We start from the raw sequence: 72,089 nt of genomic DNA, 5'->3' as shown, positions 1-72,089 counted from the left end.
TCATAGCACAATGAAATTTGAGAAAGTTTCTCCCTCTTAGATTTTTCACTAAAAACTTCTTGAAATGGCAATTTTTTTTTAGAAATTTATGACAGTAAACTTCTCCCTCTTTGACAACACATGCCAAAGATAACACATACCAAATTAGTATCAGTGTACCTTGAGTACTGATTCATATGCAATATTGTCTTGATTATGATGCATTAACTAATTGATCTTCAACTATGTTCCTTTTGATGCATCACTAAAACTTTATTTAGTGAGCTTTAGATAGGGGAATGACCCCTAAATTACCTCTTAGATATAGGAATGCATCCTTAGGTAATGGCTTGGTAAATATGTCTACAATCTGTTCTTTTTTATGGACATATTCCAATTTGATTTCTTTGTCCTGCACCAATTCTCTGACAAAATGATATTTTATAGAAATGTGCTTAGTTTTGGAGTGCATCACTGGGTTCTTTGATATGTTAATTGCGTTGGTGTTATCATAGAACATGACAACTGGTTCTTTGATCTCAACCTTCATACCTTCTAATAATTGTTTAAACCAAAAAATGTTAGAACAATTTACTAATTGTAGCAACATATTCAACTTTTGCATTGGATTGTGATGTGCAATTTTGCTTCTTGCTTGTCCAAGATACCAACCTTTTACCAAGAAAGAATGCTTCTCCACTTGTGCTTTTTTTGTCATCAAGATTTCCTACCCAATCAGCATCAGTAAACACTTTTAAGTCTAGATTTCCTCCAAGTTTGTACCATAAATCATAGTCTTCAGTGCCTTTCAAATATCTCAAGATTCTTTTGATTGCCATCATGTGATTTTCTCTAGGTTTTTCCAAGAATCTTGCCACTATACCAACTGCTAAAGCAATATCAGGTCTTGTATTAGCTACATACTTTAATTTCACAATCATTGATCTGTATAAGGTCTGATCTACCTCTTTGGAGTCATCATCTTTGGTAAGCTTTAGTCTAGTACACATGGGGGTTCCAACTAGTTTTTACTAGTCCATTCCAAACATCTTGAGTATCTCCTTGATGTACTTAGATTGAGTAATGTAGATACCATTCTTACTCTATTGTATCTATAATCCAACAAAGAATTTAATCTCACCAAACACGGACATCTCAAATTATTTGTTCATTTGTTATAAAAATTATTTGCATAGATCATCATTCCCTATAAAGAGAGTGTCATCCACAAATATCTCCACTAATACAATCTTGTTATCCGGTCCTTCCTTGATATACAAACTATTGTCATCATTAGTTCTTTGAAAACTAATCTGTATAAGGTAGTTGTGTAACCTTTCATACCATGCTTTAGGAGCTTGTTTCAAACCATATAATGCTTTGTATAATTTGCAGACCATGTCCCTTTTGTCTGGGTCAACAAAATCTTGTGATTGTTTAATGTAAACTTCTTTATTAAGAATACCATTGAGAAATGAAGATTTAACATCCATCTGATATACCTTAAATCCTTTGTGTGCTGCATATGCAAGTAAGGTCCTGACGCCTTCCAATCTTCTAACATGAGAAAAAGTTTCACCATAATCAATGCCTTCTTCTTGAGAGTAGCCTTTGCATACCAGTCTTACTTTGTTTCTTGATACCTTACCATCTTCATTCAACTTATTCCTAAATACCCATTTTGTTCCAATCACATTTTTATCCTTAGGTCTAGGTACAAGGGTCCAAGTTTTGTTCTTCTCTATCTGTTCTATTTCTTTATTCATAGCCTCAATCCAACTTTTATTTTCCAATGCATCTTTAACACTTCTAGGTTCAAATTCAACAAGTAAACATGTACCTTTTAACTTACTTCTTGTCATAGTACCTTCTAATTTATCTCCAATAATTTGATTAGGTTTATGATGCCTTCTGACATACTTGGCCAATATAGGTTCCTTGCCTTTTTAATGAATTGCATTATATTCCTCTTGAATTTCAACTTGAGGCTCTAGTTTTTTAGTCTATGGCTCGGTTCCTTTAGGCTCAGTAGGCATTAACTTAGTAGCTTCTAATTGTAACTCGAGTCCTTATGAGTCAGTTTGAACTTCTTGCAACTCGGTAATTACATTGGGCTCGGCAGATGAAGTCTTGTTATTATCAAATATGCTTGGTAATATATCAGATTCAAAGTAGACAAATCTTCTATAGTATTCTGGTTCTTTCTTGCTTTCTTCTTTGGCCTTTTTTGCAAACTCATCAACTCTCACATATGCACTTTCTATAATTTTGTGAGTGGAAAAATTCAGACATTTATATGCATTGATTTTGTAGGAGTATCCTAGAAATATACCTTCATCACCTTTTACATCAAACTTTCCTTTTCTAGAATCTTTCATGATATAGTATTTACTTCCAAGTACTTTTAGGTAACTTGCATTGGGTTTGTAGCCATATAATAATTCATAGGGAGCCTTGTCTGAATCCTTCTTCAACTGAACTTGGTTCAAAGTATGGAATGCAATGCTAATATATTCCTTCCAGTATTTGATAGCAATATTCTTTTCAATCATTAGAGTCCTTGCACAATCCATGATGGATCTGTTTCTTCTTTTAGCTATTCCATTCTGCTTAGAAGTACCAGGGGTTGATACTTGTCTTTTGATTCCTCTTTCAATGCAAAAGTTATTGAATTCATTGGAGATGAATTCACCACCTTTGTTTGATCTTAAGCATTTTAATCTTTTCCTTATTTCCTTCTTTACTCTTGCCAAATACCATTTGAATTTCATAAATGTATCTGACTTCTCTCTTTGATACATAATAGTCATCATTCTAGAGTAGTTATCAACAAAAAGAATAAAGAATTTTTCTCCACTATAGCTTTCCACTCCACTAGGTCCACATAAGTCAGTATGCACTATTTCCAAGATATCTTTAGATTGATTTTTTGCTTTTAAAACTAGTCTTTCCCATTTTTCCAATTTGATAGTTCTTGCATAAACCAACATCTAGTTTCTTCAAACTAGGGATACCTCTTACTTTCCTGAATTTGCTTATTTTCACCATGTTATCAAAATTCACATGGCATAACCTTTTGTTTCATAACCAACTTTCTTCTACTTGAGCAATAAGACATGAGCAATCACCAAGATCAATATAAAATAGGTTACCTTTTGTTTGTTTGCATGATCCAATTAGTATCCCTTTGTCATCTAGCAATCTTGCCTTGCCATGCATGAATTCTACCTTGAATCCAATATTGATTAGCTGTGCCACACTTAGCAAATTATGTTTTAGTCCTTCAAGCCAATAATCATGATCACATACAAGTTCATTGGTTAATGAAATAAAACCATTTCCTTTGATGCAACAAGGTTCATTGTTTCCAAATCTTACACTACCTCCATCATAATGTTCAAATTTTTCAAAATTTGTTCTATCTCCAGTCATATGATATGAACATCCACTATCTATGTTCCAAGTATCATTTTTTCTAACATGAGAGATGAGTACCATCTTATCTCCTTCATCATCAGATTCATCTTTCACAACAATGTATACTATTTCATCCTTACTATTATTAGAATCCTTAGCCATAAAAAAAGTTTTCTTACCTTTGTCCTTGTATGATTTGTGACTTTTGAAATCCTTTTTGCCTTTGTACTTATGACTCTTCTTCTCATCCTTGCTCTCTTTTTTTAGGCACCTAGTAGCAATATGACCAACTTCTTCACATGAAAAGTAGATTAGGGGAATTTTACCTTTGTATTTTCCTCTACTTCTAGAGTATTTCTTTGCAAGCAAAGATTCAACAACTTCAAGATCACTCTCTAACCTTTCCTCGATTTCTTCTTCACTGTCTAACTGATTTTCCTTTATCTTCTTTCCTTTTTTCTTGTGTGATAGTTGGGCCTCAAAAGAAAACTCAATATTTTTGGAAGCTGGAACATAATTGTCAAAGTCGTCTAGCTCAAATGCTGTTAATCTTCCAACTAGGGAATTCAAACCTATCTTGTTATTTGTATCACATCTCACTTCTTGAATAGCAGATACTCTGACTGCATAGATGGGAAGCAAAGTTCTAAGAATTTTACTTACAATAGTTTCTTCTTTGATCTCTACTCTAGATGCTCTAATTGCACTGGCACTGGCTTTGATTCTTTCCATACATTTGGCAATATTTTCATCTTCTCTCATTTTCATTTGATCAAATTTTCCTCTAAGACTTTCTACTTTAGCTCTCTTTACATTTCATCACCACCATATATGTCCTTGAGTTTGTTCCACATTTCAAAAGTAGTTTTACAATCTTTGACCTCATCAAATTCTTCATAGCTAAGAGCAAATGCAATGTCAATCATCATGATGTTATGGTTCTTTTTCTCACCAAGCTCTTCAATAGATAATGTACCAGAGGGAGTTTTGTATTCTACATCAAGGTATTTTCAACTTGCATCACTGATGGTAGCCAAATGAAGCCTCATGAGTCCCTACCATGTTAAAAATTTATCTCTGTTAAGCCTTGGAATCTCTCTCTTATAAGACATCCTGATCTTTAGCTTAGGTCCTTAAAACCTTCCTGCAAGCATGAAAAGATCTGATACCAATTGTTGGAAATATAGATGGAGTAATTGAGGGGGGGGGGGGGAGGTGGTGAACTAGTTACCACAAAAATATATCCATAGATCCCTTAGATGTTAACAATATAAATTGATAAATTTGATTACTGTTGTAACTAGGTAAACATACAAAAAATGTTGTAACTCGGTAAATGCAGAGTATGTATTACTTTAGCAGATCTAATATTAACAGTAATAACTTACAAACTTGAGAGAAAGGAAATGAACACAAGAGACACCAAATTTAATGTGGAAACCCAATATGGGAAAAACCACCAATGTAACTAGTTACTATTTTTCACTCTTTTGAAGTGAGCCTTGTTAGGAGCCAACCTGGTTAAAGGTTACAAAATACACTGTTAGGTGTGACCTTGTTAGAGGATTTAATCACCTTGTTAGGAGTGGCCTTGTGAGAGGTCTTAGAAAAATTCAATGGAACTATCACCCTGTTAGAGGATTTATAACTAGCTGTTAAAACAACTCTATTAAGAGATTTTAGATCACTGCTATAATGGTTAGAAAGTGACAATGAAATGACCTGATTGTGATGCAATTGAATTTTTGAATCTAGATTTTTTTTTTTCTCAAAATTAGATCCTTCCTGATCAAATATTACTTTTTCACTCCATAAGGATATCTACTTATCCTTCAAGTTTTCTCACACTCTTTCCTTCTCAATTCAATCAACATAGTTGCACACACTTGAAAATCACAACTTGATCTTATATTTATATCATCCAGATTGTCAAGTCAGCTTGATACAAATTAGAATGACCAATAATCATTACCATAATCAGCTAGAATCAATACTTGAAATAGTTAAATTTCATGTGCCAAAATAACAAAATCCTTCATTAGCTAACCCTGCTTGGTAAACACTGGTTTTGAGATGATTTCTTGTATTAACTAATAAAAGCTTGGTTAACATTGCAAACTTGCAAAAATCTTTGGCAACCGAGTGAACTTGGTTGATACTAACTTTGTCCAACTTTCCTTCATTAACCATGGGAACTCAGTCAACACTATTTTCTGCCATAATTTCCTTCGACACCCGAGTGAGCTTAGTAGACACTATTTTTGCAGAGTAATCTTTAGGAATGTTTGATAGACACGAAAAACTATCTTGCTGACCAAGTGAGCTTGGTAAGCACTAACTGACAAATGATATGACATTTGTGTGACATCAAAGACAACACACAGTTAGAAAATTATATCCAACAACTTAGCAATTGCAACATCCAAAGGATGGAAAGTTTATGAAATGGATGTTAAAACAATATTCTTTAATGGTGAAATTGAAGAATTTTTTTTAATATTGAACAACCAGAAGGGTTCATCACTCATGAAAAATATTCCCATGTGTGTAAATTAAAGAAAACATTGTATGGCCTTAAACAAACATCTAGGGCATGGTATGAAAGAATAGATAGCTATCTAACAAAGTTAAGGTATTCTAAGAACAAAGCTGATCCAAACTTATACTTCAAAATAGATTTTGATGACATGATTATTCTTGTGTTATATGTTGATGATTTATTGATAACAGGGGAAGACAATCTTATAAAGAAGTGCAAAAAGAAACTAATGCAAAAGTTTGATATGAAAGATCTAGGTCTTCTCCACTATTTTCTAGGACTAGAATTCTGGCAAAAGTGGAACTACATTTTCATAAATCAGGGAAAATACACTATTGATATTTTTGAAGAAATTTGGAATGATGGATTTTAAACTACTTACTACTCCTATGGAAGTCAACTTACAAAGAAGAAGGATGATATGATCGAATTTGAATCTATCGATCCTACTTACTATAAGTAGATCATTAGATCTTTAATGTATTTGGTGAATATTCATTCTAATATGTGTTATGCTAGTAATACCTTAAACCAGTTCATGGGTGAACCAAAGAAGATACATCTAATGGCAACGAAGTATATCTTAAGATATCTAAGAGGTATAGTTGGTATGGGACTTGAACATGATCAAGCTAAAATCAATCTCCATGGATATTTAGATTCTAATTGGGCAAGAAGCTCTACCGAACATAAAAGTACTATATGTACTATAGGATGTTGCTTAGTCTTAGATCTAGGATGATTTCTTGTTTCAACAAAAAAAATATTTAGTTACATTAAGCTCCACTAAAGCAGAATATATAGCTTCCATGGGAGCCAAAGAAGTTGTACGGTTATGAAAAATTGTTAGTTGGATTGTTTAATAAGCCCTTGAAGCCAACTATCATTCACTGTGATAATTAGAGTTGTATCAAGCTTTCAGCTAATCTAGTTTTTCACAATCGATCTAAGAATATTGAAATACCTTATCACTACATTAGAGATAAGGTAGATCGAGATGTTATCAAACTAGAGTACATAAGTACTAATGAGCAGAGAATAGATGTTTTTACCAAACCTTTTGCCAAAGTAAAATTGGAAAACTTCCAAGTAAAACTTGGTATGATTAAATTGTAATGTTGAATATTGAATTTATTTTTCAATTTTATATGTGATTATGCTTCAAAATTTGTCTATTTGCATCAAATATGTAATAAAAATGATGATATTTCATGGACATATATATTTAGAAGGTAATCTTTTTAAGGTGACGATCTTACAAAAGATAGGCCTGTTATTATGACAATTTTGTTCCTGATATGCCATAAGTCATTGATAATGAAAGTATTATGATTACTCTAGATATTGTTTTGCACAATTAGAGAAAAAACTAATTGTATTTCCAATTATGAACAATTATGAACTACTTAGAGATACAAGTAGATCATAATTAGAGATACTTCAACTCTAATGGTTTTGTATTGAAGGTAGAAAAAGCTAGGAAAACTACATGCTACTCTATGTTAGCCTATGTTTTAGGTTATATGGATGTTTCCCAACTACTTCTAAGGGATATGGTGCTTATTCTTATGGAAAGGCTATGAAATCAAGTGCTAGATTGTAAGGTCCTTCCCTTCTATTGTCAATACTGACTTTCTACTAGGTATATGTCTATTTAGTGCACTCTTATATGTCCAAAAGTTGTTTCTATTTAGTGAAACACTTAAAGTAATGATCATTTGAAAATTTATACTTTTCATTCTCTCTTTAATTTCTTTGATGATTTAAAGTATTTTTATGAGAGTAAAACCCCTATAATTAATCTTGATGATGCCCCTACTGCAAATCAAGGTAAGGCTTATGAAAAATCTAACTCTTTCTCCTGCAACAAAACTTGTTGCTATCCCTAATTTTTTTTGGCATAACTCCATTTCTCCTTGATGACTTCTTTTATCCCTCTCCTTGTTCTTCATCTTTGGACCAAGTTTCTACTAATGTCACTCAACTTTTGCAACATTGTAGCTATTGTGTTGAAATATTCCATAGAAAAGTCTCCTGCATTGGGGAACCTAAGGATAATATTACTTTAATAGTTCTCTAATACATGGGAATTGTTGGAAATGAAGAGTGTAACTAAGAGGGGAGCGGTGAACTAGTTACTACAAACAATCCCCCTATCCCTCAATTTCAAATCAAACTTTTCATTGATCATGCAATACTATCCAGCTTGATTATAACTAATTCAATGCTATAACTTGGGTAACATAGAAATCTTTTGAATATTAAACTATATTAACCTTTCAGTAACTTAGTTGTAAAAACATAAATCATAAAGAAAATAACATGAACATAGATGACACCAAGATTTAATGTCGAAAAAAATCACCATGCAAATAGTTATAATATTTTTCTCTCTTCTTACGTGAGCCCTACTAGGAGCCAACCCTATTAAAGGTTACCAAACATACTATTATGTATGACCTTATTAGAGGATTTATATCACCTATTAGGAGTGACCTGGTTAGAGGTCTTCAAACACTTCAATCTTGAAATGTCACCTTGTTTGAGGATTTACAATATGACTCTAAAGTCAATTTCGTTAAGAGATTTCTTCACTACTACAATGGTTAGTAGGTAACAATAATTTGACCTAATTTATGAAGCAACTATCTTTTTCGATATAGATCTCTATTCTAGCTTGACCTCTAGATCCTTGTTGATAACGTGTACTTTACATCTTATCTATCACACTTTCCTACTCTACCTTTTCCTTCGCTCACATATTCATATTTTTCATTATTTATTTTATTCCATTTTATCCTCATAGATTGACCTTTCTTATATATCATAAGATTAGACAATTCAACTTGAACACCCTTCCACATAATCAATAAAGATCCAAATAATCAGTCTTAATCAATTAATTATTAGACAATTACATTTTGCTAACACTCGATCAATACTGAGATTGAACACTTGCTTAATACCGTGAGTCCTTAGATGCTCGACCACTCGGTTAATAGTGCAAGCAAGATATCCTTCATTAACTAACTTCTCGGTTAGTACTAAAATATATTCATAACATGACTACTTGATTAATACTGAAATATGCAAGGTTAATATTGCAAAATCTTTATTGCTCGGTTAATATTGACATTTGTGTAATATCAATGACAACATACAATTGAAAAATTATTTCCAATAACTTCTCTCTTTGGAATTGATGACAACATAACATGTCAACATACAATAATAAAAGTATTAGCAATTGGATAATATCCTTAGTTTCATTCTGATTCTCATCCATACCAACTCCCTCTGATATTCTTCTTGAATTTTTCTCAATCATTTTCACATGAATTCTCCCTCTTATATCTATCAACACTCTTCTATGAACTATCATTATCTTCTTCCTCTTTTCTATACATTTCATCATCTAAATATCTTTCTTCTAAGATACAAAACTCTCCCTCTTTTACTTTGACATCAACTCTCCCTTGTTGACACTAAACTCTCCCTCTTTGACATAAAATGAAAAAAGATATACACTTTAAAGTTACTATGTACCTTTTGTATTGATTCATATGCAATATGGTCTACATTTCACACCTAAAGTGTGACAACCTACATCATCTTGATAGATCTTCAATGGAACTGGGTTGATGCCTTAGTGAGTATCGCATAGGGGTTATTACCTCTTAGATACATAGATATATCCTTAGGTGAATCCTTAGTAAATATATCTTCTATCTACTCCTCAATGTTTAAATATTCCAATATTGCTTCTTTTTCTTGAACCAATCCCCTTAAGAAATGATACTTGATTACAATGTATTTTTTCTTTGTGTGTGATGCAAGGAAGGATAGGGAAAACTAGGGCCAAGGGCACACCCAACTCTTCGAACCACCCTGCAAGAGTTAACACAACAGAAACAAACACAAAGAATAACAACCAAAGGAGGAAGAAGAGTGAAATACTTTCATTGATTCTTCAAATATTCAACATACATGCCTAGCTATAAGACCTTATGGGTTATAGATAGATACAAATTACATTCATACACAAAGATCATTAACAAATTCACACTTTCTAGTTCTACTCTACAATTCCCTTCCAAACTGCCTTTTTTTCACTTCTAACTACTCTAGCTCCTAGCCTAAACATTCTATTTATAGTAGCCAAAAAAACTTATAGATCATTCTAGAACATGGAGAAGCCAAAATTCGGCTCTCAACAAATATTAAATGAAAACAAACCTAAATTAAATACACAAGTCAGCCTACATCAGCAATTAATTGTCTTGAAATTGATGTTCGAGAAAAATTGCGATATCTCCTAGCTCCAATTGAATTAGATCTTGCACTTTGAACTGTAGGAAGATATCTAGGTCTTGTACAAAAAATTTTGTGCACAAAGTTTGATTCATCAAGAAAAAGTGTGAATCCACTCTGAAATTTAGGTACATAAAACTATCGCACAAAACTGCCAGAAATTGATATTCTAGGAGAATTTCTATATTTGCCAAACTATATGGAGTTAGGAATTTTTCAATGGAACATAGATAGTATTATAGGCCTTGTTTTATCCCTAAATATTTCAAGTCTTCATTCATTAAGTATAATTAGTTACATATTTTACAACAGACACCCAAAAACCAAAAAATACAGTTTCAACAAAACCGAGTTTTAGTATCAAGATAAAAATTGAAAACATCAAGATAGTAGTGCAATGCAGGATGCTCCTGCATTAGACAACTAGGGTTGGAAGAAATAATTCTCCTAAATCATTGATATGTCATAATTTGAGATGACTCCATCTCAGATTGAGAAATCCATGAAGCATCTTTCATCGGTTTGTTCTTCCACTTCACTAGATATTCATAATAATTTTCCTCTTGTGCTCTTACAAATTCTTTGATCCAATATCTGTTGAACTTGTTCATTCTACTTCTTAGGATAATCCTCTGATACAAAAACTTCATAATCTAACTCATGATACTTGTATAAATCAGCAACATCGAATATAGGAGATATGTCCATGTCATCATGTAACTCAACTTCATAAGCATTTCCATTGTCAAATTTCTTCAAGATCTTACAAGGTCCAAACTTTTTCATCTTTGGCTTACTATATGTACCAACTAGAAATCTTCCTTTCTTTAGATGAACCATTACCTCATTACCAACTTGAAAATCATGATATCTCCTATACTGATCATAATTTTCCTTATACTTCTTATTACTTTGTTCTAATCTCAACTTCACCTCCTTATGCAAAAACTCCATAAAATCAACAAATTCTTCTCCTAAAGTACTTCTCTTTTCTTCACCAGCAATATCCCTCAAATCTAATACTCCTCTAAGATTGATTCCAGTAACAATCTCAAAAAGTGTCTTTCTTGTACTCCTATTCACAAAATTATTATATGCAAACTTAACTTGTGCCAATACCATTTCTCAATTACGTGGCTTATTCCCAACTAAACATCTCAAAAAGTTACCCAAGTTTCTATTCATAACTTTTGTCTGTCCATCTATCTGTAGATGGAATGTAGAACTAAACTTCAATTTAGTACCCATCTTCTTCCACAAAGTCATCCAAAAATAACCAACAAACTTATTGTCTCTATCAGAAATAATACTTCTTGGTAATCCATGCAATCTCACAATCTCTTTGAAGAAAAGTTTAACAACATGCTTAGCATCTGATGTTTTCTTACATGGTATGCAATGACCCATCTTAGAAAATTTTTCCACTACAAAAAATATGGAATCATAACCCTTCACTATCTTAAGTAATCCAGGAAGAAAATCCATATTGATGTCAATCCAAGGTTTCTTAAGAATACTAATAGGTGTATACAAACCACTATTTTGAGTCAACCCTTTTGGAACTTGATAAACTCCACAACTCTTTATAAATTTCTGAACATTCTTATACATTTGTGGCCAATAATACTTCTCTTTAAGAAAGCTTAATGTCTTATCAATTCGAAAATGTCCAACCAATCCACTACTATTCTTTTTCTTAATCAGATTCAACCTCATAGAACTTCTAGGAATACACAACTAAATACCTTTGAACAACATACCTTCTTGAATGAAATACTCATCATACTTTTGTGATTGGTCAGATTTGGTGCTCTGCACTCTCTCCTCACCTCAGAAAATTAGGATCAACATCATACAACTCTTTCCTTTTATCAAAACCAACAACTTCAACCTTCATTTCAGTCAATAGAGAATGTCTTCTACTCAATGCTTAAACAACTCTATTAATAACTCCACTCTTATGCTTGATCACAAATGTGAAACTCTGCAAGTACTCAACCCACTTCATATGTCTTTGATTCAATTTATGTTAACTTCTCAAGTATTGTAAAGCTTTATGATCAATATACAACAAAAACTCCTTAGGAATCAAATAATGTCTCCACTTCTTCAATGCTTGAACAATAACATAAATTTCTTGATCATACACATAATATTTCCTTTTAGCATCATTCAACTTTTTAGTAAATAAAGCAATAGGTTTACCTTCTTGACTTAATATAGCTCCTATTGGATTACCATTTGCATCACATTCAAGTTGAAATACTTTGTTGAAATCAGGTAAAGCCAATACAGGTAATTCAACAAAATTTTGTTTCAAGGTATCAAAACTCTTATCAGCTCCATGTTTCCACTTGAATTCCTTTTTATCTTCCCTCATTGTCTTAGTCATGGCATTACAAACAGAACTGAAATTCTTTATAAACTTTTTGTAAAAACTAGCCAAACCATGAAATGATCTTAGCTCACCCACATTCTCAGGTGTAAGCCATTCCAAAATTTATTTAACCTTCTCAGGATCCATCTTCAATCCATTAGCTAAAATCAAAAATCCCAAATACACAATCTCCTTTTGCATAAAAGAACACTTTTTAAGATTAATTAGCAACTTTTCCTCTTTCAACCTTTGCAATATTTGTCTAATATGCTCAAGATGTCTTTCCTTAGTCTTGCTAAATATCAAAATGTTATCCCAATAAACAATCACAAACTTACCCAAGAATCTTTTCAGAACTTCATTCATCAACCTGATCAAAGTACTAGGTGCATTAGTCAAACCAAAAGGCATAACCCACCATTTATACAAACCATCTTTTGTCTTGAAAGCAGTCTTCCATTTATCACCTTCTCTGATTCTAATATGATGATAGCCACTCTTCAAATCAATCTATGTAAAATACTTTGCTCCACTCAAAAAATCCATTATGTCATCCATCATCAGCATAGGAAACCTATATTTCACTGTGATCTTGTTAATAGCTTCGGAATCAATACACATTCTCCATTCTCCATTATTTTTAGGTGTGAATACAATAGGTACAACACATGGACTCAAACTTTCTCCGATTAATCCCTTTTGCAGCAACTCATGCACTTTCTTTTTAAGTTCTTCATTCTCTAGTTTAGGTGTCAATCTATATGGTGCTTTGTTTGGAAAACTAGCTCCAGGAATCAGATCCATACAATAACTTATATTTCTTACTAGAGGTAAACCATCAGGAATATCTTCAGCAACAAAATCTTTATATTCATTAAGCAATTTTGTAATTTCTTTTGGTATTTTGTCATTATCAACTTTTGATATCACTTGGTTATTACTACCAACACTTGGTCCTCTAGGAACTATAGCAAAATAGACTTGATTCTTCTTCACTTCCTTTTCAAATTGTTTTCCATTAACCATGCAAACTTTTATTGCAGTACAACTAACCTCATCTGGACTTTCAATCAAAGGCAACAATGTTCACTTCTTCCCATTTACCCAAAGAGTATATCGATTCAATCTTCCATCATGCACAATATATCTATCATATTGCCAAGGTCTACCCAACAAAATATGACAACAATCCATAGGCATAATATCACATAAAATGTCATCAAAGTAATGTCCAATTTTGAACTTCATAAGGCATTGCTCACTTACCAATATCTTATGCTCATCTCTGATCTATGAAACATGATAAGGTTTTCAATATTTCAGCCTTTGCAACTGCAACTTTGTAACCAATTCTTCTGATGCCAAATTTGTAGAACTTACACTATCAATGATCACCTTGCAACATTTTCCAATCATCTTACATTTGGTCTTGAAAAGACTTCTTAAAATAGGTTCCTCATCACTTCCTTTATTACATAAGGTTCTTCTTACCATCAGATTTTCTCCAGCCTCACGTCCACTTGGTGAACTCTCAATGTCTTCTTGAATCACAACGTTTCTATTATTCCACCAACTTTCAGAAGATCTACATTCAAAATATCTATGCCCTTCTTTACCACATCAGAAATAATTACCATGAAAACTACCTCTAGAATAAGAATTACCTCTTCCTTGATAAGATCCAGTACCTCCTCGATATGAACTATCACCTTTCCACTTGATCCTGTCTTTGTCATCATTCTTCTATTTAGATTTTCCTTTATCCTACACAAAATTATCAGATCTACTACCTTCTCCATAAGATCTACCTCTGCCTCTCTGGAATCTAGCACCTCTACCTTTTTGTCTTTGTTCATGCTTCTTTGTCAAGATCTCATTAGCTTTCAATGCATATTGATAGGCTTCTTCCACACTTTCTAGCTTCACAAAACTTATTTCATCTTGGATTCCAGATCTCAATCCATTTATGTACCTTACAATATTCTCAACATCATCATCCACATGTCTAGATCTAATGTCCAATCTATGGAATTCCTCAATATACTCTTTCACAGTCATGTCTTTTTCCTTTAAATTTTGTGTCTTTCTCAACAAGCTAACTTGGTAATTAGCTAGAAGGAATTTGTTCTTTACCTTGTTCACCATCTTCAACCAAGTTATGATATTCTCCTTTCCTCTCCTTTGTCTATCAGTTTGCAAATGCTCCCACCATAATGAAGCATGACCTTTCAACGTAGTAATTACATTTTTCACTTTCCTATTATCAGGAGTGTTTTCGTACTCAAAGAACTTCTCCATATCTAAGATCCAATCCAACACATCATTGGTATCCAACTTTCCATCATAAGGAACAAATTCTACAACAAGCTTTGAATTTTCCCTAGACAACACTCTCAACAATCTTTTCTCATCTTGATCTTCTTTAGGTTTCAGGTTATGGTTTGCTGCTACTACTTCATCATCACTCACATCATCAAGATGCGCTCCTCTCCTCTGGGCTATCTCCACAACATCTAATCTAGCTGAAATTTGTTTCAATTGATCCAATATAGCATTACCAACATTTCATCTACCATGAACCATCTTTACAAATCAGGTTCCTACAAGATCGTAATCCTCTGCAAGTTATAGGTCAAATCTACAGATCTGCCACCCTACAACAAAATCTAAATTAGTGTTCTACATGATCCAATCTTCATAACGGTGAACCAAAAGCTCTAATACCACTTGATGCAAGGAAGGATAGGGAAAAGTAGGGCCAAGGGCACACCCAACTCTTCGAACCACCCTGCAAGAGTTAACACAATGGAATCAAACAAAAAGAACAACAACCAAAGGAGGAAGAAGAGTAAAATACTTTCATTGATTCTTTAAATATTCAACATACATGCCCAGCTTTAAGGCCTTCTAGGTTATGGCTAGATACAAATTACACTCATACATAAAGATCAGTAGCAAATTCACACTTTCCAATTCTACTCTGTAATTCCCTTCCAAATTGCCTTTTTTTTCACTTCTAACTACTCTAGCTCCTAGCCTAAACATTCTATTTATACTGACCAAAATGGCTTATAGATCATTCTAGAACATGAAGAAGCCACAAGTCAGCTCTTAACAAATATTAAATGAAAAAAAACCTAAATCAAATACACAAGTTGGCTTGCATTAGCAATTAATTGTCCTAAAATTGATGTCTGAGAAAAATTGCAATATCTCCTAGGTCCAATTGAATTAGAGTTATGCTTTGAACTATAGCAAGATATCTAGGTCCTCTACAAACCCTTTTTTGCACAAAGTCTGATTCGTAAAGAAAAAGTGCACATCCACTCTGAAAGTTAGGTACATAAAACTATCATGCAGAACTGCCAAAAATTGATGTTCTGGGAGAATTTCTATATCTCCCAAACCATAAGGAGTTAGGACTTGCACACTGGAATGTAGATAGTAATCTAGGAACTCTTGAATCCTTAATGTGCGTAGGTCTTAATTAATTAATGATAAATAGCTAGATGGTCTGTTAGAAGCATCTAGAAACCAAAAAATCCAATTTCAGCAAAACCCAATTTTAGTATCAAGATAAAAACTAAAAACATGCAGGATAGTAGTGCAACCCAGAATGCTCCTACATCAATGTGCATCATAGGATCTTTGGGTTTATTTATTGAACTTGTGTTATCATAGTACATAACCACTAGTTCCTTGATTTCCTCCTTTATTCCTAACATTAGTTTCTTGATCTAGAATATGTTAGAACAATTGACTATTGCAACAACATACTCAACCTCTTCTATAGATTGAGAAATATAATTTTTCTTCTTTATTTCCCAAGATACTAATCTCGTTCCAAGAAAGAATGCTCCTCCACTAGTGCTTTTTCTGTCATCAATGCTTCCTACCCAATCTGCATCAATAAAGGTTCTTAACTCAATATTTCATCCTTTGTTATACCATAAACCATATCCTTCAAATCCTTTTAGGTACCTCTAATTTTTTTTTAACTACCATCATGTGATTTTATTTAGTATTAGTAGAAAACCTTGCAACTATGATAATTGCCAATGCAATATCAGGTTTGGTGTGTACCACATACTAAAGTTTCCTAATCATTGATCTATAAGTAGTCTAATTTACCACTTTTGAATCATCATTATTTGAAAGTTTATGTCTGATAGACATAGGTGTTCCAACAAGTTTGAAATTTTCATTTCAAATGCTTTCATTATTTCCTTGATGTACTTTGACTGAGTGATGAGTATGTCATCCTTCATTTGATGAACTTGAAGACCAATGAAGAATTTTATCTCTCCAAACATAGAAATTTTAGATTCTTTCATCATTTATTTAGAAAATTATTTTCATAAAATCTCATTTCCTCCAAATATAATATCTACAAATATTTTTGCAAGAAATATCTTGTCCTATGGTCCTTCCTTAATATGCAAATTACTATTATCATTTGTCTTTTTAAAACCAATTCTTACCTGATATCCATGAAGCCTTTCATACCATGCTCTAGGAGCTTGCTTTAGTCCATATAAAGCTTTGTGAAGTTCACATATCATGTATCTTTTTCTTGGATCAATGAAACCTTTAGGATGTTCAATGTAGAATTCTTTTTCTAGGACTCAATTCAAGAAAGCTGATTTAACACCAATCTGTTATACTTTGAATCCCTTTTGTGTTGCATAAGCTAGAAGTATTTTGATTCCTTCAAGTCTTACAATAGGGAAAAATGTTTCCCATAGTCAATACCTTCTTCTTGGGCATAAACTTTGCATACTAGCCTTTCCTTGTTCCTTGTTACTTCTCCCTTTTCATTCAACTTATTTATGAATGTTCATTTTGTACCAATCATCATTCTTTGATAGTTTATGTCTTGTTATCATAGGTGTACTTACTAGTTTTAAGTACTCCAGTCTAAATATTTTTAGTATCTCCTTGATGTACTTTGATTGGGTAACAAATATGCCATACTTCAATTGATAAACTTGCAAGCCCATAAAGAATTTGATCTCACCAAACAAGGATATTTCAAATTTATGTTTCATCTAATTAGGAAAATCCTTGCATAAAGCATCTTGTCCTCCAAATATTATATCATCAAAAAAGATTTCAGATAACAAAATGTCTTTACCTTTTTCTACCTTAATGTATAGATTGTTGTTATCATCAGTTCTTTCAAATCCAATCTTCACAAGATACTTATGAAGTCTTCCATACCATGCTCTTTGTGCTCTTTTCAAACCATAAAGAGCTTTGTGCAATTTACATACCATATCCTTGTTGTTGTCATCAACAAATTCTTCTGGCTGTTCTATTTAGACTTCTTCTTGTAGTATGCCATTTAGAAATGTAGACTTAACATCCATCTGATAAAATTTGAATCCTTTGTAGAAAACATATGCAAGTAGATTTCTTACTCCTTCCATTGTTACAACATGGAAAAATGTTTCTCCATAGTCTATTCCTTCTTCTTGTGCATATCGTTTGCAAACCAGTCTGGCTTTGTTCATTGTGATTTCACCATTTTCATCTAGCTTATTCCTAAACACCCACTTGGTACCAATCAAATTTTTGTCATCTAATCTTGAGACTAAACTCCAAGTTTTGTTTTATCTATCTACTCAATTTCTTCTTCCATGGCTTTGCACCAATCATCATCTTCTAGTGCATCTTTCACTTTCTTGAATTCTTTCTGGCTTAGCAAGCATGATTCATTCCTTAGTCTATTCCTTGCCATTGGTCTAGGATCTTTGTTTACAATGATTTGATCAATAGGATGATGTCTTCTAACATACTTGGACAATCTTGGCTCAACTCTTGTTTCTTCATTTTGTCTTTTAGCTTCAGAGTCACTATGCATATTTCTATGAGGTATTTCAACATCTCTCTCATGTACACTACCTTTAGAATTAGAATGTGCAGTTTCTCCATTTTGCAACTTATCATCTGAATGTACCTCAATTCTTGAATTCAATTCGACATTTATTGGCTATGATTCAGTAATCACTAAAACTTGTTGCTGATTCCCTACTTGATTGGCAACTTCTTCTTCAATAGAAATTCCTTCATAGAAATATACAAATGACTTGTATTCTTCTGGTCTATTGATGGGTTCAGCCTCATGAGCTTCTGTGTATTCATCAAAATTTACATTTACACTTTCCACAATTTTGTTAGTGTTAGTATTTAAACACTTATATTCTTTACTTCTTATGGAGTAGCTAAGGAATATACCTTCATCACTTTTTGCATAAAACTTACCATTTCTAACATCCTTAAGAATGTAACATTTGCTCCCAAATATCTTGAAATATTTTACATTGGGTGAGTAACCATACCATAATTTAAAAGGTGTTGAATTAGTACCTTTCTTGATTTGCACTTGGTTCAAGGTATAAACAATTGTAATTACAAATTCTCTCTAGTATTTTAGAGAAACATTCTTCTCCATCATAAGTGTCCTGGCACAGTCCACTATTGACTTATTTCTTCTTTCAGAAATTCCATTTTGTGGAGGGGTCTTTGGTGTAGAAGTCTATCTTTTGATTCCTTTATCATTACAAAACATCTTAAACTCTTTTGATGTGAACTCTCCTCTTTCTTCTCTCAAACATTTCAGACATTTACCTGTTTCTTTTTCAACTCTTGACAAAAACCACTTAAACATTTGAAAGGCATTAGACTTTTATTTTAGAAACATGACTATCATCATCCTAGAGTAACCATCTATAAACAATATTATATACTTGTCTCCCCTATAACTTTGTACTTCTATAGGTCCACATAAGTCAGTATGAACAATCTCTAGTATCTCTTTAGAAGTATAAGTCCTACTTTTGAAACTTGATTACTCATTTTCCCTAGCTGGCACTGTTTGCATATTATATTGTTAGGATTTTTTAGCTTGGGCAGGCCTCTAACTTTCTTCATGTTGCTGATACTAATCAAGTTATCAAAGTTAACATGACATAACCTTTTATGCCATAGCCATACATCATCAAATTTCACAATAAGACAAGTAGCATCATCTATCTCAAGGTAAAATAGGTTGCTTCTAGTTTGATCTCCTTTTTCCTATCAATTTTCCATTTGTATCATATATCTTGGTTGTCCTGTTTCCAAATTCAAATTTGCATCCCACATTGCTTAATTGTGACACACTCAACAGATTATAATTCAAACGTTCTACATAGTATGCATTATCACATGAGATCTTTTCTATGAGCTTAATGGAACCTTTTCCTTTTATCAGACATGGAGCATCATTACCAAATCTAACACTATTTCCATCATAATGGGTTAAGGTAACAAACTTACTTTTTTTTCCTGTCATGTGATGTGAGCATCCACTACCAATGATCCATTTGTCATTTTTGTTTACATAGGTCACAAGTGCAGTTGCCTCATCTTCATCAAACTTTTCTTTCATTGCAACATAAACTACTTCATCATCATGTTCATCAGAATCATCTTCTTTAGCTTTGTAGCACTTCTTGCCTTTGTCTTTGTAATCTTTTCTATCTTCATTTCTTCTACCTTTATATTTGTCATTTCCTCTATAGTTTTTCTTTTCTGGACACCTAGTAGCAATATGTCCAACCTCATTGAAATTAAAACAAAAAATGGGCAACTTACCTTTGAACTTGCCTTTTCCTCTATGGAATCTTCTTGCTAGTAGTGCTTCCAGTTGATCAACATCTTCTTCATCAATGTCACTATCACTAGACATATGTTTTATCTTTCTTTTCTTCTTCTACTTCTTCTCATCATAATCTGTCAATAGCAACTTATCCTTGAAAGAATATTCAAGACTCTCTAGCTTGTAATTGTCAAAGTTGGATAACTCAAAAGCAGTGAGTCTACCTACCAGATCTTCAAGAGTTAGATTGTTTCCTAGAATACATCACAATTCATGGATTGTAGATACTCTAATAGTATAAATAGGTAGCAATATTCTTAAGACTTTACTTAGAATAGTCTCATCATCTATATGACCAGTAGCACCTTTTATTGCACTAACAACTTCTTTTGTTCTAGCAACATATTGAGCAATGTTCTCACCTTCTTCGATTCTCATGTCATCAAATTTACCTCTGAGGCTCTTTGAACATTTTTATCTCCTCCAAAGATGGTATGTAGGGCATCCAACATCTTCTTTGTGGTGTTACATCCTTTGATGTCATCAAATTCTGCATAGCTGAGGGTAGAGGCAATCTCCAACCTTTCTTGATTGTGCTCTTTCTTCTTCTTCATATCTTCAATATTAGGGACTCTAACATGATCAACATGTTCCACTAAAATTGAGGATTGTGCACGATCTCCTATTCCTCCAAGATGCAACTTCATTAGACATTTCCATGCAGGGAAGTTGTCTCTATTAAGCTTGGGTACTTCTCTCTTAGACATCTTGATCTTTGTGCTTCTAGTACTTTCAAACTAGTTCAATAAATAGATGGCTTTGATACCAATTGTTATAATTCTTTAGAATGAGAGGTGAGGCAGGGGGGGGGGGGGGGGGGGGGCTGAATTAGTTATTCAAGGTCCAGATACGTCAATAAGACTTTTTACTTAGCTTAGTGAACCCATTAAACATTCATATCTATGCATGCATCCAAGCTAATCACTAAAACTTGCATATTACTATTTAAATCAACATGTAGCAATAAAAACATGAACCATAAAAATTTATCCACAAACTTGACATAGTTATTTAATGTGGAAACCCAATTTGGGAAAAACCACTAGTAACATGCTACTCCTATTTACTGTGAAAGGTCAACCTTGTTAAAGTTTACAACACACACTATTAAATGTGACTCGGTTAAGGGATTTCAATCACCTTGTTAGAAGTGGGCCTAGTTAAAGGACTTTAGGCCATTCACTTGGAATTCCACCCCGTTAAAGGATTTTCTAATGATTGTTACGTCAACCTTAGTCCAAAAGATTTTACCCTAACTGATACAATTGTTAGAGAGTAATAGTAGAGCTTTGATCTGATAAAACTTACAACTTTTCTTGCAAATTTTAGATCTCAATTCAGTTCTCAATTTTCTTGGCTTTCATTATTTTGTAGCTCTGATAGCTTGTTCACCCTTTAAGTCTCCTTAAGTCTTCTTTCTTGGTACGCCAATGCAGTCACTTCTGTGGTCACTTGATAAAGTAGAGTCTCTCTCTCTCTCTGTTCTTCATTGGTCTTCTCTGACCTTTTCAATATCTCCCTCTTGACACCACACTCTTAGATAATTTGCTTCATGACCAAACATTCCTTAAATAGGAAATTAGGATACTTTTCCTACTCTATTTTCCATCGTCCAATTTAGAGACTAGATGGATTAGGTAGGATACAATGTATCTACCCCATATCTTGTCTCCTCTAGAAACTTCTCCTAGAATCCATTCAAAATCACCTAAAAATGGTTTAGCTCAAATTTTGTACCACCAATTCATCATCCTTATCTTCCACCTGGTTAATAGACTTCAAGAAAACAAACTTGTCGGCTCAAATTTGGAAAATCTTTGACTTTTCTAATAATGCAGTAGCTCGACATTATTAATCTTCTGATGCTCAGCATATATTACATTGCTTGGCATCTACTATGAGTTCACTTGGCATCCACTATGATTTACTGATGCTTGACACCTATTGTATTTTTCTCAGCACCAACTATGTTACTTGGCACACACTAAAATTTTCCTTTACTCAACACTAACTAATTTTTTGCTCAGCTTGAACTTGTTAGAATTATTTAGAATAACTGAGAGGGGGGTGAATTAGTTATCCAAGGTTCAATTATGTCCAATTAAATTTTTTGTACAAATCCTTAATGGCACATAACTGAAATTATCATGTATGCAATTGAACATTAAACAACCATGAAAAGTAAACATGCATCACAACATAACACTAAGGATTTGATAACCCAGAAACCCTCCAAGAATAAGAAGGTAAAATTGGAGTGGGGATGATACCTACAAAATAACTGCATAATTGATTTCAACCACTTCTGATGGTCTGCCCTATTAAAGGCTACAACACATTGTTAAATGTGACCTTGTTAAAGGATTTAAGAACATTCAACTTGGAATGTCACCCTGTTAAAGGATTTACATAGAGCTGTTAGGCTCACTCAAGTTCATGGGATTTTCAGTCACCTTCTCAAAAGAATCTTTCATCCCTCTCTAAGGATCTCCTATCCTCCTCCTAAGGATCTCTTATCCTTCTCCTAAGGATCTCTTTATCCTTCTTCTGAGGATCTTTTTATCCTTCTCCTAGGGATCTGCTATTCTTTTTCTAAGGCTTATCCACCTAGCTGTTAAGCTAACCTAGCAATGTAGGGTTTCAATATCTAATACAATGGTAAGAAAGTATTAGAAGGGTTTTGACCTGATACAGATTGCAACCCTAACTGTGCAAATTTTAGATCACTCTTCAATTCCTTTCTTTCCTTGGCTTTCCTCCCTTGCAGTGCTGACAACTTGTTCACCCTTCAAGATCTATCTCCTTGAGTTCTTCCACTTGTTATGCCAATGCAATCTCTCTAGTCACTTGATCAACTCAGAGTCTTGATGCTCTGTTCTTACTCCTCTTGGCTTCTTCGCATGATCACACTTATGACCAATTCCTTCTCTTGCATGCGCACTTGATCTCTGACCTGTAACTCCTTATAAAGAAGTTCTATTCTTGATTTCTTGCTCAAATCTTAATTTTCTCTTGAGAAAATGGTATTGCTTTCCCTCCAAATTATTTCTTTCAAAAACTTCATGATGAATCCATTAGCATTCACCTTGGATTGGTTTGCATGGATTACATAGAATTCTGTGACATCTACTCATCATTCATAACTTCCAACTACTTCACAAAATTTGATGTAACAACCTTATCGCTATTGATCTGGCGAATCTTGTCTTAACAAATAATGTAGCAACTTGGCATTATTGGTTTACTGATGCTCGACACCTTTTGTGTTACTCAACTTCTTAATGTTATTTACTGGTGCTTGACACCTAAAGCATTTTGGCTTTTCTCGGCACTTGAAAACTTACTCGGCATCCATTATCTTTCTCTACTACTCGGCACCTAAAGGATTCTATGTTACTCGACATCTGAGTAATCACTTGGCTTATACTGAAGTTGAACTTGCTCGACTTCAACTGAGAATCTATTTGACTCTAACTAGCTTGCCCAGTTCTTTCTAATGAACTTAGTTAATCCTTACATCTTTGATGTATCATAGTGTGTTCATCCTCTTAGAGTATGTCATCAATACATTATTTCATCAATGGTTTAGCTGATCCTTATACTTCATTACATCATCATAACTTCAACCTTTCTTTAGGTACTCTAGTTACATCTTATTAATTGCCACCTCCTTGTCAATCAACCAATTAATAGTATTTGGATCACTAAAACAATTGTCATTCCTACAAGTAGCAAGTTTGACATCAATGAAAAAACAATGATTGAAAAAATTCTTTACCAGTTCCATTATCCTTCATTCATGATCTTTTCAATCATTTCCAATAGAACTAAGTTTGCTCGACACCTACTATCAACTCAGTCAAGCTTTGCAGATAGTCTTAGTATTACTTGTTCTTCTAGAGTTTCTAAGCGTATCCAACCTTTATATCTTCAAGTGGATTATCAATACATCATTTCATCATTATCTTAACTGATCCTTGTACTTCATCACATAACCATAAGTCAAACTTTTCTCTTATGTGCTTTTTGTTAAATCTTATTGATTGAATCCTCTTCATCAATCAAATAAGTGATAGTACTTGGATATTATAAGAAATTTTCTTACCAAAAAAAATAGGTTTGATATCAATGACAAAATAATGATTGAAACATATGTTTTGCTTCAATAATCTCCCTTTTTCAACAATGATATTTTCAATCAGATCTTGACATATTCTATAAGATATGTTTATCTTTAGCTTAGGTCCTTGAAACCTTTCCTACAAGAACCAGATTATTTGATACAAATTATTGTAAATGAAGAGTGTAACTGAGAGGGGAGTTGTGAATCAATTACTAAAAAATAATCCCCTTGTCCGTAAATGACAAATCAAACTTTTCACTCATAATGCAATATTATATAGCTCTCTAATAAATAATTTAATGTTGTAACTCTGCTAAAATAAAAATCTTATGGGATTCTCCCTTAAACTTTCTTTACAATAATGGCCAGATCATTGAGTGTTGCAAAGCTAAATTTGGTGAAAAAGTCACCGACTATTGGGTCAATGATACATGGGTTCTCTAGATATCAATCTTCGCCCTATTCAACTTTCCCTTTTTTCTTCTTGTATCAATCTCAACTCCCAAGACATGGTCATCTAGGCTCTGCATCCAAGTGGCAACTTCAAAGTTTCTTTGCTATTTGAGGAAAAGAGAATTGATCTCTAGTGGGTTAAAGCTTGGACCAAAGGTTTAACCCCTAAGATTGAGATTTTCTGTTGGATTGCTTTATAGAACAAAATTTTCACTTTAGATAATCTTTCAAAAAGATGGATGATCATAACCAACTAGTGTTATCTTTACAGAAAGGATATGGAATCTATTAATCATATGTTTTTGCATTGATGTTATGCTAGGGATGTTTGGAAGGAATTTTGAATTTTTGGGATATACATTGGACTTTTTAGGAGAATCTTGCTAACATTTTCTTAAGCTTAAGTAGCCCCTTGAATGGAGAACATGCTTGCATCCTTTGGTGGTATTCTTTTCCCTATGTTTGTTGGGGCTTCTAGAAAGAAAGGAATGCCAAAATCTTCAAAGTTACCAACACCTTTTCCTGGGTCATTGGTAAAAGAATAATTATAAACATAAAAGAGAATTTTATATCACATTATGGCTCCTCTAAAAATATCAACTTCGAGCATCCTGGTCAAAATTGCATAGTTAAAAAGGATAATTTGAGGGATAATTCCATATGTTCATCTCTTCCCAATGGTTGGATTAAAGCTAATTTTGATGGAGCTTCCAAAGGGAACCCTGGTAAGACTGGCTGTGGGGGAGTTGTAAGGGATTATAATTGCAATATCATTCAAGCTCATGATATTCCTCTTGGTATTACTTCTATCCATAAATCTCAGAAGGAAGGGGCACACTATATGATCAAGTTGGCTAAGGATACTAGTTGCAAGAACCTTTGGCTAGAAGGGGACTCTAGAAATATTGTCAATATCCTTAATAATAAACATGAACTTGCCTAGAATATTTCTAACCTTCTTTGCAAAAGTAAAGAAGACCTATTTTTTTTTCAAAATGTGTTCATTTCTCATAACTACTATGAAACAAACACATTGGTTGATTGGATGACCAACCTAGTAGTTCAAAGCAATTATATTGTCATGTGGACTGACCACCTAAGCATGGATGATGATCTAATAGCTAAATATAATTATGAAAGAAGCATATCTCAAGAAGGGAAAATCAATATTTGATATGCTTTCAGCCTCCACTTATTATTTCATCAATGCTTCAATTTATTGTTTTAAATGGAATGGTTTCCATGCATGCATGTTTGTCAGTACTTCACACAGCTTGTAAGCATTATTTGGGCTTTCAAGAGGTAATACATTGATCATTTCTTGGAGTTTTTCTCTATGATTTTTTAGTCACATTTTGTCGAGTGGTTTTATTTTTGTGAATATGGGTAGGGAAGCAAAAAATTTGGAACCCAAGAAGTTTGGCATCAGCTGGAGAAGAGAAGGTGATCATTCATATTGAAAAACTTCATAGTTGCAAACCTCATGTGATGGTCAGTTTCTACAATGCTTGGGATGGTGACAAGGTTACAATCTATGGTAAGAAATTTAACCTTAATGCTAGTTTTATTATTGAGGTTACTGAGTTTCCAAATGAAGGTACTAGATTTTTGAAGAAGAAAAAAGCTTTAGAAGAGGCGGTCAAGCACTTTCCCAAAAATTACTAGGAGGATGTGAGATTGGTGAAGGTTGGTAACTTCTATGATCTTTCTCAAATAAAGGATATCTGGCAAGAAGTTCTCACCTGTGTGTGGTTGTATTTCATTCTAGATGGTAGGGTTCCAGGGTTCATCAATACTACTTGGTTTTTTTGAATCATTTTTGTTATAAGAAAAGTATACCCTTCCCTTACTACTTGGTGAATTCTCTCCTAACTGTGCTTAAAGCCCATAAGCATAAGGCTTCTAGACCTATCATCCATGAGAGTCATACTTCTTATCAGTGATTCTTTTTGAGATAGTACCCCCACTCACTCTGTGTCTACCAAAAAAAAAAAAAGGTAAGTGGAAGGCATGTCCAACAACAAGGAAAATGATGGTGACTCTTCAATGAAAAATAAAAGTAGTAGCAAGCAGGCTTTGGTGATGGAAAGAGACTTTGATCAGAGCTCCAAATATTTGGAGGTTATCGATGCTCCCTTGGATGATGACATTGCCTAGACTACGAGTTATAGTTGTTCTTCTAAGAACAAGGATATCGCTCTCAACTTGGATGATATCTCGGCCCAAGATTCTTCACTTTCTTCCCCTAGTACTGTTAGCAAGTGAGGTAAGAACTCTTCCAATATGGGTAAAGTTATGGATAATGTTCCTTCCTTGAAGCATAAAAGAATAAAAAGAAACATTCCTAGTCTTTAGAACAAGGATGTTATCATCAAAGATGGTTGTGGAAAGATGGTAAATATGGAGGTATTGCATGAAAACAAAATTTGGAAGGAGACTAGTACTAATGACAAAGATGGGTTAATTAACCTGATTACCCAGATGTTGGAATTGGAGTGTGTTAATATCTCCCCTATTAATACTACCCTTTCCCTTGATCCAGAGGTTGGTACTTATTCTATGGCCAAATGTGGTCATGGTGATACTGATCCTAGTACAGGTAATGAGCCAAAGACCAAAAACTAGGACTTTAAGGAAAAGCCCCAATAGATTGATGATTCTGAGGATGCCCAAGATTTAAAGGGTGGTGAAAAAGTTTTGAAATATTTGAATAAATCCATAGATAGAGCTAATATTGGGCTGAAGATGGACAACTGGGTGTACTATGAAATTAAAAAACTTCACTTAAAAGTCCCTTTCTTTTATAGGTGAAGCTAAATGAGGAATGTACGAAGTGGAGGGAGCTAGAATCTCAGGTTGGGAACATCGCAACCAAACTCCATGAATATGAAGCTTCCCTTAAAAAAATGATTAAGAATAGTGAGATGGGTATACAAGATGTTACTTTGTTCATCTTGGCTACTGTTGCCTCTATTGGGAAATTTTCTCCAGATGAAGCCAATTTGATTGGTCAGGCTCCACTACAAGCTAGTGGTTTGAGCAGAAGAACTAGACAGAGCACTAGGAAAGATGACCTCCAACTTTCTATGACGAATATTCATGATTCTTTCAAAGAGGTTTCTATCTTAGGTACTTTTATTATGGGTTCTATTAAAGACCTAATCTAAGTATTTTTTATCTAATTTTTCTCTCAATTTTGGTCCCTATTATTTTGAACTTGTGTTGATTACTAGTCCCTATAAAACTAGCTTGACTTGGTTGTTGGTCCCTATAAAAATAGCCTTTGAATTCAATTTTGATATTTTGGGTTGCTCGTCCCTGTAAAACCAACTCTTGTCTTTGGTTCCTTTTTGTTTGGGGTTTTAAGTCCCCTTTAAACTTGTTGTTACCTAATCAAAACATAGGAATCTTATGAATATAAAACTATTTAAACTTTTTAGTAACTTAGTTATAGAAACATAAATAATAAAGAAAATAGCATGAACATAGATGATTGCAAAAATTTAACTTAGAAACCCAATTTGGGAAAATTACCATGCAACTAGTTACAATTTTACTCTTTTGAAGTTATCCCTACTAGGAGCCAACCCTATTAAAGGTTACAAAACATATTGTTAAGTATGACCTTGTTAGAGGATTTAGATCACCCTGTTAGGAGTGGCCTGGTTAGAGGTCTTCAAACACTACTTCAATCTTGAAATGTCACCTTGTTAGAGGATTTACAATATGATTGTTAAGTTAACCTAGTTAAGAGATTTCTTCATTGCTACAATGGTTAGAAAGTAACAATAATTTGACCTAATTTATGATGCAATTATCTATGCTGATTTAGATCTCCATTCTAGTTTGACCTTTGGTTCCTTACTGATAAGATGTTCTTTGTAGCTTATTTTTCACACATTCCTGCTTTGCCTTTGACTTCGCTCACATATCCATCTTTTTCATTATTTATTTTATTCCATTTTATCCTCATAGCTTGACCTTTATTATATATCATAAGATTGGACAAGTCGACTTGAATAACCTTCCAAATAATCAATAAACATTCAAATAGTTGGCCTTAATCAATCAATTATTAGACAATTGCATTCTGCTAATACTTGGTCAATACTAAGATTGAGCACTTTGTTAATACTATGAGTCCTTAGATGCCTGACCACTCAGTTAATATTTTAAGCATGATATCCTTCATTAACCAACTTCTCGGTTAACACTAAAATGTCTTCATTACCCGAATGCACTATCAATACTAAAATATGCGAGGTTAATATTGCAGACTCTTTATTGCTTGGTTAATATTGACATTTGTGTAATATCAATCACAACATACAATTGAAGAATTATTTTCAATAGGAATAACTTCTCTTTAAACTCTTTCTCTTGTTGTGTTTTTGTGTGAGTTATGCCCTTCCTTTTAGGGATAATGGTTTGTGCTTTGTATTCTGTTCTCTTAGTCTTCTTTGTCCTAGATATGTGCTAATTGATGATGTGGACTTTTTTCCTTTAGGTCTTGTTTTTACAAGGATTGCCCCCCTTGTTAGGGTGCTTAATTAATTATAATATTATTATAATATTAATGATTAATAATATCTATTATTTATCATAGTAGATATTCTCTTAAATGTATTATCAATTATTATATAATGATAATGATTAATTATTCAATTAATATATAAGTGATATAGTACAATTATTTCATTAACATGTAAATTATATTATATTATTATTGTTAGAATATTTAGAATAACTAAGAGGGGGACAATGGGGTGGTGGGTAATCATTTATCCAAGGACTAGATGCACTAATTAAACAAACAAACACTTAATTAATTTTAAGATCTTATCATTCCATGGCTCAGTCTCTACAGTCAACTTTTCATCACATCAATTAACTGTTCAATGTCCTAAATATAATAGACTTTGAGAATGTAAACATTAATTAGTAAAACACAATAAATAACACTCACACAAGTTTAACACTAGGATTTAATGTGGAAACCCAATTTAGGAAAAACCACCAACAACATGTCACCAATTTTAACTCTTTTGAAGTGAGCTTTGTTAGGAGCTAACCTTGCTAAAGTTTTACAAAATACACTGTTAAATGTGACATTGTTAAAGGATTTAATCACCTTATTAGGAGTGACCTTGTTAGTAGAATTTAGAACATTCTATTAGAATATCACCCTATTAAATGATTTATATATGTTTGTTAGATCAACCTTTATTAAAGGATTTCAAATACTATTTACAATGCTTAGCAAGTCACAACAGGTTTTGATCTATCATGTATAACTCACTTTGCATGCAAAAAATATCAGTTTGACTCTTAAAATAATTCATTGATAGGCCTCCATTGTTAGCTCTATCTTTGATTCACTTGGAAACCCTTCAAGTAATCACTCTTCACCTCTTCTCAACTCTTCTCATCCTTCTTCTTAGATTCGCTTGTCAATAACATTGGCAACTGCTCTAACTCTAAACTTTGTAGGTTAGGCCCTTATACCTCCTTAAATAGGTAATTTTGATCTTTTTCTACTTAAACATCACCATAAATCTTAGGGTTTATGATTAGATCTATCACGTAAAATGAATCTAATCACCATTTTTTTTATCCTCTTATTTTCTAGAAACTTCTCTTGGAAATCCACTCCTTAAGTTATTTATCTAATGTTGTCATGGCCTTGAATGATCCAAATCATTGATCCTTATCTTCAACATGCTTTCCACATTCCAAGAAATAAATTTAGTCCATTGGAAATTATGATTTATCACAAACTGTTAAAATGTTATTCCTTTGCCAACACTAAATTCTGAGACTTGATCATTAGTAGGTTACTCAATTGATACTAAATTTCTTTCTTGGCACATAAACTGTCACTCAGTCAATACCAATGTTTGGTTAACAATAATTCTATTTGGGTTGGTCTAGCACACAGTTGACACTAGAATCACTCAACATATACTTCAAGTTCCTTAATCTTATGCTCTGTTACTTGGTCAAACATATGCATTTGATCTTTCTTTTGATCACATCTTAAAGGATTTAGCATTACCATCTTCTCCACTTGCAAAATTATTTAAACAACCACTTCATCTTGTCAAAGTTTGACTAATCAAGTGTCCATTTGTAGTGTCTTCTAGATACTGTTGTAATGAACACCTTCTCAAATCCTTTTTTTCAATCAAATAGATATGACTCTTAGATCATATAGCAAGCTATTTTGCCAATAGGTTTGACATCAATGACAACATAACAATTGTTCCAATTGTAGTTTCCAATAATGATTTCTTATTTCATTATTATCTACTAATATTATTTATTATATTATATTATATAATTTTTTTCTATCTTATTATATACAAATAAATAAATTAAAGTTTTTTAACTAGCCTATTTGTATGTTTGGTTTTTATAATCATATTTACTTCTTAAACTATTATTACAAAAAAGTTGTTTTTATCACACATTGTATTGTCAAAGGAAAAATAATGAAACAAGTCCATATAATATAATTGAGGAATGATTCTTGATTACAAAAATTAAAAATCACATACCGATTATTTAAAAATAAAATAACATGCAAAGTATGAAATCCTAATCAAGCAACCATTTGAAAATAAAATCATAAACATTCAGTCATCATCCAAGAGAAGACCACTTCATGGAGCCACAATGAAAATGTTAGATAGATATAAAATAAAAATATTTTCTTCATGAAATATTTGATTATTTCATCCTCCTATTTACCAAGGTCTTTCTTATGAATGTGATTTGGGTTCTCTAAGATTTGAGCACAATGCACAAGGGGCTATGCATTGTTTAGTGTGGAGCTTGATCAGTCCCCAAGTGGGAGATTGTTAGATTGTGGTGACTGATTAGGAAAGTACTGTACATACTTCATAAATTATTTGGGGTTTGGGGCCCTATTTTATTAGGATTTTGGGTTGACATGTAATTATTAATTATAACCCTAAAGTGGTTAAAATACTTGTATAAAAGGGCTTAGGATTAGGGATTGTTTCATAAGGTGTGATGCGAAATTGGTTCTTTAGGCGGTATTGATTTGTAAGGGATTACAGATTGTAATTAGGTTGTAATCACTGGATCATAAAAATATTGGACTTGCTATTTGGTGGATGTAGCCCAGAGATTGGGTGAACCACGTTAAATCTTGGTGCCTTGTGTTCTTTTTTGTGTGATCTATTATTTTCTATTATTGGTTATATTTGCATGTAATTGTTATTTCTATCCGTGGTTTAATCCTAACAAGTGGTATCAGAGCCTAGTTATTTTTCAGTTATCCTCTGCAAAAAAGTTTCACGGTTGAGTGGGAGCAATGACAGATGAGGGTAAGTTGAGGGTTGATAGGTTTAATGGGTAGAACTTCCAGTTATGGAAGATGCAAATGGAAGACTATTTGTATCAGAAGGATTTATGGAAGCCATTGGAAGGAAAAGCCAAGAATCAGGTATCTATGTCAAATGATGAATGGGATCTTTTCGATAGAAAGGCACTTGGAAACATTTGATTATGCTTGGCACCATCGGTGGCATTTAATATTACAAAAGCAAAGACGAGAGAATAATTTATGAAAACCCTAACAACATTGTATGAAAAGCCCTCCGCTTCAAACAAGGTATTTCTCATGAAGCATTTATTTAATATGAAAATGGTAGAAGATGGATTTTTTACAGATCATTTAAATGAGTTTAATACTATTAATAGTTAGTTATCTTCTGTGGGTATCAATTTTGAAGAAGAAATTAGGGCTCTCTTGATTTTGTGTTCTTTGCCTAAAAATTGGAATGGCTTGGTAATGGTTGTGAGTAATTATGTTCCTAGATCTAGTACCCTAAAATATGATGATGTGATTAGTGTTATTTTGAGTGAGGAAACTTGTAAGAAAACCTTGGGTGGATCTACATCAGGAAGTGCTTTGAATGCACAAAGCAGAGGCAGAATGATTGAGAGAGGAAGTAATTCTGAAAATCAGGTATCTTTCCTTGGTGGCTCTCATTACTATTTTACATTTATTGATGATGCAACTAGAAAAGTATGGGTTTCTTTTCTTAGAAAAAAATTTGATGTATTTTAAACTTTTAAGAAATGGAAATGCTTGGTTGAAAATGAGACTGGTAAAAAAAAAAAATCTCAAATCTGATAATGGTGGTGAGTATTACAGTCATGAATTTGAAGATTATTGCTCCACTAATGGTATTCATAGACAAAAAAATTGTTCCAAGGACTCCACAGGAAAATGGAGTGGTTGAATGCATGAATAGGACTATAATGGAACATGGAAGGAGCATGAGGTTGCATGCTGGGTTGCCCTTACACATGTGGGTAGAGGCTATCAATACTATTGTATATTTGATTAATAGAGGTCCCTCTACTTCTTTGGGCTGTGGTATTCCAAAGGAGGCATGGACTGGTAAGAAGGTGAGTTATTCTTTTCTCAAAACCTTTGTTTGTGAAGCATTTTCTCACATAGATTTTGAAAATAGAACCAAGCTAGAAGCTAAGTCAAAGAAATGTGTATTTGTTGGATATTGCATTAATGAGTTTCATTATAGGCTTTGGGATTTTGAAAATTATAAAATTGTAAGAGACAAAGATTTCATATTCAATGAGAAAGTGTTGTACAAAGATCTATTGCAGCAACATGAGAAGAAATAAGATGATTATGTAGTGTTGGATGATACTCCAAAAGCTGATGTACCAGCCATTCCTCATGATGTGCAACAATCACAACAACAAATACCACACACACCAGTGAATGTTAGATGGTTAACAAGGAAAATTAGACCTCCACAAAGATTTTCTCCCTCTTTATATTCTATTTTAGTTACTGATGTTGGTGAACCTGAAAGTTATGATGAAGCTATGCAGGTGGATACTAAGATTTAGTGGGATTCTTGAATGAAAGATGAAATGGACTCTTTGCTGAAAAATAAGACATGAGATTTGTGCAAGTTGCCTGTAGGTAAAAAGGCTTTATAGAATAAGTGGGTTTACAAGTTAAAAGAAGAGGATGGAGGTAAGAAAAGATTTAAAGCCAGGTTAGTTGTAAAAGGATTTGCATAGAAAAAGGGAATTGATTTTGATGATATATTTTCTCATGTTGTTAAAATGACTTCTATCTGTACTGTTTTAAGTCTAGTGACTACTGAAGATTTGCATTTAGAGCAACTAGAGACCTTTCTTCATGGTGATTTGGATGAAGAGATATATATGGCTTAGCCGCAGGGATTTGCAGTCAAAGGTAAGGAAAACTTAGTGTGCAAATTGAAAAAAAGTTTATATGGCTTGAAGCAAGCACCTTGACAATGGTATCTGAAATTTGATAGTTTTATGCATGAGCATGGCTACAGTAGGTGTCATTCAGATCATTGTGTCTACCTCAAGAGGTTGGATGATGATAGCTGCATTATTTTATTTTTATATGTTGATGATATGCTTGTAGCTAGGTTTAACATGGATCACATTAAGGGGCTAAAAAGCCAATTAGCACATGCATTTGCTATGAAAGATTTGGGGATAGAAAAAGAAATCCTTGGTATGAAGATTTGCAAAGATAGGGAAAAAAAAACATTGATGCTATCTTAGGCTGATTATGTTAAGAAGGTGTTGCTATGTTTCTCTATGGAGAATGCTAAAGCTGTCAGCACACCTTTACCCAGTCATTTGAAATTGACTAAGGAGATGTGTCCCAAGACACAAGAAGAGGAGGATAATATGTCAAAGGTACCCTATGCTTCAGCTATAGGAAGCTTGATGTATGCCATGGTATCTACTAGGCCAGATATTGCACATGTAGTGGGAGTTGTTAGCAGGTATATGAGTCATCCAAAAATTAAGCATTGAAATGTAGTCAAATGGATTCTCAAATATTTGAGAGGAACATCCAATAAGTTTTTACACATTGGGGGTTCTACTACTGATTTATAGGGCTACGTTGACTCAGATTTAGTAGGAGATATTGATACCAGGTAGAGTACTACAGGTTATGTCTTTACTATTGGTGGGGTAGCCATGAGCTAGGTTTTTAGGTTACAAAAGGTTAATTCTTTATCCACTACAGAGGTAGAGTATGTAGCTACTACAGAGGTAGCCAAGGAGATGATATGGCTTTAGTTCTTCTTACAAGACTTGGGACATCCTCAGAAGGATAATTATTTGTTCATAGATAGTTAGAGTGACATTCATCTTGCAAAGAGTTCAACCCTACATTCAAAGACCAAACACATACAATTGTGGTACCATTTTATTTGGTTAGTTTTGGAGGATGGATAGTTAAAGTTGGAGAAGATAAATACCAATGAAAATCTAATAGATATGTTGACAAAGGTAGTAACAAGGGAGAAGTTGAACTCCTCTTCAGCTTTGGTTGGTCTTCTACATTGAATATGAATAAAAGAACAATAGAGTCTAGGGTGATTTGATCCAGTGGGAGCCCCATGTGGTAATGGTATTGCTACAGGATCAGTCTCCAAGTGGGAGATTATTGTTTAGTGTGGAGCCTGATCAGTCCCCAAGTGAGAGATTATTAGACTGTGGTGATTGATCAGAAAAGTACTGTACATACTTCATAAATTCTTTGGGGTTCGGGGCATCGCCTTGAAAGAAAAATAAATTGGGCCCTATTTTATTGAGATTTTGGGCCGACATGTAATTATTAATTATAACCCTAAAGCAGTTAAAATACTTGTAGAAAAGGGCTTAGGGTTAGGGATTGTTTCATAAGGTGTGATGCAAAATTGGTTCTTATGGTGGTATTGAGCTGTAAGGGATTACAGATTGTAATCAGGTTGTAATCATTAGATCATAAAAATATTGGACTTTCTATTTGGTGGATGTAGCCCACGGATTGGGTGAACCATGTTAAATCTTGGTGCGTTGTGTTCTTTTCTGTGTGATCTATTATTTTCTGTTATTGGTTATATTTGCATGTAATTGTTATTTCTATCTATGGTTTAATCCTAACACTATGGTGAATGGAGATGGTTGATTTATAATATGGTGGATGCAAGTGTGGTAATACAAGCATGATAAAGATAATGGTGGTGCATTGTAAAAGATATTTAGGGAACACCATATGTAAGATAGCTCACAATGTATTTGAGGTTGAAAAAACTCTTCAAATTACATAAGATGATTCCCTATCAAAATGAGCATAAAATGCCTTTAATAGAAATCTCATGGAAATTAATCATTAAGATTAAGAGATGGAAAAAAAATTTCTAGATTAAATTTTTTGTAGGTTTTTGGTAGGAATAAATAAGATTAAAATGCAATAGGAATGAGTGATTGGGAATAGGCAATAAGAAAAAGGAATATCATGTTTTTCTTGTGATTGAACTTGAGTGTTTACATAATATAAATTTAAAGCTCTAAAAAAATGAGATGTAGAGGTATAAGTAATACCCTTTTGTAATGATTCAACTCTAATAACTAGTCGATCACCATATTTTCTTTGAAATTCTATAAATAGTAGTAGAAAAGGGCCTTATCTTTTGAGACCCTGACAACAACCTTCAAAACCCATTAATTCAATAATAGTTTCCCTTTTGGTATATTTTTGCTTCATGGGCTCACTCAATTTGAAAATAAATATTTTTACAAAGTTTGCAATAACTACTCGAGTGGTTATAATGAGATTTAAGGGGATTTCCTTGACATTATCATCCTCATCTCATATTATTCATTGGGATTCTCTTTATTCTACAATTTACTAACTATATAATCCTCTACATCCCTATCAAGATTTTCTCTTGTCTTTGGTTCGATGAGATTCTTCCTCATAGTCCAAAAATCAATGATTTTGGTTTGAGTTCATTGTGCCCACACATATTTTCTTAGAAATTATGGCATATAGTGTTTAGATGGAACAATAACTCTTTGTTAGAAATTTATAGACCTCCTACTTTGATTTTGGATGCCCTTCTCTATTGTTTCCAGTGGGTGTAAAGACATAAATTGTGATGAAAAATCTTCCATCGAAATATTTTTTTTCATCAAAATATCTTCCATCACTTTTATAACCTAATCCCATGAGTCCCTATTTTTCAACATTTCTAGTAATGGTTTACTTTCATGTTAAAATTTTCTTGCAAAGTTCTTACTCACCACAAGCCTTGATTGAATGGTGTCACATGGATCATATTGCTAGTAAATATCAATAGCAAAGAAAAATGAACTAAAAATTCATGTGCAACATTAAATGATTTTCTCTTAGATTGATGAAGGGTGCTCCCCTTAATACCATAAACAATAACATAATTAACAAAAAATGTGAGAACAAAATATGGACTTATTATCATCACAAATACAAAATTCACAAATACAATATGATAACCCATAATTCAAAAATACAATATGATAACCCACATGAGCGCCTTCATTACACTAATTTGCAAGACTAATTAGTGAACTACGACCCAGAATTGTTGTAGACAATATTCAACTTTTTGTTAAATAGATAATTTTATGCTACCTGGAAAGGTTCTAAACATTGAAACTTAATACCTAGGGCCGAAAGACCCTGACTATACAATAGAGTTGGCCAAATACATCTTTGATAATTATTTTAGAAATTTTGAGTATCCCAAATTTGGAAGGCCATAACTCTTGAACTATTTCCCTGATTGGCTATTATAGCCACTTTTCAGAAATGCCAAGTCCTGATCTATAGGCTCAAAATAGTGCAAACACCCTTTTGTTGAGTTTTTGGACCTCATTTGGGAACTCTAAGACATCCAATGGTGAGCTTGAAGTTTTTCGTCCTAAAGTTTCCATTGAAAATACACAATAACTTCTCTGATACTTAAGTTGGAGCAATGGGATTTTTATGGTAGGCTTATAACTCTAAAGTGAACCTTCATGTAGAAAATGAGAACATTTCAAACTTGTATGAAAAACTTACTAAAAATAACAATTTCCCATAAATAACAAACCCCCTATCTACTAGTCCTTATTAAAATAGAAAAGTTTGAAAACAAAAACATATTTTTGGGTGATGCAATATTGCTCGTACACCCATGATGCTCCTGCATTAGACACTCAGGGTAATTAGAGAAGTGAATCCATCATGTCTCAGGTGTTTAGAGGAAAACCAAGACAATTAACCTCCTCCCTTGCTAGCCATGATGAGTCCTCTACTGGCCTCGCTTTCCATTTGACCAGGTATTCTTCATAAGTTCTGCTCCTTGTACTTTTTCTAACATGGTTGTCCAATATCTCCTTAATCTCCTTTGTAGCCAAACTAGCTATTGGAATACTCCACTATGCTTCTATAACTTCATCACCATCACCTCCCTCATAATACTCTATCAAATCTAAATATTAAATTCTAGTGAAATATTCAATTCAATAGGAAACTCCACTTCATAAGCATTTCCATAATCATGTCATTTCACTATCTTGCATGGTCCAAACTTCTTCATTTTCAGCTTATTATATGTACCCACTGGAAAACATTCCTTTCTCAAATGAACCATGACTTCATCTCCAATATTAAATTCCTTATACCTCCTTTTCACATCTACCTTATCATTGTACTATGTATTCATTTTTATGATGTGTTTCCTCACCTCCTCATGAATGTTCTTCAAATGTTCAACAACTTCTTCTACTTTAGCACTACTTATCTCTCCTTTATAATCCAACTACCATACTTCAAAATCATTAATGTGGCTATCCCATATACAATCTAGATGGTGATTTATCATTACTCCTATTGACAAAATTATTATATGCAAATTTTTCTTGTGGTAAAATCATATCCCATCCTTTTGGTTTGTCTCCAACCAAACATCTCAATAAGTTTCCCAAACTCCTATTCACCACTTTTTTTTGTCCATCAGTCTTTGGATGATGTGATGAACTGTAGCTCAAATCTATCTTCAACTTCTTCCACATTGCACACCAGAAATTTCTAACAAAATTGGTATCTCGATCTGAAACTATCCTCTTTGGGAGATCATGTAGTCTCACCACTTCTCTAAAAAACAACTCTACCACATGAGCAACACCAATAGTCTTCTTGCAAGGAATAAAATGTGCCATCTTTGAAAACCTATCAACCACCATAAAAATAGAATCATGCCCTCGCCGAGTCCTTGGTACTCCAAGAACAAAATCCATGTTGATATCCTCCAATGGCTTCTCTAATATAGGTAATGACTGATGCAACCCTACATTCTACTTCACTACTTTTCCATCTAACATGCTTTGCAACTCTGTACAAACTTTTTTATGTCTTGTTGCAATTGTGGCTAGTAATAATTCTTAGCAACCAAATCTATGGTTTTATCTTTGCCAAAATGTTCAGCCAATCCTCCACTATGCTTCTCCTTGATGAGATTATCTTTCATTGAACTTCTTGGAATGCACAACTAGCTTCCTTTGAACAACATACTATCTTGGATCATGACATCCACCACTTTGTCTTGTCAAGTGTAATAGGTTCTGTACAAGCCTCCTATGTTCACCAAAATCAAAATCATTTGGACACAAAGTACTGAGTTCCTTGAACCCAACCACATCTATTTGCATTTTTGTCAATAAAAGTTGTCTTCTACTAAGAGCATCTGCAACTTTATTAGACTTCCCTCTCCTGTATTTCAAAAAAAATGTATAACTCTATAAAAAATCAACCCACTTCAAATGCCTTTGGTTTAATTTTCCTTGACTATTCAAATATTGCAAAGCTTGATGACCATTAGGAAGAAAATGGTGTCTCCACTTCTTCAATGCTTGAACTATAGCATAAAATTCCTAATCATAAACATAATATTTTTCTTTTTGCATCATTTGGCTTCTCACTAAAATAAGCAATAGGCCTACCTTATTGGCTCAAAACAATTCCTATTATAGTACCACTAGCATCATAGTCTACTTGAAACACCTTGTTAAAATTAGGAAGTGCTAAAAAAGGCTGCTTAGTAACTTTTTGTTTCAATGGATTAAAACTCTTGTCTATTCTTATAATTCAGTTAAATTCTTTTCTATCTCCTCTAAGTATTTCAATTAAGGGTCCACAAATACTACTAAAATCTCTTATGAACTTTTTGTAAAAACTAGCCAGTCCATGAAAAGATCTTATCTTTGTGGCACTCCTTAGAGTAGGCCATTAAAGGATAGCCTTCACTTTATTTGGGTCCATTTTTAGACCTTTTGTTGAGACTACAAATCCCAGGTACATAAACTCCTTTACAAAAATACACTTTTTCAAGTTTATTAGCAAATTTTCTTCTCTCAACTTAATAAACACCTTGCAAATATGAATCAAATACTCCTCCAATGTCTTACTAAAGATCAAAATATCATCTAGGTAAACAATGTCAAACTTAGCCATAAACTCCTCTAGTACCTCATTCATGAGCCACATGAAAGTGCTTAATACATTGGTTAGCTCAAAAGGAATGACTAATCACTTGTACAGTCCTTTTTATCTTGAAAGTAGTCTTTCATTCATCACCTTCTCTGATACGAATCTGATGGTACCCACTCTTTAGATCCATCTTTGTGAGATACTTAGCTCCACTCCAATAGTCCATAATATCATCTATCCTTGGCAATGAAAATCTTTACTTGATTGTGATCTTGTTGATAGCACAATAATCTATACACATCCTCCATTCTCCATTACTCTTTGGTGCTAATATGATTGGTACAACATGTGGATGTAGATTTTGTCAAATCAACCCCTTTCTATAGCAATGTATGAACTTGTTTGTTCAATTCTTCACTTTCTATTGGTGTCATTTTGTGCACCTGTTTGGAAAACTGGCTCCTAGAACCAAATTCATATGGTGACTGATCTTTCTCATTGGGGGAAATCCATTAGGTACTTTATTTGATACAATATTAGAAAACTGTCTCAACATATCTACAACTTTGGGAGGTATCTCCTCTACTTCTTCTTTACTATCCTTTGAAATTATAACAAAAAAAAATGCTCACACTTCATACATTTGAGAAACTATTTTCCAACAACAAAACATATTCTGGCAGTACTACATACCTTTTCTTCTTTATCCTTCAATGGCTTCAACTTATGCTTCACTCCATGCTTGGTTAGAGTATAGGTATTTTCTATTAACTAGGACTTCTCCTCTTTCAACATCTTGAGAATATGAGGATCTGGCATCTTCATCAACATGTGCAACTCTGGCCTGGCCTTCTATTCTTTGACCTATCCTTCCCTGGTGCTAGGAACATTCAAATTCTCTATGCCCTTCTTCTCCATAGTGAAAATATTTCCCACAGAAGCCTCCTCTTTCAAATCCTTGTCCTCTACCTTTTTCTCTTTGATCTTTATTTTTCTGATCATGGAAACAATTGGAATTGTTACCCCTCTAGTTTTGAATTCTACTTCTAGCCTCATCCTTGTTCTTCTGATAATCATTATGACCTCCAAAATATCATCCACTAGATCTTCCACCATGACCTCTTCCACTATTCTTGTTGTCAAACTTCTTGCTCAGTTTCTCGTCAACTCTTAGGGAAAATTGGTATGCCTTCTCAATACTATTTATTCATTCAAACCAGACTCAGTTCATCCTAAATACTTGGCCTTAACCCATTAAAATAATAGGCCACTTTCTCCTTATCAGCTTCTGCATGGTCAGTTCTAATGAGAACTTGGTAGAACTCTTCGATATACTATTGAAAAGGTTTTTCTGCTTGCTTCAACCCTTGCTTTTTATTCAATTAATCAAGCTCATAATCCATGGGAATGAATTTTCACTTCATTTTAGCTATCATCTGATCCCAACTGGTGATTTTGTTCTTTCTTTTTCTATTTCACTCCAATTGAACCTCCTGCCACTAGATCTTTGCATGGCCCTTCAACTTTTGCTTCACAAGCTTGACCCTATCAGGATCCTCAATATCTTCATACTCAAAGTGCTCCTCCAATTCATTGATCCAATTGATTAGATCCTCTAGGTTAAGATTTCCAAAAAATGTGAGAGCCTCAAACATAGGTCTTTTTCTAATCTTGGAGATGGACATAAACAACAATTATGAAACTGATGACATAACTTGAATCAACAAAAGAGTCATCAAATATAGTACCATCAACATATATTCCACATGTAATAATTGGGATAGGTTCCATGTAAGTGGACAACACCAACATAAAAATGGATACAACTGAAGACCCATTCAAGTACTATAGTCCTAATATTGTTGACAATTTGGTGCAACTCCCAAACTTTTATGAAGAAGGAGAGGAGAAGTATGTAGAAGTTGATGAAATCCAACTTCACAATGCACCAAGATCACCTGCATGCAAATAACCCACTGAAGAGAAACTAAAGAAGGAAGAGAACAAGGGCTTGGAGAAATTCAACAAAGTGAGAAAATATATTTCACAGTGAGAAAATGAAATTTCTATGTGAATGTGTTGTAAAATTACAATGAGAGAGCCCAAATATAAAAGCCTCAAGAAAGCTTCTAGAACAAGCTAGAAAGTGCTAGGAGATAAGTGTGAAAACTAAGAATATGTCCATAAAAGGTGGATTACCCTCAAAGTAGGTGAGAAGATAAGTATGGTTAGATAGGAACAAACTCGCATGTTGTCAAAAAATCATCAACAACTCCTAGATGAAAACTAATATCTAAATGCATTTATCTAAATAAACTTAAGTAAAAGAATAAATAATTAATAAATAATTATTTACTCTAACAACCCCCCTTAAGTGTAACTTAGGGGAATGCCTTAAGCTCACAAAAGCTAAGATGAAATATAGAATGGGTCCTAACAACACAACCAAGAAAGGTACCCATGTACAAATGCATAAGAAATGCAACCTCAGAAAATGGGGAAAGAGAGAAAACCACATGGGGAAAACCCTCCCCCAAAAGATGTAAGTACAAGCATGCTAGAAAACATGAAGGAAGGAAGGCCTCAAAAAGACCCCCCAAGGACAAATTTTGTAACCCTAAGCATGGACCACAACTGAAGATAGTGTGGCAATGCAAAAGGTTTGGTGAAGATGTTAGCAATGTGTGCATTAGTAGGAATATACTCCAAAGAGATAACACCATCTTGAATTAGCTGTCGGATGAAGTGCATATGCAACTCATTGTGTTTGGTGTGTTGATGCTCTACCAAGTTGCAAGAAATATGAATGGTACTCTGATTATTGCACCACAAAATAGTGGGATGATTAGGAGGAAAACAAAACTCAGTCATGAACTGTTAAAGCCATAAAATCTCCTGACTAGCAAGAACTGCTGCATTGTACTCAACTTCTGTAGATGAAAGTGCATGAGCATGCTACTTATTGCACAACCATGTGATAGGACCAGAGCCTAGACAAAACACAAAGCTAGAAGTAGACATTTGATCATCAACATCATCAGCCCAATTAGAGTTAGTGTAGCCAACAATGTGAGGAGTCCTCGAGGTGTAATGAATGCCATACAAAAGTGTGCCCTAAATGTATCTCAAAATGTGCCTAGCAGCCTGCCAATGGCTCTCATGAGGGTCCTAAGAGAACCAAGAGACAAGACCTACTACAAAGGAGAGATTAGGATCAGTGTGTGTGAGGTACAACAAGCTACCAACCAACTGTTGGTACAAAGTAGCATCTACAGAAGGTGAAGAGCAAGAGGTAGAAAAAATGACACACAATTGAAAAGGTGTTGGAGTAGGCTTGCAATCAAGCATGTCAAAGAAACAAAGCATGTCAAGAGCATACTTTTGTTGAGAAACAAGAGACTCAGTATAGGACTGAACAATCTGTAGCCCAAGAAAATAGTGTAGGAAGCCAAGATCAGTCATCTCAAACTGGTCCATCAATACATGATAAACATCCAAAAGCATAGATGATGAGCTACCCATGAGGATAAGACCATCAACATAGAGGACATGAATCAAAATCTCATCTCCAAGATGTTGAATGTACACTATAGGATCAGAATGGTAGCAGGTGAAGTCTTTAGAAAGTAGAAAAGAGTCCATCTTCTCATACCAAGCCTAAGGGGCTTGTTTGAGATCATACAATGAGCATCAAAGTCTGCAAACCAAGATGGAATCTTGCACAAATCCCTGAGGCTGCTCCATGTAAATCTCCTTAGTGAGATCACCATGCAAGAAGTTACTCTTTACATCCATCTAAAAAATAGGCCATCCTTGTGAAGCTGTGAGGGATAAGAGAAGGTGAATAGAATTCATCTTGATGACATGGGAAAATGTCTCAGTGTACTCAATACCCTCAACCTACAAAAACCCATCGCAACAAGATGGGCCTTGTTCTTATCAATCAAACCATCAGCAATAAACTTAGTATGATAGATCCATTTGCATCACACTAGCTTTCTTCCCTTAGGAAGAGTACAAAGATCCCAAGTATGATTCTTCATCAAAGAAGAATACTCCTCCTCCATGGCATTGTCCCACTCTGAATGACTTGTCACTGTTACAAATGTCTGAGGATCATCACAAATGGTAGGACTAATAAAGCTGGAACCTGCTATATGAGAACAAGTGTGACAAAAATTGGAAGGATCACCAGCTAAAGATCTCACAGACTCAACTGTAGCCTAAGCCCATTTAGGCATCTATGGAGGATCCGATTGCAGAGGTAAATGGGGATCACCAAGATCATCATCCTCATCATATAGAAAATAGACTAGAAGAGAGGAGGGAGTACTAGGAAGTGAAGTAGGCACTGGAGGTAGGGTATGAATTGTAGGAAGTCTCTCATCAAACTAGACATCCTATCAAAATAGGATATCTTTGGAATTAGGATCAAACAACCTATAAGCCTTAACATCCTCATAGTAGCCAAAAAAAAAAGAGTGGTTGGATCTTATGTTCCATTGCTTTCCTCTAAGCATTAGGTACAAAAGCACATGCTGCACTCCCAAAAACTTGAAATGATGATACATCAGGCTTGACACAAGATCAAGCCTCCTCAAGAGTCATATGTTGAACTGCCTTATGAGGCATTTGATTTTGAATATAATTGGCACAATTTATTACCTCTGCCCAAAAACATGAATCCATGGACCTGGACTGAATCATACAATTAGCCATCTCCCGAAGTGTTCTGTTCTTTCTCTCGGCCACACCATTCTGCTAAGAGGTGTAGGGCACTAAAAACTAATGCTGAAGACCATGTTTAGAGAAGAAATTTCTGAAAACTTGTTCACATACTCCCCCCATTATTCGTACATATATACCAAATAGAAAGACTAGACTACTTCTCTACAAATGTCTTGAAGACTCAAAATGAATCAAAGACATCAAACTTGTACTTGAGAAAGTACAACCATGTGCATTTGGAGAAGTCATCAATAAATGTAAGCACATATCTAGCACCAGAAACAGGAGTAGGAAATGACATGAGGTCACTATGAATCAACTCCAAAGGTGCCAAAGTACAAGTGGCTCGTCCATGTGGAAAAAAATCCCTATGTTTCTTGCCAAGTGCACAACCCTGACAAACACCATCTGTACAGGAAATTTGGGGAAGCCCAAGAACAAGTGCCTATGTACTCATCTACTAAAGATATTTGTAATTGACATGGCTCAAATGCTCATGCCAAAGTCTGCTTACTGAATTTGCATGTACAACAAGACATGAGAATGTGTCATTAGAAGACTCAAATCCATCAAATTTGTAGAGACGAGATGTAGAGTCAACACTTCCAGTAGCCACAAACATCTTAGAATCATGCAAGTCTTAGATAACCACATCATGTGGTGAGAACTCAACTGTCTTACCAGAGCCAGAATGGAAAATCTAATAGATGGACAATAGGTTCATTGAAATATTAGGGACACAAAGAACATCTTAAAGAGACCCCCCAACTAGTGCAACAAATCTAGAACCCATGATTGAAAGTTGTGATGAGTTCCCAACAACAATATATGAGGTAGCACAAGGAGCAAGTGAGGTGACCAACTACAAAGTGTTTGTCTTATGGTGAGAGGCACTAGAATCAAGAATCCAGGTGGGCCCTAAAGTCATAGCTCAAGTAGAAAGAGCATGACCTTTCCCTGTAGGGGGGATGAAGACTTAGGAGTTGAAATATGATGCTCCTATAGGGATTCCTCTAAAGCCTCCAAATGCTTCCAACACCTAGAAACAGGATGTCCATCCTTGCCAAAAAAATTGCAAGTCTCATTGGATTTCTTCTTGGTCTTAGTGGTAGACTCAATAGACTTTGAAGAATCTTTACCCTTAGGAGGGTCAGCTGGAGGTTTAGTATCTATTTTAGGTGTATCTTTCTTTGAATTTTCTTTTTGCTTCACTTTACCCTTAGAATTTTGAGCAACCAATGCTTGGCTGGAAGAACTAGAAGCATCCACCTATTGGATCTTTGCATGTTCCCATGTCAATCGATGACAAAATATCTCAAATGAAGGCATTCAATGTCTATCACCCAAGGCATCCATAGTGGAGTAGAAAGTGGAAGAGAAGATCTAATACTGTCCTTGCAACTTTGAGAGTATCAAAAAGATACACTCATCATCTGTCTTGTTTTTCCCACATCCTTACAAAATTGTATGTAGAGATTTGAACTTCATCAAGAAGTCTTCAATAGTGGGAAAGTTGGATGGTGTCAAAGAAGTTAACTCTACATTAAGCTAAAGTGCCTGAAACTCATTCACTATGCCAATTTTTTTTTGGAATTTGGTCCAAATAGCTTGTGGAGTGGTCAAACCATCCAAGTGAAAAAGAAGACTTTCTGAGATATTCAGTGAAATCAATCACATGGCCTCATCCATTTTATTCTTGTGTTGAAGAACCTTAAAAAAGCACTGTAGAATAGGTTTTTTTTCATCTAGATATGACCATAAGCCTCTTAACATGAGAAGCCTAGTCATGTGTGCCTTCCAAGTATGATAGTTGTGTGGCGTGAGCTGGGTCATAGATGGATATGAAATTGATAGGAAAAGATAGAAGAAAAAGGGTCTTATTCTAAAGCAAATTATAGAAAAGAAAATGCTTTCCCCCATAGTGTATAATGATATCCCTCAAGTACCAAAAAAACAACTATAGAAAGCACAAAAATTGAGAAAAGAACCTGAATTCTAGATGTAGAGGAGGAAACAGAAGCCTCTACTTCAATGCCAAAAATGGGAGCCCATATGAACTCAAAATGTAATGAAACTAGCATCATTGTCTCTATCTCTGAGTCAAAATTTTGACGCTTCTTTTGGATTGGAAAAAGACCTATGTATGCTCAAGTTATGGCAAAAAAAAAAACTACTACTCTAAAAGACTAGCTCACTGGAAAAATACAATCATGACAAAAAAATTGATGGTTGTACAACTGTCAACTGGATGTCATCGGGAAAAAAATTATGGCAGCCGATTTGCTAATGTTAGCAACTAGAAAATGACATCACCTGGCTAGGAAATTACATCAATAGTAGGCCAAGTGGTGATGACGTTAGTCAACCGTATGATGACATCACGTTAGCATTTGTTGATGTGGCAATCAAGAAGGTGACATCACTAGCTAAAAAGCTAACATAATATTGTTGTAGAGTGACATAGGCATTGTATTTTTTGGTGGGTGGCATAGCTTGGAGGAGGTGGTAGTTTCCAATGGTGCGGCTAGTGGCACATATGTCGGAGTGGTGTGCCAATGGTGGCCAAGGCAGATGGCACTGTCGTGTCACCATGGTGTTGCGGCTAGCAAAGGTAGCACCGGGGTGGTGTGCTGGCTGTGTGGCAGTGGTTCCATGGTGATGCACTGGAGGTTCTAATTAATACATCTGTACGGGTCTGTATGGCCCCTAGACAAAAAAAATGGCCTCCTAGAGCTACAATCATAAAAAATGATTATATGAATCTTGACTATAATGGGCCTTCTAAACTCAATGGAAGCATCTGTTTAGGCCCAAAGTGCCCTGAAGAATTTCTCTTCCCCCTGATTGAAGAAAAAAATCACAAAAAAACTAGGATTTGTGTCTCCACGTCGAAGCTTCAAAAATCCTTCAACTAAGAAGCAGTAGGGAGGCTCTAATACCATGTAGAAGTTGATGAAAGCCAACTTCATAGTGCACTAAGATCACCTGCATGCAAATAACCTACTAAAGAGAAATCGAAGAAGGAAGAGAACAAAGGCTTGGACCAATTCAACAAAGCGAGAAAATATATTTCACAATGAGAAAATAAAATTACTATGTGATTGTGTTGTAAAACTACAATGAGAGAGTTCAAATATAAAGGCCTCAAGAATGCTTCTAGAAAAAGCTAGAAAAAGTTAGGAGATAAGTGTGACAACTAAGCATACGTCTACAAAAGGTGGATTAGCCTCCAAGTAAGTGATAAGATAAGTATGGTTAGGTAGGAACAAGCTCCCGTATTGTCAACAACTCATCAACAACTCCTAGATGACAACTAATATCTAAATGGATTTATCCAAGTAAACTTAAGTAAAAGAATAAATAATTATTTACTCTAACAAAGTAGAATGAAGAATAAAAGAAGATAAAAATAATAAAGAAATAGAAAAGAAAAAGGAACAAGAAAGAATGAAGGTGAAAAAAGAAAAGAAGAAGTTGGAAGATATAAAGAAGAGAGAAGAAGAAGAGTAGAAAAAGGAATTAGAAAGAAAGAAGAAATAAGAAGAAAATATGATAGAATAAGAGAAGAAGAAGGAAAAGAAGGAGAAATAAGAGGAAGAAAAGAAGAAGAGAGAAGAAGAAGAACAGGCTAGGAAGAAAACAAAGGCAAGTGAACCTAGTTCCTCCAAGCCACTACTTGAATCGACACTAACATTTTTATCAGGTAATAAGTCATATAATGATGATAAAGTTGAATTGATCTCATCACTAAGAAAGATCATATAGAAGAATAAAAAGGTGAAGAGTCCTCAAAGCTTGTTGATAGAAGTGTCTGAAATGTTACAGAGTACTATATCAGTCATGATTAATGAAGTAGACCCAAAAAAGAGAGGTCATATAGGTTTTTTATAATGAGCTTGTAACTTATTTATCAGAAGTGGCAACAACTAAGGTGCAAACCTTGTATGATGCAACATTGTTCAGAAAAATATGTGAAAACATTAGAGGAGATTTTAGAAATCTTAATGAGAAGACCAAGGAGTTAAAAAATGTTTGGAAAAAGGAAAGGAAATGTATGGTAACTGTTCCATTTCTCACACATTTATCCGGGATATTTAGATGGAGTGAATGATAAATTGGAAGAGTTAAAAACTCTTGTAAATGAGTTAAAAAATCCTATTTTTTTGATTGTGGACATGGAGAATAAAATAATAAAGATTCATGATGAAATTGGGCTTTTAGAGATACAAAAGGAAAGGACATTGAAGAGATTCTCATCATTAAGTGAGCACCTTACACTTAATTGACCTTGTATAGAGATAGTTTGAGGAATGCATGTCAGCCAAGGCATCTTATGAGAGATTTTCTTATGTAGACTTGGAGACAATAGAGATTGCTTCATATGCATTATGTGTAGTACTAAACACTCTAGATGTAGTAAAGGACAAATAGGATATGAAATATTCCATGTAGAAGGAAAATTTTGTTGATTGCATCTTACAGATTTTCAATCAACATCCATGAAGGTAAAAGCATCAGTACAATTTTGATCTATATATAGTTCTTGGAACCTTTGTAATTGATATCAAAGGGGAAGAGATATAAGGATAATTGTATCTATACATGTGTAAGAAAGAATTGTATAAATTGTAATAGAGTGAAGGATTATAATCAAAGGGGGAGTTTTATTATAACTAGGAGATATAAGAAAAAGATGGTATAATTAATGATGATCCACAAATTTTGAAATTTTGTAATGGCCATGTAACTGATGTTACAAGTTTTTGAAGTTTTGGCTTTGAGACTTAGCCAAATTTTCCATATGTTTCCATCAATGTCAAAGGGAGAGATTATTGACAATTTGGCTAGGTTACTCAATGTGATGTTGTGATTTATGGAAACATATACGTAAGATTAAGTGAGTAGATCTTAAGGATAAATTTTGGGATATAAAATTAGAAAATTGTTTGTGTCATTTAGTTTTCCTATCAATAGAAGAAAAAAATTTATTGGTGAGTTTTATTAAGAGAAGATCAACACATGTGAACTTAAATGGAGGTAGTACAACATGAAAGAATGATGTGTGCAAGAGTGCAAGACAATATGAATAATACAGATAGAGATATTTTATAGTGACAATGTTGAGAAGAAATAATAGGGTAAATGATATGAAATTGAGTATTTTACATTAAGAAATTATTTTTTTACCAAAATTATTACTTAACTAATTATGAACATAATCTTAGATGTTAACCCTAAGTGGGCAAGATCTAATTTTATATTTTGGCAAGCATGTAAAGAGATGAATTCCAATAGTTAAACAAATATGGTGTAAAGGACAATATTTTGGATATGGAGATGTGTGAACTTGTAAGTGTGAATAATGTTAAATGTTTGTGATGCAAATTCTGATATATGATTAGAGTAGTACAAATTGTGATAAATTTTTGTGAAGAGCAGCAAAAGACTAAATCAGATATTTAAGATATCAACAATAGTGAAGAGGTTTTTTGTATAAATCTCTTGTATTGAAGAACTTCATTATATATTGCATGTTTGTGTAGTGGGTGCATCTTGCATACTTTGTATATTTGTAATAATAACTCCTAATAGGGTTGAGGCTACTAACAAGGCCTAGTCCTCTAACAAGGACTAACACACTATACTGATGTAATAGACTCTTAACATGGTTAATATATTTCACAAGATACTTTTGATTAGTGGATCATTTTGTGGGTACCATCCCTATTGGGGTTATCCCTTAACTAGGGATTCCTTACTTAACACAATATTGTTTTATGAGTTTTTTTAATTTTATGGTTGTGTTTACTATTCAACATAGTTAGTTTAATTGCATATGCAAGGTATAAAATTTTGTTAAAGATATCCAGTTTTGGGAATTTTTTTTCAAAGAATGATTCACCCTCCCTCTTAGTGTTTCCTATTCTAACATGGAGATGGAAAAGAAATGAGAAATCATGACAATAGTACAATCCTTGTCTTGCACTTTGGGTAGCCCAGTGATGAAATCCATCGAGATGCATCTTTTCCACTTCCAAGATTGCCAATGGTTGAAGAAGGCCTAATGGAAAAGCGTGCTCATATTTATTCTATTGCTAGATAGAGAATTCCAATACATAGTACAAGACATCATTCTTGAGACCTTTCCATGAAAATTGTTCTCACATTTTCCTATAGGTCTTCAAGTGTCCTTGGTGTCCTACCAAAGGTGGCTTGTGCATCTCCTTCATCTTGGACTCAGGGACCAAATAAATACTTCCTTTGTAGTAGATGATGTTTTCCACCACCTTAAATACCTCTCATCTTTCACTTGATCATTCATCAAGTGACATGGGAATGTGTTTTTGGAGCATTCAAAAAATAGATGTTCCTTCTAGTTCCTTGAAATCTAAGAGAAAAAGCATATTTCAAGCCTTCCTGAAAGAGCATCTCTCACCAATTAATTTTTTCCTTTACATACTCAATATCAAATTCAAATGCTTGGATTTTGCTCATGCAGTTATTTTTTCGTTCACTCAACTCTCTTTGATCTAAGAAATATCTCAAGTTATGATCTATCCATAGGATGAATTTTTCTCTAATGAGATACTGGAAAAACATTATTAGTGCGTGCATGATGGAAAATGTGTCTTTTTCATAGATGGAATGTAGTCAGTCTTCTCCTAAGATATTTTAACTCTAAAACACAATGGGATGACAATCCTGATTAACATTGCCCCAAAGCCTTCTCTTGAAGCATCACACTCCAAGATGAAAGGTCAATTGAAGTTGAGTAGTGCTAGAATTAGACATGAACTCATGAATTCCTTAAATTTGTCAAATATGTGTTGCACCTTCTCATTCCAATGAGAAGATCCTTTTTTTCTCAAGTTTTCCAATGGTGCACTTAGCTGTGATAATCCCTTGAAAAATATTCTATAATAATTGGACAATACAAATAATCTACATAGATCTGAGAGAGTCTTGGGAGGAAGTAAAATCAAGATGGCTTGAATATTTTCTTGACGTACTTGGACCCCTCGATCACTGATGATGTAACTTAGATATAATACCTTTGTCATTCCAAATTGACATATGGATCTTTTGGAAAGCAATAATTGTGACTCCATGATCCCAATAAATTCATCCAAATGCCTAAAATGTTCCTCCCATGTCTTACTATAAAGAAGCATGTCATAAAAAATGTCAATTGGAATTTATGTAGCTGGTTGTTGAAGATGTGATCCATGCATGGTTGGAAAGTGGTTGGAGCATTGGTCAACCTAAATGACATGAATAAGAACCCATAATTATTTTAATTACAATAGAAGGTAGTCTTCTTCACATCTTTCTCCATCATGAAAATCCAATGGTAGCTAGAGTGGAAATCTATTTTTAAAAAATAGACTGCATCATGTAACTCATCCAACAATTCATCGATCTTGAGGGGTGGGATACCTATTTTTATAGTTTTCTTACTCAATGCATTATAGTCAAGACACATTTAGAGGGTTTCATCCTTCTTCTTCTTAACAAACACTAGTGATGATATAAAGGGTCTTGAACTAGGCCTAATCCATCATTTCTCTAGGATCTCCTAGATCGTCTTTTCTATCTCATTCTTAAACCTTTTAGGATGGAGATAGGGTGTAGTAATGATGGGTTTGGCTCCTTCCTCCAATTTGATGGTATATCCAAAGCCCCTATGAGGAGGTATGCCAGATGGGATGTCAAAAAATACCATACCATGCTTATCTAATAATGCCTAAAACTCATCATCCTGGTCGTAAGACTATTGCCCCTTTATCAATTCAATTGAGATAAAGAAATATGCTTTCCAAACAATATCATCATGTCAAAAAATGGCTTCCATCCATTGCACCGAGATTTACTTTGGCTCTCTAGTTAGAATTCCCCTTAGAACTACCTTTTTCCATCCACTTTGAGTAAAAAATCCATCTTTTTGAAATTTTGTGTGTATTCATCCAGAGTTTCCATCCATTGGATGCTCATTATGACTTCCATGTCATCAAGATCTACTACAAAGAAGTATTTTTCATCGTATGGTTCCCCATGGTAATTCTTAGTTGGGGACTAGATGGGTACATGATAAGAGGTTTTATTGCACCACATTGACTTCAAATAATGCATGTGCCTCGCTAGCAAAACCTCTTCATTTTATGAGTGATGAAAATTAATGAAATTAAGGGTGTCCCTAGTCTTGAGAATGAATATGATCCATTGTCCCTAAAGTGTACCTCATACCAAAAAAATAGTACACCTTAGAGTGACAAAAAGAGCAATGGTGTCTTGTTGTACTGTGGAAATTCTCTCTGCATGGTTTAAGTTAACCTCCTTGGAGGCTTGTTGATCATCTTCTCTAGTTTATGCTTCTCGTGCTCCTCTTTGTTTTTTGACAACACCTCAATGTAATAAACCTTTCCCTTGTCTAAAAATTGGTTCCTAGGATTCTATGACTCCTTATGGTTAAAAGAGAGCTTCCTCCTCAAATTTTGTCTTGTGGCTTTGTCCATTGACTTCTGATTTGGAGAGGTCTTATTATATTTCTCTTCTAAAGTGAGGAGTGACTTGGCATGTGAATAACTCTTGGAAGAAGAAGAAGAGGATGTTGCCATGTCACACACCTTCTTGATTGTTGTCACGAGTGTGTTGGGGTTAAAAAAATTCACCCAACCCTTTAAGGGCTTGGTTAATCCATCCATGAACAACTGTACTACCCTGCCCAAAGATCCTTAGAACAAGGATAAATAAAAGCCAAGATTTCTTTTAAAAACATGTATGGATGCATACAACAATCGGCATACAAGGATCACTAAGATCATAATTGAAGACTTAACTAACTCTCTAGAAAACCAATGGTTCTCCAAATGACACTACCAAATTGACATGCACAAATTGAGAGATGGAAATGAAAGATGCCAACAAAACATAAAAAATTGTGATCTACCAAAGCTTGGAAATACAAGCAATCTAAAATGGTACTCAAACCACTAAATTGTATTCTATGGAAAATAATGGAGATGCCCCCTACCTTTTGTACCAGAAAACACAATTGACAGTTTTGCGCTAGGAAGTACAAAAAACCATGTGAGAAACTACCCTCTCGCATGAGAAATTTCTTGGCCCAGCAACCCAAAACTAGTGCACTGATGTTGAGGTTTGTGTGAGAAAGTAATAAGAACCATGCAAAGAAATACAAGCCTACATGTGAGGAAACACCAAGTATTGTGTAGGAGAGTGTACAATCTCGTGCAAGAGAGAGTACAATATCGCATGAAGATTTATGATAGTAAGAAAGGAAAACATAAAATAGGAAGATAGAAAGATAATTTCCTCCACACCAGGGAGTACCAGATCCACCAATCAAGGCTAGAACACTCAAACATAATAAATAAAAGATGGAAATTGCATCTAACCATCTAAAACATAGCAGTAGTGGAAACGTACTAAAAGAAACATTGCAATGTACAAAAATAGCAAAAATCATGTATAGTTCCTCTAAACCATAATAACATCATAAGACCTCAAAGGCCCTAGCCATCCATCATGCATAACATCCCAAACTTCCAACTAGATAGTTAGAGCTATCTTATGAGGACATCACTATAGAAGTTGATGAAAGCCAACTTCATAGATCACCAAGATCACCTGCATGCAAATAACCCGTTGAAGATAAACCAAAGAAGGAAGGATAGAGCTTGGAGAAACTAAACAGAGTGAGAGAAAAAATATTGCAACAATGAAAAATGAATTAATATACAATATTCTCTATTTAATATTAAATTACAATAGGAGAACCCAAATATAAAGGCCTCTAGGAAGTTTCTAGAATAAGCTAGAAGATGCTAGGAGATAACCATGAAAACTAAGCATATATCCACAAAAAGTGGATTGCCCTCCAAGTAGGTGAAAGGATAAGTATGACAAGGTGTTGAAAACATGTACACAAACTTCTATGTTGTCAACAAGTCAACACGTAAAGGTATGCTAGCTCCTAGGTGACAAATGCATTTAACCTAAGTAAACTTAAGTAAAGCATAAATAATAATTATTTATTCTAACACCTCCCTTAAGTGCAACTTAGGGGAATGCGCTTAAGCTCACAACAACTAAGATGAAATATAGAATGGGTCCTAGAAACAAGGCCATGTTAGGTACCTATGAACAATGCAAAGAAATGCAACACAATCTCTATAAACTGGAGACAAAGGAGAAAACCTAGTGGGAAAAACCCCTCTCTGAAAAGAGATAACTAAAAACCTAGTGAAGGAATGAAGAAGCCTTCAACTAGAGGAATGTCCCAAAAAATAGGAACAAAGTGAAGATCATGAAGAGCATCACTAAAGCATGAAGAAGCCACAAATCTATCAAAAATAACTATTGATTTGAAGAACCTCGATGTAAATAGAAGGTTGTGAATTGAGAGTGTCTATATGGTAGATGATCCATCTCACTGAAATGCATAGGTAGCTAGCCACTGCAATCACCTAGTATATAGGATCAAATACTAAATACATATCTCACACTATCAAACCATAAAACCAATGAAGCATTAAAAACAACAGAATAACCCCCTTTAATGCAAATAGGGTGAGGTGATAGGAAACTAAATAGGTGGTCTAAAATCCTCCATAGAATGAACCAAGAATAGAAAGAGAGTATAAGAGGTAAAAACACCTATAAAGGCATGTGTCACTGACACATCATGGGGAAAAAAAGGAAGAAGGAACAAAAGTGGTGGACAACTATCCCCCCATGGTACTTTATAAAATAGTGCAAGTACAACTGTCTCAAAACAATGTTCATGATCCCAAAATGCAAGAGTGACACTTTATCTAAGGGTGTTTGCATAAAGATGCTTACAAATGATATAAAAAATGATCAAAAAAGGAAAAAAGATGATACAGTAGATAGTGCAACCCAAAACAAAAGATCCCATGCCATGAAAATGATCCTCAGACTTAGAAAACCCAAGATATCCACCATAGAGAAAAAATGCCAAAAGCATGATAGAAAGAGCATGGGATAGAATCTAAAAGAAATGATAGAATTTTTGAAAAGTAGATAGAACCAAATTTCCAAAAATATAACATTTTCAAAAAATGGAGATGAGACACACAAGATATGCTTGTCGAAGTGAAAAATGGAACATCCAACTTTGAATACAAAAGTAGGTAAAAAAACTACATAAAAACCAAAAAATACCTACACTAATGTCTCTGTCTTGGAACTAGCTTTCTGGCACTTCTTTCGGATTAGAAAAATACCTCTATATGCTTAAGTTATGGCCAAAAAACCATGAGTAGGTTAAAAAGGGACCTGAAGGAGAGGCAAGTGTGTTGATGCAGTGCTGACATCATACTAACATCAACATTTAACCTGATTAATATTGAAGACTAGGGGGTCATTGCTTCAAAAAAAACTACCATGTGGCAATGCCATGTGGAAGTATGACTACTGATGTGGTAGCCACATGGCAGGTGCCAGGGGGTCATTGCTTCAAAAAAAACTACCATGTGGCAATGCCATGTGGAAGTATGACTACTGATGTGGTAGCCACATGGTAGGTGCCAATGTGGCACCTATGCCACATGGCACACGTAGGGGCTGCCAAGTGCAGCATAGATGAAGGTGGCCACAACTGATGGTGGTGGCCATAGGGGTGACAAGCTTCGATGGCACCATTGAGAGGGTGGTGGTGATCGTGTAGTGGTGATTGTGATGTGGTTGCGCTGTCAGTGACGGTGATGCTCAAGTTGCGTGTAGGCCACATGGTGGCATGGTGTTGCAACAATTTAAAAAAAATAAAATTGCAATAAATGCATCCATATGACCCTTCAGATAAATTTTTTTTGCCTCCCAGAGAAACTTTATCCAAATTAAACAAACTTTCTATAGATTCTGACTGTAACAGGCCATCTAAACTCAATGGGAGTGCCCTTCTAAGCCCAAAGTGGTCCAAAAAAATGGTCTTCCTCTCGATTGAAGAAAAAATCACAAACAAATGAGGGTTTGTGTCTCTAAATTGTGGCTTTAGAATTCCTTCAACTAGGAAGTAGCAAGGAGGCTTTGATACCATGTAGAATTTGATGAAAGCCAACTTCATAGCTCACCAAGATTACTTGCATGCAAATAACTTGTCGAAGAGAAACTAAAGAAGGAAGGGTAGAGCTTGGAGTAACTAAACAGAGTGAGAGAAAAAATATTGCAACAATGAAAAATTAATTGCTATACAATATGCTCTATTGAATATTAAATTACAATAGGAGAGCATGAATATAAAGGCCTCTAGGAAGCTTCTAGAACAACCTAGAAGATTGTAGGAGATAAGCATGACAACTAAGCATATGTCCATGAAAAGTGGATTACCCTCCAAGTAGGTGAAAGGATAAGTATGACAAGGTGTTGACAACACATACACAAAATTCTATGTTGTCAACAAGTCAACACATAAAGGTATGCTAACTCCTAGGTGACAAACACATTTAACCTAAGTAAACTTAAGTAAAGCATAAATAATAATTATTTACTCTAACAATCACTACTAAAATGTAATAACATTTTAAGAATAAGAAATCTAACATGCTAGACCAATAAGCAATAGATACTCCAACTAAAAAAATCACATCATCTAATCATATGCTTAACATCATAATATAGGAATGCGTCAAATAAAATAACATCATCTAAACATGATATCCAAGAATTCCAATGAAAGCATAAATCAAAAGGAAAAATACTTTGGAAACCTGAAATACCAAGTGAAAACATCAAGCAATGGTCAAACTGGAACAATAGACCATCTTTGTACATCAGACCCCAGCAATGGTATAAGTAGCTACGACTCTCAACCACATGGAAACCTATAGGTCCACTCGCACCATGTTGATGGAGATAATGATCTAACCACAAACACACATAAAAAAAAAGTCCATGGCTAACACTCACACTAGACAACAAGATGATTGAAACCAAGATCATGTGACAATGCAAGTACTACAAGTCTTGGTCAAACTCTCATCAGATTACTATGTAGGGACTGACAACATGGATAGTGGCTTGGCATTAGAAATCCTAAGCTTAGTACCTTGTGGACTCAACTTACCAATGGAAGGCTCACACACTTTGTGTCCTCAAACTTAATTGGGTACTCACACATTTTATTATCTTAAGTTTTATTACCGCCCCATATTTTATTTAGTTATCACTTGATTAAAAAGTTTGCATGCAAACTCACTAGGCATGGACACCAGGATGTAGAGATAGAAGCCCTCTCCATGGATGCTACCCTACCCTACCCATACTCATCCAACAATGAGTGCTTGTAGCAATACACATTCCTAGCCCACTTGCAAATGATCATAACTTAATTGCATTACCACTAGGAGATCGGGCCTAGCAAGTCACCTGAAAAATGCATGTGCGTGTGCTCGTGTGTGGCATATCACCATCATGATGATCATAACACAAGGACTAGATGAGAACACAAGAAAAATAATACTCAACCCAATACAAGATTGGGGGGATAGATTCTAGATGAATCCCAATGAACAAGAAAACCATACATCATGAACTCACTCAACCAACCTCAATCCAAGAGTATAGATTCTACATGAATTCCAATGATGTAGTAAGACCAAACATCATGAATTCACTCAACCGACCTCAATCTAGGAGTATGGATTCTACAAGAATCCTAGTATCCATGAAATAATAATAAGGGTCCAAAAGAAATAATAACACCAGGTATAAAATCACTCAAGTGAACACAATGCCAAGAGTATAGATGTGACACACATTCCAATGCAAACATAAAGATGTAATAATGGTCTAACTAAATCCTATGGATGATCTAGGTCCATGACCAACATCATGCCAAGAAAACTTGAGAAAATTGGGCGACACACAAATTGAGGTAAAAATTCCAAAAATAAAACCCATTTGGTCGTTGGGCACAAAAGCCATGAACATCCAATAAAATTTAGGTTTGGATATTGTATGCAAAAAAAACTAGAATAATAGTGCAAAACCCCAAACCCTCACCCCATAAAATAGGAAAATGCTCATACCTAACCAACCGGGTAGAACTATCAATTAAAAATGGAGGGGAACACTACTTCTTAGCCTCCTAACAAACAACTACCAAAAATAGAAGTAGAAATGGAGCTGAAACAATAAATTGGCAGAGCCCTAACTCACAACCAAAAGGGCAAAATGAGAATCTGAACCATAAAATAAAAATCCCAAGCTAGATCTAATGAGACCAATCTCTTAATGATCCCATGCCCATAGCTCCCACAACAAACATAACAGTAATTCCTGATGAAGAGGATTTTGGGTTTTACTCTCAAACTTTCTAATTCAGAAGTGAGAAGTGATGAATAAAATTCTATTTTTGAATACTTATTCACTTTTCAAGTGAATAATTGATTAGGGTAAATAGCCAACCAACCTAGTTAAACCCTGAATCAACCCAAATGAAAATAGGCAATTCCAAGTAATTGAAATTCATCTATGGAAAAAATGCCATAAATTAAAATTAATTAAATTAAAGCCTAAAAACCCAGAAACCAAAATCACAGAATTCTTTAACAATTTCATGACAATGTGAACCTCTAAATGCACAAACACGTTCAAAGGTCTAATCACATAATGCAAATGAGTCCGAATTTAATAATCACTAAAAAATTTAATTTAACATTTAAAATAAGATACGTCAACCATACATGGATGTCATTGGTAGATATGCATAGTTGAATCACTAACTCCATGTGTCACTACCAAGGATATATATCATGTGCACTAAAATACATGATCAAGTGCAATTGTATATAATAACATAACTGAAGCAATTAATTCATTAAATACCTAATTTAACCATTTATTCAAATATACTAATATAATCTATTTACATCACTCACTTTTTCATAAAGAATCACAAAGAAAGAATGAAGTACATAACCATAGCATTAAATTCACATCTAACATAATCAGAGATACGTCCAAATACTAGATAACTAGATATCCTCATAAAACATACTATCATCTCAAAAGAAAGAATCATGATGCAGATATGATCAACTAAACATCACAATCCTCTAACATGAACAATTTATTTCTAATTATTTAAGAATTTAATAGTGGTTTTTTAAAAAACATGAAAAGAAACTTAAAACACATAAGCGAACACAGTCATATACACGACTAACCACTTCTACAAGAACCTAGTCCAATATAGTAGGATAAAAATACACAGTGCAATCTCTGCACCCACCTTAGGGTAATCATGAAACAACATCATGATACCAAAGCAATCCTAGTAACCACTAACACAAATCTCAATGGAACCATCTAATACATCATAATCTCATAAATCAGCCATCAACATAATCAAAGCAGCTACTATAGTAACATAAACCCAATCACCACAAGGGTGCAGACCACTCATGGTCCCAATCAAAATCCCTTCTCAACGATAGATCAACAAGGTTGCATCTATCAGGATAACTTACAAAAATCAAATGGGAGATGCAATACAACAACACAACAAGTATTCTATCTAAAATGTAAGTCACTTATACTATCACTCTCTGAAATTCTATCATTTATTTGTCCACTGATTTGGTTTTCTTTAGTTGTTCCAACTCCTTGAAGTTAGCTTCAGATCCTTCACATCAAATAGATCTATAAGTCCCTCCATGAAGTTGACATATGAAGTGACTCAATCATGACCAAGGGTGAACATCCCATGGTGGCACCATTAATGAGAAACTCCATCTAGGTGAAGTGTTGTGAACTTGATTTCCTTTTCTTTAGGCATTGGGTTGAGCTAGAAGTATGTATCAACCTTTTGAAAGCATTCTCATGTTGATGTATGCCTAGACCCATCAAAGGATGATAAGTTTATCTTTACAATCTTTCTTTTAATGACATCATTATAATTGCCATGTCTCGTAAAATATCTAATCCCCAAATCCAAATAATTTTTGAAGGATAATTCTGCTCCAAATCTGACATCAAACTAGTCTTATCAGAATTCATCTTACATTTTGAGGAAGTTAGGTTCTTGTACCCCACATTGTTCCAATTATAGGGGAGATTTTGACATCATTGGTTGTGTGTGGGAGCACTTTGTGTGCAGCCTCTCATTTTAGAAATTATCAATGTGCCCATTGTGCCCTTCATTTGTCCTTTTGCCAAAAGATGAAGGGTCTTGAATTTTTTCTTGTCCCTTCGCTAAGGTCTTACCAAGTTTTTGTCCATTTAGTAAAGTTTCACTTAATTCTAGTTGTCCTATTGTTATATCCCTTAGAAGTTTCATCATCTCGTTGCTTGATTTACCCATCTTTCATATAGATTGGGATTTTGTTGTCATCCAATGTTCCTACAAGCTGGCAAGATCACCAACTCTGATACCACTATAATGTTCCTTGATGTCAATGGTGTGTAGTGGAGGGGAGAGAGATAGTGCATATATTTGGAAAAGGAGATGGTGGTGTATAGGGAGGAGTTGAAGACCAGTCTATACAGAGTTATGGACTACTTGTGTATGATGTTAGATGGTAGTTGTATGGTACAAAGGACTATGGGGAATGGTAGGTCAATAGGGATGGTGTATGGTTTGAGGATGATGCAAAGGAGTATTATGGGCTAAGTGAGGGTGTGAAGTAGTAGGAACTAAAGGTTTCACATAGTGAGAGGATGCTACAAGTCGTATGACTTGCAAACCATGCAATGGGGGTGACCTGTTCCAAGTGACAAAATAATGTAGTGTAAATAAGTCATGCACATCTTTAGCAATGCCAATACATATGCAAATTGAGGTAATAATTAGGTATCAAATATAAATTGGATATTCACCATAATCATAGATGTACTCTAACCCATATATTTTCAATGTGTCACTGAACCAAAAGTATACTTGAAAATATAGATAGTGCTCCAAATGTGTCAAGTCTAAAACAAAGAATTACAAAGAACATAATAGGGTGAGGGTTAAATCCCACCAAAACTAGAATAGCCAAGTAGGGAAGGTCTTCCACTTCTGAAATGATGAACAACATTGAACTCTAACATGAATTCATTATACAATAAAATAATCCAAATCACATGCTTACAATAACCTACAAATTGGCCTTATAAAGGGCTTTAGGGAAGCTTCCAAAGGATTACAAAAGGAATCGACTGGTCAACACACTACAAAAAAAAAAAAAAAAAGTGAGCATGTCGCATGGTGATATAAATAACAAGAGCTCTAATGAGCAGGAGTCCTGCCTTATGTGATTGTGGGAACATAAAATTAATTACAACAGACACATGAGTCAATATAGATAAATGTTTATTAAAAAATATTTGGTGGAATAATGCTTTTTTTCATTAACCAAATGCATAAAATTGATTTATTTTGTTTAACATAAATATATGTGATAAACTAATAAAGATTTAATAAATAAAAGAAATAGTTGTAAAAAATACAAAATTAGACTTTCTAAATGAATATTGTCAAATTGTTTAATTCTTAAGAAACAATTTGAATTGAAACAATAATATTTTATTTAATTATTATTTTTAAAATTTGAACTACACTATTAATGTATATAAAATATTTTATTTACACTTGCATTTCTATTTGCAATATAAGTTTTAATGATTTAAATAAACTAATATAAATATTATAAAATAATAATATAATTCAATAAATTTATATTAATAATAACACAACTAAAAAAATAAAATAACATAATACATTAATAATAAGGTCAATTACTAATGTAACTAAACAAACAATATCCATATGTTTTTTTAAATAATTCCTAAAAAATAAATAAATGTGCAATAGTGATTTCATTGCAGTCAAGAGTGAATGTTGTTGCACAGGTATTATGGTGGGTGAGATGGATATGTTTTAGTTTTCCATAAGGGTGAAGTCAGTGGAGCAAAAGAAAATTTTAGAAAGGAAAAGAAGGGAGCTTGAAAGATACATTGAATCTCAAAATTTTAGTAAATCCAATTTCTACGAAGAGATCAACATGAAGGTGAGTTCATATCACTGCAATTCACGAGAATTTTTTATTTTTGCATTTTTATATCGCTGCAATTCGTGAGAATCTTTAATTTTTGCATTTATCAATATGTGAAGCTAATTGATAATCTTTGTGTTTTAACTTGTAGAAAATAGTGTTGAAATCTTCCATCGAGGAAGATAAAAGGACAAAAGTCCTAAAGCTTCAAGTGTTTCGGTAACTTCTTCCATCTTATGAAGCCTAGATTCATAACTAATTATAGATATATAATTTTTCTCTATATTGGGTGACACATAAATTTGTGGGGAGCAAAAGAAGGACAAGGGACACAATTATCCTCCCTAAAAACTGTACAATTGATCAATTTTCAAAAAAATGAAAACACCATGAATTTTTCTAAAATTTAAGCATCTATCTTCATGATCTACATAGTCTATAGTTGAAAACAACAAAAAAATTGGAAAAAAATCACTATGTTTTCATGAATTTGAAGAAAAAAAGTTTGACTTTGTTTTTTCTTTAGTTCATTTTGTTTGGAGATTAGCATGTCCCAAGGACAACTTGGCCATGTGGGCAAGGATGTCTTGCATATGTTGGAATAATCACCAGACACCCACCTGAAGCCTTCCTTATTTATGGCCTAGCTAAAGACTTTTGATATACAAGTTTTGTAATGTGAGTTGAATATCCTTTTTTTCAGGACTGACCAAATCATTGGGTGTAAAGTAGGGGCAAAGAATTTGAAGAGAGCATTAGTTTCACCTAAGATTGAATGAAAGGGTAAGGTGCAAAGGTTTTGATTGAGGTAGCATGAGAACATGAAATTAATGGTGAGCTTTTGCAAGAAGTAATTAGCAAAAGAAAATGACACTTTTGTGCATTTATGCACCATTACAGGTTGTACGATCCAAATGAATAGTGAGAGCTGAATAGGGTGATTTAATTTTTGTTCCATTCATTCCTCCCCACTCTCAGTTTTGTAACACTAGAAGACTTGGTTTTACTTACTGAATGGGAAAACATAAATTTTTCGCTAGGCTTGCAAGGGTTGTTTATGTTGGGTAACCTGCTTGGGAGTGGCTATAGATATTCTTCTCCATAATGGAATGCTTAAGAATTTATTTTAAAAATAAAACATGTCAAACCTTAGGATATAAGACTTTTTACTTGAAATTAGGTAACAAGCTCCTGAAATATTAGTTTCCTTCCTAGGATGTGAAAAATAAATCATAAACTTAAAAATTTTGGTCGGCAACCAAATGTGTCGAGTGACAATTTTTTTGACATAAGAGGGTGTTGAGTGATAGGGAGATGGTGTCGAGTAACTTAGCACATGAAGGAGCCAAGTGGGCTTGGCAAGAAAGGGGCAACTCGACACAGTGTATGTTGAGTGAGCTCGACATAGAGGTTGACACAAAGTATGCCAAGTGAGCTTGGTAGGAGCAACACATAGAAGCATGGTTAAGGAGTGAATCGAGTGATCTATTTAATAGGATTTCAGTCTGAGGATTTTTGTCATCAAAACATAGAGAGCATAACAATAAAACTTACAAGTATCAACTTCTCAAATACTAAGCATACAATAGTGAATAGAAGGGGAACAACAAAGATTTATATGCTTGCTTTCTTGCTTTCTATTCAACTAGGTTAAACTATTACAAAATCTGGGAGTATTTGACTTCAACCAAAAAACTATAAAATACTTCAAATGACAAAAATTAATCTTAAACTTATAGCATAAAAAATACATACAAAAACACCTGGAGCAATCACTGCTTCTTAGGAAAAACCAAATGAGCTTATAGAATGATGGAGACATTCAATACGTGCTACTACAAAAACTAAAAGCAAACCTTCCTTCTATCCTTTGATCTCTATTCTAAATATTCTTCCTCTACTCTAATCTACTGATCTTCTTCTTGTCTCTACACTCTATTGTGCACTTCTCCACTTCTCTCTTTCCCTCTAATCTTCTCTAATCTAGTCAAGTGAATAATATTTATTCCTTTTGCCTTCCATCAAAATTTTTTCCCTCTTAGTTTTGGATTTGAACTCACCTACCTAGATTTAATGTTTCTTTTTGTTATTCCTATAAGCTATCAGAGTGGTAGGTGGGTGTTTGTCTCAAGGGGCAACTCTTCACATAGTAGATATTTCAACACTCCCCCTTTGTCCAAACAAAACAAGGATCACATTTGATCCAAATCAAATACACCAAGACTTATTCTTAGGTGCACAAAAGTTCCTATGCCCAAAGGCTTAGTAAATATGTTTGCTAGCTACTACTCAAAATTACAAAATTCCATCTTGATATCTCCATTTTCCACCAACTCTCTGATGGAGTGATATTTGATCTCAATGTACTTGCTTCTCTCATGGAAGACTAGATTATTAGATAGTACAATTGAGGAAATGTTGTCACAAAGGATTGTGGTTCCATCCTCTTTCCTTTCATTCAAATTTGTGAAGATTCTCCTTAACCAAATAGCTTGACGTGTTGTTGCATTTGCTATTATGTGTTCAACCTCTATTGTAGATTGAGCAACAATAGGTTTCTTCTTGGATGCCCATGAAATTGCATCCGATCCCATATGGAACATGCATCTAGAAGTGCTCTTTCTATCATCTAGACTTCCATCCCAATCACTATCAGTGTAACCAACCAACTTAAAATCATTATCTATAGTATACAAAATCTTGAATCCCTTGGTACTATTCAGATACCTTAGGATCTTCTTTCTCACTTGTTAATGGGAATCCTTTGGTGTTTCCATAAATATGAAAATCAAACTTATTGCATGCATCATGTTAGGTCGAGGAGTTGTCAAATACATCAAACTTCCAACCATACTCTTGTATAGAGTTGGATTAACACTTTTGCTAAACTTCAGACCTACTACTATTGGTCTTGGGGTTGCCTTATTATTTTGCATTTTGAGTTTCTCCAAGATCTTCCTTGCATATTTTTCTCGAGATGTAAAAGATGCCATCATGCATTTGTTTTACTTTTATACCTAGAAATTAATTCAAGAGACCTAGATCTATCATCTCAAATTAATTTTTTATGGCCTCTTTAAATTCACCAATTAGGAAATTATCATTTCTAGTAAAGATTAAATCATCTACATACAAGAAAACAATCAATACTTTACCATTTTCTGCCTTGATGTAGAGAACAGGTTCACCATCACTTTTGTTAAAGCCATTACTCATCAAATATGAGTCAATCCTATTGTATCATGCCCATAGAGGTTTCTTGAGCCCATATAGATCTCTCTTTAATCTATACACCTTGTGTTCTTCACTCAGGACTTCATAACCAAGTGGTTGCTCCACATAAACTTCTTCTTTCAATACACCATTTAAGAAGGTAGACTTCGCATCCATTTGATATACCTTCTATTTTTGTTGGGCTTTAATTTCTATGATAGCACACACAGTTTCCATTCTTGCAACTGGGGCATATGTCTCATCATAATCTCTGCCATACTGCTACTTGTACTCCTTGACCACTAAACATGGGCCTTATGCCTATCTATTTTTCATTCAACATTGCACTTGGTCTTGTAAACCCATTTCACTCCAATTACTTGCTTCTTGGGAGGAAAAGTAGTTAACTCCCATGTCTCATTTCTTTCAATAGCATCTATTTCCTCATCCATGGCATTACACCATTTTCTTCTTTAATAGCTTCTTCAAATTAAATTGGATCACTATGAGAAAATAATGCAAAATTAACACTCTCATCATAATCTTCCTCATACCTTTCTTCTTGGTATACCTCCCTTAGACTTTTAGTCTTTCTTGGCAATAGGGAGGTGAGAGTGGGATCTTAATTTTCAATATTGTTGTTGCTACTAGTTGTCATACTAGCTCAAGGTTGTCTTGAATTGCTAGGGCTATCACTTGGCATGTAGGAGGTTGATTTCTTCTTTTCCTTTGTCTATAATTATCAATGTTTTCTACTGTATCATCCTTGTCATCACCAAAGTATTCCTCTTCCTCATCAATACTCAACACTTTGCTTGAAGATTCATCAACCGAGCCATCCCATGATTGATTTTCAAGAAACTCCACATCTTTTGAAATGATGATCTTCTTGGTGATTAGATCATACATCCTATAAGTCTTTGATTCTGAGATATACCCCATGAAGATACACTTCACACCTTTGTCATCTAGCTTCTTCCTTTGTTCCTTAGGCATATGTGCATATGATACACATCCAAACACTCTCATCTGTTCAACTATCCATCTATTCCTTGACCAAGCCTCAACATGAATCTTGTGGGACACCTATTAATAAAATATATGGTTGTTTCTACAACTTCTCTCCAATATTCAGTTTGGAGCCCTTTTTCTTTCATCATGCTTCTAGCCATTTCAAAAATGGTCCTATTCTTTCTCTCAGCTACTTCATTTTCTTGTGGAGTATAACTGGATTTAAAATCCTTCTTGATTCCATTCTTCCTACAAAAATTTACAAACATATTGGAGGTATACTCCCCTCTATCCGATCTAAATACTTTTACATAGTGTCCAAATTCATTTTCAGCTAGTGCTTTAAATTCAACAAATTTATAAAATGCTTCAAAATTTTTCTTCAAAAAATACACCCATATTCTACAACTGAAATCATCTATGAATGCCATAAAATAAGTACAATTCTAATGGTGCTCTAGTTCTTCTAGAATTTCCAAAATTAAAGGGAAGCCTATGTTGCTTACCCAAAATGCAAGCCTTACACTTGTCATATGAATCTACAATGCTTGGAAAATCATCTACCATTATTTTCTTGAAAACAAATTTAAACCAGCAAGGCCAAGATGTCCATACCTGAGATTTCAATTCTTGGAGGGGTCTTCAATCACACTTCTAAGAGTTGATTTCTGATGTACTATTGTAGATACATTCTTGAGAGGTGTAGCACTGACTTGAGAAGACAAGCCTATATCTATCCTCAAAGGGAACATTTGGTTCTTTGTCATTTGGACTATTGCAAGTAATATATTACTCCCATCCTTCTCATGAATGACACTTGTCATTTTCCATTAGCACCTTGTAACCATTTTGAATGAGTTGTCTAACACTCATCAAATTGTGCTTCATACTATGGGAAAAATATATATTTTGTATCTCCTTCTTCTTACCTTGCTTGGTGCAAACCATGATAGATCCTCTTCCCACTATGGGAATGGTTCCATTATTTCCCATCTTAATTTCAGACTTGAAAGTCTTATAAATGAAAGAAAATAAACTCTCTTTACCACTCATGTGTTTGCTACAATTGCTATCTAGGTACCATACTTCACAGCTTCCTTCTTCACCAATGTTGCACATGATGAAGGCTATGCAATTCTTTGTATTTCCCATGTTCACATCAACCACATTTGCATTTTACTTTGATTGATTACCCTCCTTCTTCTAGCATTCACTAGCATAATGCCCATACTTATGATAGTAGCAACATTCAACATTGCTCTTGTTGGAGTTGTAATTCTTCTTACCTCCTCTAGAGATTTTTTGAGAGGTGCTTGCTCCCTCTTGGTTTCTTTCTCATCTTGATCTTTCTGCACCAACATTCCTTTGACCATTCCTTCCATAAACTCTACTTCTTGAGCCTCTACTGGAGCCATTTCTTCCTCTCCCCTACCTCTTGAATTTTGTTGAGCCTTGAAAGACTACTCATGGGAAGTTGTTGTATATTTGTTGATTTGGTGCTCATGGGTTTGAAGAGTTCCCATCAACTCATCCATGGTCAATGTGGTGAGTGTTGGCCTAATTTTCAGCTAACCAAAATTTTCTAAATATCTATGAAAATCAAGAAATTATTTGCCTAAACTACCTAGGGTTTTGCATTGGTGGCTAGGGCTTTTGCCTTGTTTATATTTTTTTAGGGTTTAATGTTTTAACCTTTTGATTGGGATTCATTAAAATCATGTCATATTTTCGATATCCTAAGTTTGAGCCCTTTACTTTTATTTTCATGTCTGGCCTCATATGTTTTAAAGTCGTGACTTTGCAACAAGCTCCCAGGTGTAGCTTCACTACCTTTTAGCTGTTAACATCATTTGGAGGTATGATTGTGTGATTACTATTTCTTTTCATGGTGCATGGCTTCATAGGTTAGAGGAGAGGGTTGCATTTTATGTTATGACTGGACGATAATGTTAGGTGGTTCAGCTACAATTGATAGTATGATCACAGGTCAAAATAGTTAGAGATAGAGTTAAGTTATGATAAGGTGAATAAGGTTTAAAATATGCTTGTCACATGGTCGTGTTGAGTTAATGTTGACCATGGGTTTGAGCGGCGATGATATGAATTTCTCTGGTTTACATGGTCACTAAGGTGACAAGCTGATCATGAGTTAGCATTTTGAGGGTTGTGACTAACTACCATGTGGATCAACCTATATGATGTGGCAGTGCAATATCAAAATGATGTGGTATATAGGAAGCTCCTGATTGGTTGTAAGTTCAGACAAGGGACACAAGTTTGTGGTTTCACCTAGGCCGTAGATCAGATGAAAGATCAACGAATATTGTTATATCACTAAGAAAAGTTTCTTGTTCTTTTTTCTTAGTGACATAACAACATGAAGACACGTGTCCAGTAGGTCTGATGTAGTTTGTAACATGGTTCTCAATGTTCATTGTCAGATTGAAGATTCATCGAGTGGTTGTCACTATGTTACTAGCTAGAGTTGCACAATTTTGAGCCATAGCAACATAATGACAAGATGGTACATGCCATGTCGTATTTGCAGGTTGTAGTAAAAGCACCAACAAGGTAGAAAAGGATGATGTAGAAATGTAGACTCGGGAGCATAACAGAAAGAAATGTGTACATGTGGATTCAAGTTAAAAAGGTTCAAGTGAAATTTATAATATTGTATAATATAATATGTGGATCTAACTTGGAAATCAATTGGGTTTTTGACCCTAGGGTGGCGAAAAAAATATTAGAATATACTATAGAAATAAAGCATGGCACAAGTCAGCACCAAATAGATAAATGGGTTGGTGGCTTGAGCAGAATATTCATGATCAAAATTAGATTTTCAGTTGAGTAGAGCTATGGTGGAGATCAACTAAAAATAGATTCGTGCAATGACCACCAAACGAAAAGTAAATGTTCTAAAGGTAGTTACAGAAGATAAGATTATGCTAGTGAAAGCAGTTAAAGTTTTCATGATTGAAGGTAGTAAAGGACAAATTTCATCAAGTTGAGGGCTCTTGTTGGGAGTATTACCATCTTGATTGTCCTGGTCTAAGTGAAAAGAATGCTGAAACACAAATATCTTTGTATATTGTTTTCTAGTCAGATTATAAAATGTGTCTCCTTATCAGTGGATGGTTATAATCCTCCCTATATAACAATTTTTATCATTAGGAAGATTGGCTCTCTAGTTCCAATCCTGTTCCAATTTTCTGGGCTTTGACTTTGTTGTTGTGAGACCATATGGGTTCCAGTCTTTACTATTGTAATCTCAAGGATGATCTAGTTTTATTGCTATGATACAACCCATTTTTAATATTTCTCTATTATAAATAGTAGTTGTAATTTCTTATAAGAATAATAATTTATAAAACCATCTGTTGTGTTTTATCTAAGTTTTCTATACACTTGATGTATTAGTTTCAATGAAATGAATACAAAGAACAACCAATTTCTTAGTTTCATTCTAATTCTTGTCTTTGCTCTCTGGCATTTGCAATGTTTTTTGGTTTAGGGACAAAGAACTTAAAACCTTTTGGATCCCCTTAAGGTTGTATGTCTTGTATGTTTTTCTATTGGAACAAAGAGCCAAATAAATGCTTGATATATTTGATAGGGTTGCTAGTTATTTGAGAAGGATATTTCATAAGTATGAGGTCTTTATGAATATTGATGTTTATTTGTAAGGTAGATAGATAGACCAGATATCTAATTATATGAGTGTATTTGGGTATCCAAGTGTATGTTATCACGTAGTTATTGACCAATGGATAAGGGACTGATCAACTTTGGGAATGCATGTTTGTGTTGTTCATACCTTAATCTTGCTAATATTCAACATCATAAATCAGATCTTTTCCCTTTCATGTTGAAGAGTTAAAATGAAGTTTCCCTCACTTAGTTTATCATATTCATGTTCCCTGTTATTAGCTATTTTATGTCCATGAATGTTTGCATAAACATAGAGGGTTTTTATCTATTATATGGATTTAGTTATATGCCTTTACAATGGTACCATATAAAGAATTTGAGGTCCACCTGCCTAGGTCTTACAAAATTTGAAGAATAATAAGGAGAGTAAATAGCCTTATAGTTGGCCTTGGTGTTTGAATACATGTATTGAACATGGGAATTAGTTTCCCCTAGGAATATGTGTTCTTATCATTGGGTTATTAAAAAGTTGTTAATTTTGGAGACAACAGTGAGGTCCTTTACTTCCTCAATGGTCATGACAAGGTTGTCATATTTTTGAGGTAAAATCCTCAATATCTTTTCCAAATTCCTCTACTCTTCATAACCTTCTCCATTTGATTTGAGTTGGTTTATCAAAGTAGAGATTCATGAGATGAACTCTGCAATAGGTTCATTGTCCTTCATCTGAAGGTTCTTAAATTCCTTTCTGATCATCTGTAGCTTCACTAGTTTGACCTTATCATTCCCCTTGAAGTTCATCTCAAGGATATCCCATGCTTCCTTCGAGTAATTTACTGCTGCAATTTTGGAAAAGATTGTCTCTATCATTGTTGCCACTATCGGACATAGTGCATTCACATCCTTTCTCCTTGACTCCTTCATTTGAGTCTTATGTGCGCTTGTGATGGCAGCATACAATGTTGGGACTGTAACATCATTGAATCCATTAATTACAAACCCCCACAAACCATTAGCTACCATTATGGTTTTCATTTTATTTTCCCATATATCATAATTATGTTCATTAAAGGATGGTGGGTGCTGCCATATCTTTCCTACATCTCCTGCCATGTCAAATATACATAGAAAAAAAATGCCCTACTCACTATGGATGTGGGGCCTCAAAGATCTAATACCATGTGAAAAATAAATCATAAACTAAAAAAAAATCTCAGCAACCAAAGGTGTC

The sequence above is a fragment of the Cupressus sempervirens genome, chromosome 3, assembly GCF_028749045.1.
Source record: "Cupressus sempervirens isolate cs-2001-9-10 chromosome 3, ASM2874904v1, whole genome shotgun sequence".
NCBI classification, from domain to species: domain Eukaryota; kingdom Viridiplantae; phylum Streptophyta; class Pinopsida; order Cupressales; family Cupressaceae; genus Cupressus; species Cupressus sempervirens.
The sequence above is the reverse complement of the archived record's forward strand: the minus strand, read 5'-3'. Positions refer to the sequence as shown.